Source organism: Malania oleifera, chromosome 13 (assembly GCF_029873635.1).
Source record: "Malania oleifera isolate guangnan ecotype guangnan chromosome 13, ASM2987363v1, whole genome shotgun sequence".
NCBI classification, from domain to species: Eukaryota; Viridiplantae; Streptophyta; class Magnoliopsida; order Santalales; family Ximeniaceae; genus Malania; species Malania oleifera.
In genome coordinates, this window is record NC_080429.1 from 7,622,783 (window position 1) to 7,694,475 (window position 71,693).

General features: G+C 36.8%; 3 protein-coding genes across 6 annotated transcripts; 1 reads left to right on the forward strand and 2 right to left on the reverse strand.

Moving 5' to 3' along the window:
* The first annotated feature begins 9,961 nt into the window (after window positions 1-9,961).
* Window positions 9,962-21,006, forward strand: LOC131146007 (uncharacterized protein At3g49140-like). Of its 2 annotated transcripts, none has more exons than XM_058095255.1 (10): window positions 9,962-10,136; window positions 10,467-10,689; window positions 13,058-13,160; window positions 13,268-13,335; window positions 14,103-14,285; window positions 14,384-14,509; window positions 14,882-15,223; window positions 15,836-15,988; window positions 19,577-19,672; window positions 19,771-21,006. In XM_058095255.1, the coding sequence occupies exons 1-10, from the start codon at window positions 10,036-10,038 to the stop codon at window positions 19,828-19,830; spliced, it is 1,455 nt and encodes a 484-aa protein (XP_057951238.1). In that variant the 5' UTR covers window positions 9,962-10,035; the 3' UTR covers window positions 19,831-21,006. The 2 variants fall into 2 exon arrangements, with proteins under 2 accessions (XP_057951238.1, XP_057951237.1); XM_058095254.1 differs by having other exon boundaries at window positions 20,697-21,006.
* Window positions 21,007-27,479: 6,473 nt separating this feature from the next.
* On the reverse strand, window positions 27,480-28,728 carry LOC131146008 (protein SAR DEFICIENT 4). The gene has a single exon (XM_058095256.1). The coding sequence runs from the start codon at window positions 28,607-28,609 to the stop codon at window positions 27,629-27,631; it is 981 nt and encodes a 326-aa protein (XP_057951239.1). The 5' UTR covers window positions 28,610-28,728; the 3' UTR covers window positions 27,480-27,628.
* A 1,736-nt stretch (window positions 28,729-30,464) lies between these two features.
* On the reverse strand, window positions 30,465-56,009 carry LOC131146009 (uncharacterized). 3 transcript variants are annotated; one of them, XM_058095258.1, is made up of 14 exons: window positions 55,793-56,009; window positions 49,582-49,733; window positions 48,997-49,166; window positions 48,715-48,861; window positions 48,576-48,627; window positions 47,148-47,322; window positions 39,150-39,232; window positions 37,652-37,864; window positions 36,925-37,041; window positions 36,251-36,407; window positions 33,673-33,780; window positions 32,627-32,692; window positions 32,265-32,530; window positions 30,465-30,811 (listed from the first exon to the last, which is right to left on the reverse strand). In XM_058095258.1, exons 1-14 carry the CDS (start codon window positions 55,860-55,862, stop codon window positions 30,722-30,724), a joined length of 1,866 nt encoding a protein of 621 aa, XP_057951241.1. In that variant the 5' UTR covers window positions 55,863-56,009; the 3' UTR covers window positions 30,465-30,721. The 3 variants fall into 3 exon arrangements, with proteins under 3 accessions (XP_057951241.1, XP_057951240.1, XP_057951242.1); XM_058095257.1 differs by having other exon boundaries at window positions 30,465-30,817; XM_058095259.1 differs by lacking the exons at window positions 30,465-30,811; window positions 32,265-32,530 and having other exon boundaries at window positions 32,624-32,720; window positions 55,793-55,998.
* Between the last annotated feature and the right edge of the window lie 15,684 nt (window positions 56,010-71,693).

The window sequence follows — 71,693 nt, forward strand, 5'->3', positions numbered from 1 at the left end:
TCTAGCTAATACTCTCTTTTGGTATAAATTTTGATTGATTTTATTTGAGAGTATAGCCTAAAGTTCTTCCACGGATTTCATTTGATAAATCTTGTGTGGGAAGACTTTGAGGGCTGTGGTTCTTGCATTGTGTTGCAAGATACCTAAACCTAAATTTTGTGTGCAAAAATCCTTTTACAAAAAGCTAATCTTTCAAACAACTCCATTGTGCTTTAGATATTGAAATATTATATTGAGTTTGTTTTATCTATCTTGCTTAGCATATTTGAAACCCTGATTTGATTTTGTGATATTCGAATATTGTGTTTCAAATCTTGCTTAGATACACACTCTAAATCTTGATTGATTATCATACTTGATTGAGTATTTAGCACACATTAGAGCACTGAGCATATCTACATATCATTTGTGCTTGCTTTATTGATTGAGCTATATTGGTGCACATATCTGATTTTCTAGAAGCATATTTTCGTGTACAAATTTAATACACATCTGTTGTATTTTCAGGCGTGGCCTGAAGAGGGAGACTAGCCTTGGAATAGTCCCGGATTGGCTTAGACCCGGTTAGGAAAGCTTGGTGCGTCGTCCTGTTAAGGCGTGTAGGTTGAGGTCAGCCCCACTAATTGACCTGGTTAAGGTTGAGGTCAGCCCTATGTTAATTTGACCTGGTTGTTTAGGTGCCGCTCCACCCGTTAAGTGAGCCTATAGTGGTAATCCTTGTGCTTGTTAGCCAAGGCGGGGATGTAGACAAGTTGGCCGAACCTCGATAACATTTCTGGGTGTCATCTCCTTTACTGCTTTATTGTGCATGCTTGGTTAAACATTTATTGCAGCTTAAATTCCATTGTATATTTACATTGATTTATTTTATATGCACTAGATTGACCTTAGGATTGTGTAATACTGTTGTTTGTGGATTGACCTAAGGCAATAAATTTTAAATACCAATTCACCCCCCCTCTTGGGATTGCACCAAAGCTAACAACTATTACTAGTGTGTGGCAACTAAGTTAAAAATACTGTTTAAATAACAACTGAACTATAATACAATGGTAAATCTGTAAAGCATATCTTTCTTTTCACAATTTAAAATATAATTGTATCATTTGTATTTTCTACTTTTCATACTGCTAATATCATACAATACTCATTAGATACTGTAAAACTGTATACATATACATAATTGTGCTTTATCCCTAGAACTCTGTAAGTCATGATTTGACCCCTCATGACAGAGTTGTGCAACTCGTAGGCGGGACTTAATTTGGTTGGCCCTCTAGATAAGTCAATATACTCTACACTACCTCAGCCCGGCCAAACTACATACTCTCCTAGGCGCGGGACTGGCTGCTACCCCGTCAAACCGACCCCCTCAACCCAGTGGACTGGGGAGTTGCATCCTCTCCGAGCACGGTTGACGGTACCCACACACTATCTAAGATATGTGGTTGCACTCTATCTGTATCTAACAACGGTACCGTGCTCTATATTCTTTATTTGTATCTGTCTATAATCATTCCTCAGGGATCTTATACTATATATATACATATATACTCCTTTACTTTTTCATCATGTTTCCAAAATTACCATAACGCTATCTTTCTATACTGTAAACTCTGTAATCTCTATATTCTGTATCAGTAGCATTTTGATGCTATCTCTATATATCTGTCTGTATACTCTGTTTATATACTCTATCTGTATACTCTGTATGTTATGGTAATAGGAAACATGGCAAACTATAAATATTATATATACTGTTATGAATAAAGCTGTAATATACTGATCTGAGTAAAACTGCAATATACTGTTATGGGTGAAAATGTGTAATATACTGATCTGTATAAAACTATAACATATTGATCTGAATAAAACTGTAATATACTATTCTGGGTGAAAATCTGTAATATACTAATCTGTATAAAACTACAACATACTGATCTGAATAAAACTGTAATATACTGTCTATATATGTGTATTCTGTATAGTATGATATACTGTAGAAACTATATAACTTCTTCATCAAATAATTATCTACTCAGGCCACATAAGCATTTAAAACTCATATTCTGTAAAACTGGGTGATAAGCTGGTATATACATATGTGTAAAATCTATGTTAGCATTATAAAAATTCCTAGCATAACATATTTCCTTTACCTTATCTCTGAAAAGTCTCTACTGTACTCTAGCCCTATACCCGCAGGGTTCTCCACTTAACACCCTGAAAATCAAATCCCCCATAACAAAACATCAGTATTTCTTCGTGTATTGTATTTCTTATAATTGAGGGAACGACAAATACTGAATAAAATGTTTTACTCTAAGATTGGGACGAAATCCAAACCAACTCCACCAACAATCAGCTCCAGCAGACTTGCAGAAAACTTTGCGAGTAGCGTTGTGGTGGCTTCAAATCGTTGATTCGGCGTGAAACGGGGCTAGAATCGAAGAGAGAAGGAGAGAGGGGCGTAGAGAGAGAAAAAGGGGTTTCTTGCACCAATTTTACATAAAAAATCCAGGTTTTCACTATTTATAGAGCCGGATTCGTCGACGAAACACGTCACCTCGTCGACGAGTCCTTTAATAATTTCGTCGACGAGGTCCCCTTATGTGCTCATCGATGAACTCCCTGTGATCGTCGACGAGACCCTGTGTGTTACTTCCGGGTTATTCCATCCAAAGTGCAATGCGTTCGTTGACGAAGCCTATTACCTCTTTCTATTTCCATTTCCCCCCTCCTCATTATTTAAAAACTATTATTTTTTGGGTCGTTACAGTTGTAGCCGCTATTTATCCCAGAGTAGAAGTGGGATCATATATCTATGAAATTTGTCTCAGGATTGCCGTCGACATCGCATGGCCAAAATGTGATTTGGGTGATTGTAGATTGGTTGACTAAGACTGCCCACTTTCTCCCTACCAAAATCAGTTATTCTGTAACACCCCGACCCCGAGGGGCCTGGGATATTAACTTTTTACTACTGATTTACAGCGGAAGCAAATAAACTCAATTTTTATTAAACCAGAGCGCTAATATTTCATATTACAATCACTTATTTCAAAAGAAGAAAATTACACAAACGTAAATATCTGAAATCATACTATATTTCTAATTAAATCTTTATTTTTTTAATCCCCACCCGCATGCTTGCTAAGCCTGATTTCCGACATTTCCTTCAGAGTTATCTGAAATAAAATATGATTGGGGTGAGACGACGCTCAGTAAGTAAATAAGATTATTATTAGTGTGTGGCCAAAATGAGCTTTTAAAGAATTTCGTAAAATAATATTTAATACTATAACTTCAAGACTGCTTTTAGAATAAACATAAATTTAAAAATTCCTGCATAAAACTTTTGTCATCAATTTTAACGGTAAATTTTTTACAATCATATACTATAACTGTTAAATTAAACTTTTAACTTTAAAACTGTAAAAATATTTAATGATAAATATACATATACTTTTCCTTATACTTTTTCCTTAGATCGTCATTTAAGCACCAAAATGATCCTTTTCACGTAAACTTACACTTTCCCTTCAAATCATCAGTAACTTTGTACACGTAATTAATATGTATAAACATATATTGTAAAAACCACCCTTAGGCCTGTTTGCCGTAAGTCATGTTTACCCCCATGACTGGGTTGTGCGGTCCGAAGACTGGACTTAGCTGGCTGGCCGACCAAACTAAATCAACGTACGTAAACTTTAAGTGAGATTTTCCTCATTAAGTCCTGGTCCGGAACCAGGTGTGCACTCAGGAGAAATCCACTAACATAAATAACCACTCTGTAAATAGTGTGGGTGCACTCTGATCCGTATAAACTTTAAGCTGCGGTACCGAGCATCTGTAACTTTGAACTTTCGTTGCCATAAGGGGTTTGAAAATCATCTTATTATAATTTATGCAATTTAAAATAATATTGTGAAAATCTCATCTTTACTCATATTTACATAAAAAATGTAACGTAGAAATAAACTCATGCCACACAATTTTTGTGTTATATATATATATAATTTTATTTTTGAATAGAAAGAAATGCTGAAAATTTACCCGAGGGGATTGGAACATTTCTTAACCCAAAAATAGATGCAAGTATATTAAAGATAGAACTGGTATAATTAAATATGCGTAAAAATAAACTCATGGAAATTTTGTGGAACTAAGTAACATAATTAAAATTTACCTACAAAATAAACTCGGGTATGAATTTAAAATAAAAAGAAACTAACATAATCAAAATTTACTTACCTTCTTCTTTTACCGTGTGCTACGACCACAATAACTATCTTTAAGATATGAGATCGGAAAGAGTGGGTGAGTGAGAACTTACTCAAAATTCTCACTCCACCACAAATTCTTTCACTCACTAATCCTTCTCTTCCTTAGAAAATTGTTGTGAAAAATGAAGGTTGAGAGCTCCCTATTTATAGGAAAATTTTGGGGAAGAAATAGAATTTATAAAAGTGTGGGGAGATGGGTGAAATTATAATTTTTTAAAATTAAAGAATGGGCAAGGGATGGGCAAGGTATGGGTTGAGTATGGGATGGGGATGGAGGCCATGTGGGAGTGCTTGCCACCATTCCCATTAAATAAATTTTTAATTAACTACTTACCTAATTAATTAATCAATTAGTTAATTAATTATTTTATTATTTTATTATTTTTCTTAATCATTATTGTCATTATTATTATCATTGTTATTACTTATAAACTATTTTAAGTATTTATTTATTTTATTATTTATTTTTGAACAAGAATTAAATTTAAATTTTGAAAACTCATGTGGGCCCCACACAACTTCGAGACCCAAATGAATCCTACGTAACTCGAATAACTCTTATACGATTTTATGCATCCTACATAACTTTGAGACTCGTGTAAACCTCCATACGGCTTCGGGACTCATGTGGGCCCCACACAGTCTTGTGGGCCCCGCATAGGATACCTATATTATTATTATTTTATCATATATTTCTTCAAATTATATCAGTTAAAACATTATTTTATGTACTTATTTACGTATATAAACAGTGTCTTGTGGCTCCGGGACTCATATGGACCCCACATAGTCTTGTGGGCCCCACATAGTCTTGTGGGCCCCACATATGATACCTATATTATTATCATCTTATTATGTATTTCTACAAATTATGTCTGTCAAAACACTATTTTATGTATATATACTTATTTACGTGTACAAACAGTGTCTATCCTGTTTATCCTATGAAATTCCATTTTGACCAGGCCGACCTCCAGGGAGCGACTGAGCCGCAATGGTCTCTGAGCACTCGCTAAGACAAGGTCTTTCTTAGGCATCAAACATGGAATCAAGGATCCTACAGAAAAACACTTCCGTATTGATATTAACTTAATGATTATTTTTATTATTTTATTATTATTGTACTTTAATCATATATATATATATATATATATATATATATATATATTTGGGTCATCACATATTCCCTCAACCGTTTGGCAGAAATTTATGTTTAAGAGATAGTTCGTTCTCATGGGGTGCCTGTATCTATAGTGTCAGATCGAAACCCACGTTTCACGTCACGTTTCTAGAGAAGCTTATAGGAAGCTTTAGAGTCTTAGTTATCGTTTAGCATAGCATTCCATCCTCAGTCAGATGGGCAACCTGAGAGGACGATACAGATACTAGAAGATATATTCCAAGCATGTGTATTGGATTTTGGGGATAGCTGGGCTCAGTTCGTGTTGTTGGTGGAATTCGTATATAATAACAATTACCAGTCCAGTATTGGCATGACACCATTTGAGGCTTTATATGGTAAGAAATGTCGTTCTCCATTATATTAGGATGAGATGGGTGAGCAACGAGTTGTGGGACTAGAGCTTGTACAGCAAGCGTACGATAAGGTTTGACTCATTAGGGATATAATTAGTGTAGCTCAGAGCCGACAGAAGAGTTATGCCGATAATCGCTGTAGGAATTTGGAGTTCGATGTTGGTGATCATGTATTTTTGAAGATAACTCCATTGAAAGGGGTTATGAGGTTGGGTAGGAAGGGTAAACTTAGCCCTAGGTTCATCGGTTCCTTTGATATTTTAGAGAAAATGGGACTGGTTGCCTACAGGCTAGCTTTGCCACCTACACTATTCAGATGCACGACATATTCCACGTATCTATGTTGAGAAAATACATCCCAGATCCTTCTTATATTATTAATTATGGTGAGTTAGAGCTCAGTGATTCGCTAGTCCATGAGAAGGTACCAATGCAGATTCTGAACAGAAATGAACAAGAACTACGTAATAAGAAGATTCCTCTGGTAAAAGTTCTATGGAGGAATCATGTAGTAGAAGAGGCTTCTTGGGAGCTCGAGGAATAGATCAGACATAAGTACCCGCAATTGTTCCAAGAAGTTCAGATGTAGTTAGAAAATGTAATTAAATATGTAGTATTTCTTTTGCACGTACAAGTAATACTCTAGTTAGTAAGTGGTATTTTAGTTTTGGGGGAATTTTTTTTTGTATATGTAATCTCTCAAGACTTGGAATGTAACCACGGTATTCCTCCGCCATAAGTGAGGGTAAGTAATAAAATAAGTAGACCATTTTGCCTTTAAGAGATGATGAATTATATGAATAGTAAATTTCGAGGACAAAATTTTCAAAATTTTATAAGGAAGGGAGAATGTAATGACCCGAATAATAATGGTATTTAAATAGATAGCGAGAGAAATGAAAACAGTAACAGAAGGAGGTAGCTGAAGAAGCGTATGTCGACGACATTGCACTTTGGGATGCAATGACCCAAGAAAATTTATCAGGTCCTCGTGGATGAACACAGGGGATTCGTCGATGAGGGTACAAGAGGGCCTCGTCGACAAAGACAAGTTTCGTCGATGAGAAGATACCGAGAGAGGATTTTTGGAAGTCTGAAATTCGTCGACGAGGGTGCAAGTTCATCGACGAACTTTCTACAGGACTCGTCGACGAATTCGGCCCTATAAATAGCTGAAACTCATATTTTTATGCAGAAAATTCACAAAAACTCTCTCTTTCTCCTCTCTCTACGGTCTCTCCCTCCTCTCTCTTCTATTTTGGCCCCATTAGCTGTCGGATCGATGATCTGAGGCCACCACAATGCTCCTAGGGAAGTTCTCCCTAAGTCTGCTAGAGCGGATTGTCGGTGGAACGAAGTTGGATTTCATCCCAAATTCAGGGTAATGCCTTTTTTGTTGAAATTTGTTTTCCAGCAGTTATAGGAAATGCTGTAGACGTAGAAATAGTAATATTTTGTTCTAAGATATATGGTTTTCAGGGTGTTGAATGAGGAACCTTGCGGGTGCAAGACGAGCTTTTTTAGGGGGTTTTTTCTCAGTGTCAGGTAAGGAAATAAACTAAAAGAGTTATCTTTCCATGCAAATTAGTATTATTTATTAGCAAATTAATTTTCAAGAAAGCATGTGTTATATTTGAATATTATTGAGAAAATGCACATTTGGAATAATACTATTGTTATACAGGAAATGTAATTTTAGAATGAAATGTATGATTTTACTCAACATTGTGTGGCATGAATATTATTTTACGTGATAAGTATTATATTATGGCAAATTTTACGAGTAAAGCATATTTTCAGGAATTATAAAATAATACAGTACATTATGATTTTTTAAAATACATGATAATTGATTTATTTATTCAAAATGATATGTATGAGATATTCGGCGCAAGGCCGTGATTGATAGCCGAAGCAAGGCTATATTTTACATATGATTTCAGCGCGATGCCGTATTTATGAAATGTTTGGCGTAAGGCCGTATTTATGAAATTATAGAAAATGCTATCAATCCATTTATGTTAAACGCTATATTATCATGTATTATATGTTATAAGAACCCGGATGTTAGTTTAGTTCGGTTTTAGGAGCACGGTACCGTAACTATATAGATCAGATATCTATGTTCAGATTGATGCTAATCACCCCACGAGGGGGTGGGAGATGGATAGTCGATGTGGCTTTCAGTGTAGAGTTGTAGACGTTCACCTAATAGTCTGGACCAGGGTGTGGCGGGGCCATCGTACTTACAGACATTTTTGACTCGGCAGTGGTCGACCAGCCATTGTCGGGTCCTGCCTTTGGGCTGCACAATCCGTCATGGGGGGTAATACATGACACCAACTAGTTATTCATCCTGGGTATGTTTTCGGTATTATTAGTTATACCAGACAGTTATGATTAGTATGATTTATTAGAAATATGAAGGTATACGTTTATGCAGTTATTAAATGATTAATGTTTTTTGGTATGAAGAATGTACCATACATATTTATTATCATTAAATATTCATGTTGTCACACAACTGTATTTAGTTTATTTTTCCTTACTGAGAAGTGTCTCACCCCCAAACATTAAATAATTTTCAGGAAACCCAGAAAGACCGGCGGAGCGTGGCCACCGTTGAGTTTATTGAATTACCCCGCTAGGAGGGTATGTTGAACAAGGATCAGAAGTTTTTGGATGTGGGATCCTAGAGATATTTTTGTATTTTTGGGAGATTGTATATAAACACAATATTTTGAGATATGATTAACTTTGGTATTATATATTTTGTGGTTATGAGTTGTGATTTACATTTACTACTGCCTAGGTTTCGCTGCGTTTGACAGGTATCCCTGTTACCCACGAGTTCGGGTTGACTATTTTATTTATTCTGCTTTTATTATATGAATATCTAAGCACTTTGTTACAAAATAGATGTTCTCAACCATGTATCTCTATTTCACAAAAGCTAACTGTGCAGAATTAACAATATTATCAAGTATTGGGTTGATTTTGCTAGCGATGATCTTAGCTATTACCTTATATACAACATTACAACATGCACTGAATCAGAATGCTGGGATTTAGGAATTACCACCAAGGCTATATGATTGATTTGTTTCAACATCTTACCTTTTTCGAAAAACTCCTTAACAACCTCACTGAAATCTCTTCCAATGGTACCCCAAGCTGATTTGAAAAAGCTGGCAATAAAATCATCAGGTCTACGGGACTTGCTATCACTAATGCTGAACAGGGCATGTTTAACTTCCTCACTGGTAACTTCCTAATCTATTGATAGTTGTCCACATCAGATTCTATTTGGGGTGTTGACGAAAAGGGAAGGATGGTCTCCAAACAAAAAAGAGTTTTGAAGAAAAGATAGGTAAAATAGTTAAAAACACATGACACATAGTCGTTACTTTATTTTTTTTTTTGAAAATATAGGGAAAATAAAGAAAAAAAATCCTAAAAAAGGTTTGCAAAAACCAAAATTTGAGTTCGAAAATACATTTGTGTATAGGGAAGATGATTAACTAACCAATTCAGTGATAATTAGTCAACCAACACTCTTAATGACAACCATTTGCAAAATGATTACCGTAATTACGTATATATTATTTTCAAAAAGGAAAGAAAAAAGAAGAAGAGTAAAGACCCCTTTTGGTCCTCAAGTGTTAATATCATTGTCTGAACACTTCAACGTAACTTCAAGAAGTTCGAAATATTACTCTAAAAAGGTTGACCTTAAAACCTAATTTTAATGAAAGTATGATGATGATAGTGATGGATGAATGGATAGATAGATAGTGAAAATGGTTGATTTAAAGAAGTTAGACTTGTATTTTCGACTTGAAAAATCAAAATTTTTAAAAAAGGGTATTGAGCTTATATTTCTAGAAGCATTGGACATTTAAACCTCGCAGCACCAAACTATAAGAGTACGTGAATATTAGATTAAGAAATTTTTTTCCAAATAGAATATTATTTAATATTTTATTTTATTTTAATAATAAAATGGGAAAAAACTCGTAATTATACGTTTCGGCTTTCTACAGCCACTCAACAAAAGCCACGTCAGCGGTTGTAGGCTTCAGAACTTATCCAATCGCAGAGAATCTTTTTTTTTTTTCGTCCTCCTACACGACCTCATCCGTAAAACGCCATCCTGTCCTTTACTCCTTCACGGAGAAAGCTCTCTGCGCAACAGATCTCGACGCAGAAAATGTTGATGATGATGATCCAACCAGCCGTCGCCAGCGCCGGCACGGGAACCGGCACCTGCACCCGTCGGTTTGCCTACTCCGGCGGCTTACGCCTACCTTGGTACTACTGCTTTGTGTTTCTCTAGAAAATAAGAGAAAGGAAAAGAAAATGTTGAAATTTTGATGTAAGGAATCAAATTTAGTTGGAGCTCAAATGTTAGAACGGATGGCACCCGAGGAATTTAAAATGTAAAAAAGCGTTATACCGAACTTTGTTTCTCATTGTAAAGCAACAGAAAAGTGTAAGAAGCTTCGTTATTTTTCCAATTTCTCAGCTACCAAATATTCATGGAACTCAGTTCGGTTGAGATTGTGGCTGTGGGTGATTCAGAATTTTGGACTTAAGGCGTTAGAATTAAAGCAGCTTCTAACGTTGAAGAATGTTTTACAGGAAAGCATTTCGGACATTAAATGAGGGTTCTTTCGAGAGGAGGGGCAATATCTTGAAGAATAGAGTTCAAGCATCTGCGGAGCATTCGGGGTTGGATTCGGACCCTATGGAGCACAATGGGAAGCCGCAGTATCACCCATTTGAGGAAATTGGGGAGTCTGCAGTTGTGGACAGTAGAAATGCTACACTTACACCAGCGGAAACTACTCGAACAATTATAGAGGTAGAATGTGCAATTGGTTGGAGATATTGCTGGTGATTTCATTCGGGAATAACATTTAATAAGACCTTTAACTACTTGTAGTACACATTAAGATTTTATTTGTATCATTTTATGAGGGTGTTTGGGATACGAATTGAAAGAATGTTCCTAGTTTCAGGAGTTAGCTATTTGATCCTCCTATTGAGAAGAATGTTATGCTCCAAATTTCCTGAAGCAGCATTATTCAGGAGCATAGATTTCAGTCCTCACAGTTGGATTGATGTGGATTTGGTAAAACTTGGTCCTCAGATTTTGCATCTGGGGTTTTTCAAATCAGCATAAATCTAAATGTACGATTCAGGCTTCAAGATTTTAAACCTAGAATTAAGTGCATTTCTAGCGCAGTAGTTATGCAGCATTATTGCTGTTAAGAATTAAGGGTGTAACGTGGGGAACCCAACTGTTCATGGTGGGAAACAATGATATAAGGAAGTAGAACCTATAGTCAAGGGTACTCCCTTTACTTCTGTAGTTTTTCTAAATTTTCCATTTGATGCTCCTGCAGTCCTACTAGGACAAATGTTCTAAATTTCCCGTTTGACACTCCTATTAAGAAAAATATTGTGGCCCTTTGTGACATAATAAAAGAATGATGGATATTTATTTTGAAGTGACAGCAGCAACTGTGTTGTCAGTTTTGTTTAAGGCTGAATTGGAAGACTCAGCCTAATGTTTAGCATCACTCCTTTTGAGAAAAAAAAAGGCATGATGATTGCATAAGAACTCTTAGAAGGCCTGATTTGGGCTTGATATTTGAGTGTGATATTGAGTAGTTTTAGTTCATTGTTAAACGGATATTTCTTCTAAACCAAAAATGGTCTTGTTAAAATTTTCCCTGGAAGAGAATGGTGCTGCCTTTCTTAAAGCTGTACACATCTTAGTGAACCTAAGAGCTGTAATATGATTACTGCTTAAAGTTGCTTGCAAGCACATCCATAATCTTGAATCATTAAAACTCAGCATTAACTTATGTAAGACCAAAAAATGATAAGACATCGAGGGATCAATGGAAAGAAGGTAACGCCAATTAATTAAAGTAAGGGGTTAGTAAACCAATATTTACTCCTTAGTAATATATCGATAGACGAAGTGTAACTCCTGCGATCCATTAGTAAGGAAATCAATAAGGAGGTATCCTGAATGCCTATAAAAAGTACCCCTTAAGGAAGGTAAAACATCTCATCTTATCTCATCCTCATTCACTCCTTCCTGTTGCAATCATATGGTCCTTTCAAATTCCTTGACTTGAGGCACACCCCACGTCCTCCAAACTATTTTTCTCTCATTCTTGGCAGGTGAGCGAAGTCATGATTGATCCAAATTCTCTTAGAAAATTTTTGGCAGCAACCATTATAATTGACAAGTTATTAACTTAATATCAATGTTTTAGAAGGCTTATTTGAGGCTCACCTCAAGGTAAGGCATGCCTAAAATGCCTCGAGGCTTAATCTAAAATATCAAATTCCAAAAAGGCTAATGCATTACTTGTTGAGGCTTACACATTTGTACTAAAGGAACACCTTTTGCACCTTTTTTAGTTGAGGCTTATGCATTTTGAGTGTGTGATTCTCAAGTTAAATTGACTAGAAAATTTTAACTACGTGTTTATATAAAAGGAATGTCATAATATGAGTTGGTTTCTAAAACTCTTGACTCTCAACCTTTCCAAAATGAATGAGGGTTGCATCTTAAATCATGAAAATTATTTGAACTTTGTTTTGATTTTTTTTTTGGATAATAAAGGATGGTATATTAGATATAGAAAGAGAAATTACAATGGAAGAGGACAAGAAGTCCATCTCATAAAAATAAAATAAAAATATAAAATATGAAAAATAAAAAAGAAAATTAACAATTAAACAAGGAAACCCTTGATACATCGTTGAACTCTTCAAGTTAGCTAATAATTTGAACTTTGAAATAGTATAGTCATCTCTTGTCATGATTTATGTCATGAATTCAAGTTAGCAAGCCAGCAAGTAGTTTGCAACGTATATTTGTTTTCTTTTTTTTTAACATTATATTTGTGATTTTCTCTATTTTTTTTTGTTCTTTTAAAACTATATAATTTATTTACACATTTATCAAAAAAAAAAAAAAAAAATCCCAAATGGCTTACACCCCAACGCCTTAAGGCTTACCCCTTGAGTCTTAAGGGTTAAAATGCCTCACCTTTTAAAACATTGCTTAATATTGCTTAAAATTGCTAGCAGACACTCCCATAATATTGAATATTGCGATTGACATATTATTAACTTTACATTGCTTATTATTCCTGCTTTTGTCACCTTTTGCCGGCTAATGTCGCTTCTTTATGATGTTTGCTTAGGTAAATAGCAAAGCGACACTAATGTTTTCCAGTTTGGTCAATGGGGAAGCTCATGAAAATATTTTCTGGCCCGGGTTGCCTTATGTAACTGATGAGCATGGAAGTAAGTCTGGCATTTGATGTTTCTTCTTTTGCATGTTTATTTATTTTTGGTTAAGGTTGGTACCTTCATTTGCTTATATCAAAGTTTATGCTCTGCTGTGATGCCAGATATTTACTTCAAGGTGAATAATGATGAAGATATAATGCAAAGCCTAACGTCAGAGAATAACTTTGTGGTATGGAATGTGATTTCAGTTATCAATCCCATACACATGTGTTTTCTGCGAGGTGATATATGAACAATATATTCAGCCTCTATTTTTGGGTATTTAACACAATATTAGTGGAGTTAATACCTGCATCCTTGGTTGCTACCTGGCAAAACATTTTCTTTGCTAGAAACATGTATCTAGATGTTATTAAAAATTTAACACCACCTGGTGCAAAAAGCTCCTACACCACGTTGGGAATTTGGGGAAGGCATGATGCACGCAACCTTAACTCCACAACTGGGGAGACTATTTTGGCAACTTGAACATGTGACCTTTTGATTTGAGTCTAGCTCCCTTATCACAGGTTCAAGGCTCACCCTCATCTAAATGCAATTACAAAAGCTTTTTCAAATATGATGAGAAATGAGTTCTTCTCCCCACCCCACCCCACTTCTTCCAAACCCTAAACTAAATACTTAAAAAAGTACTCATTTTCTCATCATATTTTAAAAAAGCTTTTGTAATTGCATTTAGATGAGACCCTAAACTTAATATTTTAGAACTAGTCAACACACCCATTAATGATAATACATGAATTTCCCTGCCTGGAAGGCAAACTCCTTGGAAAATGTCCAAAATGGTTGTCCCTCCAATGGATTGGCCCCACTCATGAACTTTGTTACTATCCTATAATTGTTTGTCCATTGAGGTGTACAGTGTTTTTATTATTAAACAATTTCAGTTGTTTATAAGTTTTATAAGGCTGGCTTGTTTTATGAAAAATAATGCAGCAAGTCATAATAGGCTTCGATACAATGGAAATGTTCAACAAGATGGAGTTATCGAGGCCTTCTGAAATCAATTTTGGTCTTGAGGAAATTGAAGATGAAGATAGTGACTTTGACAATAACAATGAGGAGGATGATGATGATGATGATGATGAGGATGAAGATGAAGATGAGAATTATGAAAAGGTTTCTTTTTCCCCAATTCTCCATGAATGAAATTTTCCAAGTGCCAGTCAAATTCTGTCCATTTAACAGTCTCCATCTTGTCTTATTTGTATTTGAAGGATTGGGTTTCCATCCTTGAAGATGAAGGTGATGAGGAAGATTCTGATGCAAACCTTGGAGACTGGGCCAAATTGGAGACCATGCGTTCTTCTCATCCAATGTATTTTGCCAAGAAGCTGGTTGAGGTAACTTCCCATGATTCCATGGTTAATTTTTCACTTAAAAACTAAAAAAAGGTATGATCTATTTATGAAGGTGTTATCACAATGGGGTGTTTCCCACAACATTTTACAATGGCACTTTCATGTTCATATTTGTCACTTAGAGGCCGTGCCTTGGTGCGATGGCAAGTGCCTCCGCCTTGGTACGGGTGGTCTCGGGTTCGAGACTCGGGAGCGGCCTCTCCAAAAATGGGGGTAAGGCTTGCCGACATCCATCTCTCCCAGACCCACTCAAAGTGGGAGCCTTGTGCACTGGGTAAGGCCTTTTTTTTTTTTTTCGAAAATATGTTATTCGCTATGGTTCAAGCTCTGGGTGAGAGTGTTTTATTTATCTAGGTTGTGGCAGGTGATCCTATTGATTGGATGGGCCAGGCTTCTGTGGGTCTCACTATCCAAGGCCTTTTAACACCTGCATATATTGATGAGCACTCAAGCATCCTTAAGCATATATCTGGTCATCATTCGAGTACAGAAGGGGAAAATCAGGCTGGGAATTTTATTGAAGAAAAAGTGGAAGATCTTGGCATGATTAATGGTCATACGCATGAGTCAGGGTTGTCTGAAAATGGTTCAACCTGGGCTGATGAACTGGAGCCTGATGAAAACCTCAGAAGTGGAACTTCATTTTACAAACTGGAAATGATTAAAATACAGCTGGTTTCAGCTGATGGACATCAGGTATGCCCTTAAATATTTTTTGGTGTGTATAGCATTGGGTGGATGATTTTCAACTTCCTGTGTTGTGTGCGTCTTTACCGTGCATGGCATTTCATAATGTAGCTATTCTTTGTTGTTATCTTACTCCAGTCGTGATTGTTTGCACGTTTTATTGCTTATTAACAAGACTGCATACACAAAATGCTATTCTTAAAGCAAAGCAACTAGACACAATTAGACAGCCTATATTTTGTTAGCTGCTTGCCCCATATTTTATTTCTTGAATAGCATCATTAATACAATGCCTTCAAAGAGTAAATATCTGTTACGTCCTCTGGGCAGACATTTTTTTTAATTTGTTCTAGTTTTTTCAATCGGCTTGATATGTATACATTTTAAATGAAAAACAAGCAACTGGACATACCTAATGAAGATGTGAGCATGAAAGTTTGGACCAAGCAAACAGTGCAATTTATGCTGGAATATATGAATTTGAAGACATTCTTTTTTCACAGAGTGGATATTTTATATTTGTCATGATGCTCCAGAATTTGAAAATTTAAATGCCTTTGCAAATAGAAAATGCTATCTTAAAGTTGTATTAATAAATTTCTTATTTCCTCTTGTTGGCAGACTGCTGTTGAAGTAGAAGATTTCTGGAAAGCTCGTCCTGATGTTATTGCTCATTCAGCACCCAAAATTATAACTCAACTGAATGCTGGTGAAGAAAAAACCCTGCAAGCCCTTAAATCTCTCTGTTGGAGATGCAAGGGTATTCAAGTGGAGGTAACTACTTGCCAGTTATATTTGTCTTTTGCAATGCAATTTCCAAATTTATATGTGTGATACAGGCATGCACGTACGAGTGCATATGCACACACATGCATGCATGGTTTTAAATAGTGACTGCAACAGTTACATAATGAATTTTAGGGTCTACGTACCATTGCATATCTCTAAATTGGTGGGGAATATAAACTCACAATTGTAACGGTTTTATAGATCACTACGGTTACATAATGGCTGTTACAGCTTACATGATTGTTGTGGCATTTTTTTTTTCACACGTCTTCTTTGTCCCTCATTTCTCCATTTTTAATCAACCTCAATTAGCTACGTGAAGAGACAGAAAAAATTCTAATGAGGGTGATAATGATATGTAACTTTTTATTTTGTATAATACATTCACAAGATATGCATTAATTTACTTCCTATATTGTTAGAAAACAAATTATTTATTTTTATAATATTAGTAATTTGATATTTACTTCCTATATTGTTCAACTTGAAACTGTGGTCTTGTCTAGTTTTTGTCTTGTTCCTGTTGTTATTATATGATTATGATATTGTAATTTTAAAGCTTTGGCTATAAAATATAACTTGATCTAAAATATTAAATTTTTATTACTTTACCTAATAAAATAATACAATTTATTTAATTTATTGTATGGCTTGTGTGCCTGACAGATTAATGGAGCATATCATAGTATAAGCTAAGCTAATGTATTTTGTTTCTTTAGTTTTAATATCACACATATGATTAATGATAAGTAAAAAATATGTAGGTAATTTTCACGTCAATAGCAGTTTAAAACCAATGTGAAAGTTATTATCACTAAACAATATTAGTTAGTTGAATGAAAAGATTCAAAACACATTGAAAATCATTTTAAGAAGGGTCAAGGGTGTAAAACATGCAAACATACCAATATAAATAAGGTTGTTTGTGATTGGAAAAAATTCACAGCCATTACACCTATGTTCTGCTTTCTGTTATACACTTCTGCTACTGTTATTTAAAACCAAGCACATATATGTATGTTCATAGAAGTAGAAGAACAACAACAACCATGAAGTCCCACTAGGTGGGGTTGATTACATGAATCCTCTTTAGCCATTCTACATGATCTAGGGCAATATTCTTCAACAAATGGAGGATTGTATAATCCTTACTCATTATCTCTGTCCAAGTTATTCTATCTACTCCGAAACCCGCTAACATTAACTAGCATACTCCTCCTGACTACTGCATGATTTAGCCTATGTTTCTAGTTCCCAAACCATCTCATTTGCCCCTCCTTTAACTTATCTTCTACAGTTGTTGTGCCCAACTTACCTCAAATGTGTTCACTTCTTAACTATTTTTTTAGAGTTTATATCGCTCATCCACCTTAGCATTCTCATTTCACTTTTACATTTTGGATGTGTTGTCTCTTTGTTGCTCAACATTCTAATCTATTACAGAGTAGTTGGTTTTTTATCCATCCTATAAAACTTTCTTTTTAATTTTAAGAATATCCTAGGATCACACAACACGCCTGGAATACTTCTCTATCATCGCTAGCTTGTTTTAACTCTTTCTATTACATCTTCCACAATTTCTTCTTCAGTTTGCATAATAGATCTAACGTATCAAAGTCTACTAGTGCTATTAACTTTTAAACCATCAAGTTTAATTTTTTCTCCATATTCCATCTAAAATGACTAGAATTACATTTCATATAAAGGGCGTCCTTGAGTTACAAGGCCTCCCACTTTGCGAGGGTAGGGTGAGGATCGTTGTTTACTTGAACTCGAACTCGTGACCAACCGGTCATAAAGGAGCAACCCTACCATTGATCCAAGAACCAGTCACAAAGGACTAAACTTACATTTCATATATTTTCTCTAATTTCTACTAATCTTAAAACCTTTAGATTCTAAAGCTTCTCGTCATAATTCTAATAATTTTGCTTCATCTTTAGTTTCATCCATCAACACAATAATATTTGCAAATGACATATCATGGAATGATGTTTTGGATATTCTAAGTTCATCCATCACCGATGCAAAAAAATAAGGACATAGTTGATGCTTGGTGTACACAACGGAAATTTCTTATATTCTTTATCATAGTCCTAATACTAGACATATCCATAATGAAATCTATATACCTTCGACATGTCTTTTTTTTTTGTCCTTTTTAGGACCCGCCATTAAGTTCCCTACGGTATCTTGTTAAAAATCATATGCAAGTCCCTCTTCTTTTCCCTAAGCTTTCCCATTATTCTTTTTAATAGATATATGGTTTCCTTGGTGGATCTCCTAGGCATAAAAACTAAACCAATTTTTTGGAACCTTCTTTGCTAAACTTAGTTCAATTCATTGTATTACTCATATGTTTAACTCCATGATATTTATTACAATTTTGAATATCTCATTTATTTTTGTATATAGGCATTAAAGTACTTTTCCTCCATGGACTTGCCATTTTCTTAATTCTTATAATTGTGTTAAATAATCATTTAACCATGTAATTTCATTCTCACTTGGGCATTTACAAACTTCGATTGGTATGTCATCCAACCTTATAGCCATTTTCCATCTTAAAGCAAACGTAAAGTGTAATTTTGTAAATCTCAAATTTTTAGCCTTTTTTTTTTTAATCATTTTTCAATTCTAAGCTTAAGCCCTTCCACTTTATTTTTATTAAATAGCATACTAAAATAAGTTGGTCATCTTTTTATTTATGTATATGTATATACATATATCTTCTTCTTTAATTAAAACACTATCTTTCTGGTTTTTTACACTTTTGATATTACTTGAGTCTCTACCTTTCTTTCTAGCAAGTTCAAATGTCTTTTTCCTTTCTTTTGTTTGTACTCTAGTATATATGCTAGCATATGCGCCAATGTGCTTCACAAACAGCTTTTTTCTTTCCTTGCGCCTATGCTTTTCAAAGTTTTCCTTCTTTCTACTTTTATGCCATGTCTTAAACAACGTTCTTTGTTTTTTTTTTTTTTTTTTTTTAAAAAGGGCTTTTTGAACGTTTTGATCCCACCACCAACTCTCTTTACTAGTCAAGCATCTTCTCTAGATTTACCTAAAATCTCTTTTGCTATCTCTTTAATAAAACTAGCTATTCTACTCCAAAGAGTGTTTACCTCTATGTTATCCTACTCTTTTCACTAGGCTATTTGTACATGTATTGTATAAACACAGAGAATTTAGTTGGCTTAGGGTTTATTGGGCATTTTGAAGTAGATGATATTCATTTGCATGGTGTCAAATCAAACCATGCCTGCTGCGTATATTTGGAGCTGTTTCAAATATTCTGCTGGATTTTTGTCATTATTTTGGAGCATTATGAAATGCTTCAGTTCATAAAAATATGGTTTCTTTTAGTGCAGCAGAAGCTTATTCGTATAAAACTATTGAAAGACTAACAAAATTCTTCATACATACTAACGCATGTGTGCTTCAATGTTTTAAGTTGAGAAAAAATCATAATGTGTTATCCATCACTCACACATGTATACCTTCCAATCTTTTTAGATCCTAAATTTCTCATTGAAAACATATACATTGAATCTCTGGTGCAATTTATTGCAGGAGGCGACGCTCATTGGTGTAGATGCCCTTGGTTTTGACTTGAGAGTCTGCTCAGAGACACAAGTCCAGACATTGCGGTTTGCATTTAATACACGGGTACATGAATGACTTTTTGACCATTGCCTATAGGCTCAGATTTGAAATTGGTGCCCTCCCTCACCCACAGCTCACTCTCTCTCCCTTTCTTTATCCAGATACATACTTATTGGTCATGCTTAAGTGGCTTTTTAGTTGTCTTACGTCAAGATGAATGAAATGCTGAGTGCATTTTGAAGACCTGGCCTTTTAAACTTCTGGCATGGGGTGCAAATTATCTGGTGACTATTGATTCCCAAATATATATGCAGTGTTGTTTTCAAGCATTAAATTTAGGAAAGAGATCCTCCAGAGTTGCTCTACTGGGAGTTTGTTGAATCTGAACCATCTAACTGTTTTCAAGAGAGGATCTGTAGATGAGAGAGAGAGAGAGGTATCTTCCACAAAACTTCATGCATGAGCAACTCTAGAGGATCTTTAGATTTATTGGTGGCATAACGTTTCCGTCAAGGGTGTCCCATTGAGGTATATCTTCCATGTAGTTTCATTGGAATGCAATGTGAAAGCATTGGTCATCTGCTTTTCCTAGAATCACTAGGAAGGATCATTACAATTCACGTCTAAATTGGAAAGTACTCTTTTCTTGACTTACTGTGCCTTCATCTTTTTAAGCCATATTAGTATGGTTCAACCAGTTTCACTTGCCACCTATATCCTGTATGGAAATTACACTTCTAGGTTGATTTGTTTTCATTGCTATTCATAGGATTAGATGTTATAATGTAGAACTTGTGATGTTAAATGATAAATGTATAATGAAACATTTTAAAGAAGAAAATGTTCCCCTGACAAATATTTCTTTTATTCTTATTCCTCCTTTTGCTTTTTTTTTCATTTTCATTTTCATATTTGTTTTTATTTTTGATTTTTTATGCTGACTTTATTATCATTGATTAAATTGGAGTCACTAGGACTGCATTCCTCATGTGAAGTGCCAAGAACCTAGTATATGAGGAGCAATTGAGGAAAAACTCTTTGGCTGATTATACTGTCCCTTTTCCCAACTCGTATTTGAACTTTGCAGGCAACATCAGAGTATAGTGCTGAGAGACAGCTTCATGACCTACTTTTCCCGAGGATTCAACACAAGCCGCAAAAACAGCAGCAAACTCACAAAAAGGAATGCTAACATGTTTTGAACCCCTCAGTCTAGTTAACACTGCACGGTGTTGCTGTACTTTGAGCTGTGAACTGAACATTGCACGTAAAAAATTTGCTGCAGTCCCCATGTTACTTGTAAGTTTAAACCGAAACCAAAATTATGTCACCTAGTTGCTTTGCCTTACATTCTTTTTTTGATATATGACTCAAAAGTGCTGGCTTTATTTTCTTAATTAGTAAATGGTAGTCTGCACGTCTGAGTAATGAAGGTTTTTTCTGGTTGAAGTTTAGGAGAGCGAGCAGTTTAATTGAAGTTTCACATCCTTCAAAAGATCTTATTTTCTTTAATTTCCCTAATTGGATTGGAAATCAATTTAGGTGCTTTGCAAAATGGTACAGAATGTCGTCTACATTTTAATATATAAATCAGTTGTAACAAAAGGAAAATCAATGGGAGCAATCATTGCCTGTGCCTGTGGTGTCTAAAGAAAGCTTGCAAATTAGCCGTTCATAGAATCTATGATCTGGGCTACCTGGTCATTTTCTTGGAGTATAATATGGGGTAATCACTTTTGGAAGTTTTAGACTCTCAAAGGATAAAGAATAAATATAAATAAAAAAAGAAAAACATCTGCAAGTGTGAATGTCTTAACATTTGCACTAGGTGGTTGTGTGGCACTGTTATCCTACATTGAGTAATTCCGTTATATGTAAAAAAATTTGTCTAATTTAATTAACATGATAAATTATATTAGATTCGGTTTATATACTTGGTGTGAAGAAACAGCTAGACGTAGAGAGAAATTCTGAATCTCATTCATAATTAAAATTATTACATCAATGAGTATATATAGCTGAAGTTGAAGAACTAACAAATTGAATGGATAACAAAATAACAAACTGAATATAATTAAGATACAATAATGTTATGTGAATGCTAACTAAATTTCTAACTACATTTATAGTTGGCAATTGACTGTTTAACACTCCCCTTCAAGATGGATGTGATTGAGTATGAATATTAATTACACTTATCTTGGAAAGCAATGAAGCAAAGGAAGGAAATCCGAGAGGTCTCGTGAAGATGTCTGCTAGCTGATTCTGTGAAGTAACTTGCAAAGTCTTGATAACATCAGCTTGTAATTTTTCCCGAACTATATGGCAGTCTATCTCTATATGTTTTGTTCTTTCATGGAATACCGGATTAGCAGCCATATGTAATGTTGCTTGATTGTCACAAAAAATCAAGGCTGACCTTGTATGTTCAATCTTTAAATCCTTAAGTAATGAAATCAGCCAAGTTACTTTGCAGACAGTAGTAGCCATGGATCTATATTCCGATTCTGTAGATGATCTAGAAATTGTATTCTGTTTCTTGGATTTCCATGAAACTAAAGAATTTCCTAGGAAAATATAGTAACTCGTGACCGATCTCCTAGTCTCTATGCAACCTGCCCAATCTGAATCACAAAAGGCCTTCAAATGCATGTCTGAAGAAGTTGAGAAGAAGAAACCTTGACCAGGAGTAGCCTTGATATACCTCAGCACCTGATATGCTGCAGTCAAGTGAGGTACCCTTGGCTTGTCCATGAACTGACTTAGAGCTTGAACTGCATAGGATAGATCTGGCCTTGTAATAGTTGAATACAACATCCTCCCAATTAATCTTCTGTAGGCAGTGAGATCTTCAAGTAAGTCCTCTTCTTCTGTAGTCAACTTTAGGTTTTGTAGGAAATTTGACTGCCTTAGAGCCTATATAACCTGAATTTTTAAGAATGTCCAAGGCATATTTCCTTTGACAGATGGAAATGCCTCTTTTAGACCTTGCTACCTATATTCCCAAGAAAAACTTCAATTCTCCTAGATCTTTAATTTTAAATTTCTCATGTAGAAAGTGTGTCAAATCCTTAAACTCCTGCAAATCATTTCCTGCCAAAATCACATAATCTACATATACTAAGAGAGCAGTGTATGACTCACCATTACCCTTAGTGAAAAGGGAATAGTCTGCAAGTGGCTGTTTGTAACCAAATTCTGTCAAAGAAGTAGATAATTTTGAGTACCATTGTCGTGATGCTTGCTTGAGCCCATAAAGAGACTTGTTTAGCTTGCATACAATATTCTCTCCCTTGCTAGCAAATTCGGGAGGCACACGCATATAAACTTCCTCATGAAGATCTCCATGAAGGAAAGCATTATTGACATCTAACTGATGGAGGTGCCAACCTTTGATAGCAGCAATGGATAGGATGCAGCGGACATTGACCAACTTAGCAACAGGACTAAAAGTCTTGGTGTAATCCAAGCTTGCTTGTTGTGTGAAACCTTTGGCCACAAGTGAACCTTTGGGCCTCTCAACAGTGCCATCAGAGTTGAACTTAATCTTGTAAACCCATTTATTATCAATGACAACTTTACCAGGAGGCAATTCAGTCAAGGTCCATGTGTGATTGTCTTCTAAGGCCTTGATTTCAGCAGCCATAGCTTTTCTCCATTCAGGATGAAGAGCTGACTCCTTATAAAATTGAGGTGCAACAAGGTTGGTAATCGAGGACACAAAAGCTTGATGAGCAAGAGAAAGATTGGAAGTGGATATGTAGGGATGAATGTCATAAGGACAACCTGGACTTGCAACAGTGGCAGACCTGGACTGATTTTCAAAGAAGGCAGAGAACAATGATAATCCTGGAGGTAGGAAGGAGATCGAATTCGTTTGGAAGACTTTCTCAAAGGAACAGAGGAAATGGAAGTATTGGAATCAATTGGAGAATCAACAGAAGCTTCAATTGGATCTGATGTAATATTTGGAATATGGGAAGATGGGTCAGAGGTGGATGGATTTGAACTGATAATGGGAGTTGAAGAGGATGGAAAAGTCATGCAGTTTGGTAGAATGGGATGAGGAATACCAGAGGAATGATAATGTGAAAATTTCTGAAAGGGAAAAACATGCTCATGAAACACAACATCTCGAGATATGAATATTTTTTGAGTGTGTGGATCATATAATTTATAGCCCTTTACAAAATGAGGATAACCTACAAATATGCAGGACTTTGCTTTAGGATCAAATTTGTTCTACCATGTGAAATAGTAGAAGCAAAACAAAGGCAACCGAAATCTCTAAGATGAGAGTAATGAGGAATTTTATGGAACAGCATCTCAAAAGGAGATTTATTATTGAGAATTGGAGTAGGTAACCTGTTAATGAGGTAAACCGTAGTTAAAACACACTCACCCCAGAAATGAAGAGGTAAATTGGACTGAAATCGAAGAGACCTAGCCACGGCAAGGATGTGTTGATGCTTTCGTTCAACAACACCATTCTGCTGTGGTGTATGGACACAAGATTTTTGATGAACAATGCCTTTGGAAATAAAAAAAATCAAGCATGTGAAATTCTGCACCATTATCAATATGTATGGCTTGTATAATAATATGAAACTCATTTTCAACAAAAGAGACAAAAGACTGCAAGTAATAACTGGCTTGTCCCTTATACTGCATTAAGTATAACCAAGTGCATCGGGTATGATCATCTACAATGGTTAGAAAATACCTTGCACCATCAATTGATTTAGAAGAGAAAGGTCCCCAGATATCACAATGCACAAGTTGAAAGCTATTGAACACTTATTATTGCTGTTTGAAAATGACAACCTCTACTATTTAGCAAGAGGACAGATATTATAATGACCAAAATTTGATTCTTTTATTTTAGGGACAGATTTATGCAGCAAATCTAGTCTAGGCTTGGATGAATGTCCTAATCTATAATGCCAAACATCAAAATCGGAAGCATTGGCAAAGAATGAAGTAGGTACGATGAGTAGGCTATTTTTATTGAAAACTATATTGGAAACTGACATAACTCAATGCTTATTGAGGAGATGATAGAGACCTGCCTTCTCTTCACCCAATCCAATTATCCTCCATGTTTGTAGGTCCTGTATAAAACAATATTTGCCATGAAAAATAATGCAACAAGAAATGGATTTTAGAAGTTTACTGGCTGAGATTAGATTATAGGCAAAAGAAGGAACAACAAGAACATCAGTGAGCAGCAAGTTTGGTGTTATACGAATTGTTCCAATGTGTGTGACCGGAACAAGAACACCAGTAGGCAATTTCACAGATGTATTGATGGAAGTTGTTATAGTAGTGAGAGAATGGACAAAATTTACCATATGATCAGTGGCTCCAGTGTCAATAATCCATGTGAGACTAATTTGTTTTGTGCCTTGAGTGCAAACAATAATCCATGTGAGACTAATTTGTTTTGTGCCTTGAGTGCAAACAGCAGATGAGCAAGAAGGAATACATGTCATTGTGGAGAAGAGATAATCTTCAAAGAAAGATCTTGCACTGTGGGTGAAAGGTCTAGTCAATTGAGCAACTGAAGGCTGTGGCTGTGTTTTAGGTGAGGGATGCATGATTGCCATGATCTGCCTAAGTTGTTCCTGAGTGAATGGAAGCTGCTGCACTTCACTAGATTGCTCAGTATTGGTTGTCAAGACTACTTGATTTGCCGAAGGAGCATTGTGCTTGTATCTCGACTTATAGCCTGGAGGATACCCATGTAGTTTGTAACATTTTTCAGTTGTGTGTCTTAGAAGTCCACAGTAGGAGCACATAGGTCTCTCTTTCTTGCCATGACTCTGTTTATTTCCTTGATTTCCTGTAGCTCTTCCCAACATAGCAGTTGGTTCAGTAATAATCACTGAACGAATCTCCCTTTGCCTCTTTTCTTGCACAAGCAATGCAAATGCCTTGTTTATAGGAGGTGAGGGATTGCTAAGAAGGATTTTACTTTTAAGATGGCTGTATGACTCATTCAGGCCCATCAAGAATTTCATTATATAATCTTGATTCTGATAATCAACCAAGATTTTCAAAGAAGCAGGAGATGTCTCGGGAATTGGCCTATAACTCATCAGTTCATCCCATAAGGACTTCAATTGTGTGAAGTAATCAACAATATTCATCTGACCTTGTGTCAAATTAGAAATGGATTACTGTAACTGGAAGATCCTAGGTTCATTAGTCAAGGAGAATTGATCTTCAAGTTCAATCCATATCCCATGCTGATTTGATGAACATTACACTGAAATAAACATCATCAGATAGCGAATTAAGAATCCATGACTTCGCAGTGTCATTGCCTCGTTTCCAGGTGGCATAATTCGCATCAGTAGGGAGAGGAGTTTCCAGAGTTCCATCAATGAAGCCCAACTTGTTCTTGGAGCTCAATGCCATTGTTACACACATGCTCCATGTCTGAAAGTTGCCTCGAGTAAGAACCTTATTTACCAGGTGCAGGTTTGGACCATCATTGCTTTGGAAGTAATAAGAATTTGAGTTCGGATCAACATTGGAGTTGATAGGAGAACAAGTATCTGAAGGAGTTGCAAAGGAAGCCATGAGAGAAGAATTTCTCTAATACCATGTGAAGAAATAGTTAGACGTAGAGAGAAATTATGAATCTCATTCATAATTAAAATTATTACATCAATGAGTATATATAGCTGAAACTGAAGCTGAAGAACTAACAAACTGAATGGATAACAAAATAACAAACTAAATATAATTAAGATACAATAATATTCTGTGAATGTTAACTAAATTTCTAATTACATTTACAGCTAGCAGCTGACTGTTTAACAGTGTATTTAATAATTTCTCTATTTGACATATATCAATTGATGCTGCTTTAAAGCTTCACAAACCATTCAAAATGGCAAGATCATGTATAATATAAGCTAATTTTGTTCAGGAATATGGTTGTGTTTTTTTTAAAGGCAAGGAATGTAGTTGTGTTGTTAACAAGTCAAAAATTCCCATTTTTTTTCTTTTTATTTTTCCCTTTAGAGAATGTAGAAAACATAGAAGGACCACTTTTCATGAAGCAAAAACTAAAGCACATTGTCAACACTCAAACAACCAAGGAAGATGAAATCAAAGGAGATGAAAAGGCACATTCTTGACGGAAGCCAAAATGTTCCACTTTGTTTGGAATGAATGCTTTTTTTGGAGAGGGAAAAAGAGGAGAACTCTTCAAATCACTCAAATCACACATTTATATTGTACTTGAGAGGAAGAAGGTAGGTTTTGATAAAGGGTTTTATTTGAGGAAAAAAAAACTAAGAAAAATCAGAATTTTTTTTTTAATTTTTTATATTCTCTCAATATGAAATATTATTAAAAATAAATTGTTATAATATAGTTCAATTATTTTTGTTTATATATATATATAAAATATTTTTTAAAATTCTAAATAGAAAATATACAATAAACAAAGAAAGAAAAGAGAAAAAGAAAAATAACCTTCTTTTTGAATCTTTTTGCTATATATTTGGAAAAAAATATAATATTTTTAAAATATAAAAAACATTAGATAGTATTTGGAACATGAATTTCAAACTTTAAATTTATATTAGTGTGAATTCGTATTAAATTTAATATAATTTTAAAATATATTTTATTTAAATCTGTACAAATTTAAACTTTAAGTGCTGTTCGGAAGTATAGATTTTTGAAAGTTTAATTTGAATTTGAATGAATTTTAATACAATTTTATAATTTCATCCAAATCTAATACAATTTCAAACTCGAAGCTTTCAAGACAGTAGAAAAAAATTTATCACCTTAATTAAAAAATAAATTTAGTGTGATAGCACTAAATTATTTATTTTACCGATCAAACATATAAGAAAATCACTCATTTTTTTTTATAGTTTATTATATAAAATAAACCTTGCTCATTGAAACAAAGTGTACATGAGTACAAGCTTATTCTATACATTAACATTCAAAACAAAACTCACAAATCAGTATAATAAAATTCCACTCCGAGCCCTAAGCCTTCCTCTTCATGAAGGTCTCATACACCAACTGCGCGCTAAGGAGATCCACCGCAGCCGAACCGACCGACTTGAACACAGTTATCTCCTCCGAATCCTTCCTTCCCACCTTCTCCCCTCCGATCAACTCCACCAATTTTCCGGCGATCTCCCCCCGCGATATCACTCCCCGATCGAAAGCACCCACCAATTCCCCCGCCTCCTCCAACGCTGCCTCGTTGTCCACGAACACTTTCCCTCGCCTAATCGCCTCATCGTCGCACTCCCTCATACAATCCCTGAACGATCCCACCAAATCCAGGTGCGCACCGGCCTTCAGAGCCGCCCCCATCACCAGCGGGCTCTCGGAGTTCGTCGCGCAGCTCACGATATCCCCTAATCCCACAATTTCCTCCAAACGCCCACAACTCTGGAACTCCACACCTTCGAATCCCCCTTCTTCCCCCAAATTTCGAGCCAGCCTCGTCGCCTTCTCCGGCGTTCGATTCCAAATCAGAACCTTCTTCAAGCTGGGTCTCGCCGCGAGATGCGCCTTCACGAGGTGGGGCGCGAGGGAGCCGCATCCGACCATGAGGAGGACTTGGGCATCGGGCTTGGAGAGGTAGAGGGAGGCTAAGGCGGAAATGGAGGAGGTTCTGAAGAGGGTGAGGTCGGAACCCTCGATGGTGGCGAGGGGGGCGCCGGTGAGGGAGTGAAAGAGGGCGTAAGAGGCGTGGACGCCGGGGAGGTGGAGGAGGGAGTTTTGGGGGAAGTAGGTGACGAGCTTGACGCCGATGTAGGGGAGGGAAGGGGAGGAGGACCAGGAGGGCATGAGGAGGAGGGAGGAAGAAGGGGAGAGAGAGTGGGATTGGCGGAGTGGGGCGTGGACAGTGGATGAGATCGCGGGGAGGGATGATTGGAGATGGTGAATGAGGGACTTGTGGGTGAGGATTGATCGGAGAGTGAAGGCGTCTATGAATACCGGGGCGGCGGCCATTGGAGAGAGAGAGAGAGAGAGAGAGAGAGGGGGCGGGGGGGAGAGCTACAGGGAGGGAGGGAGGTGCGAAGAGGGCACCGTGTTACTATGGGCTTTACCTTATCACCAAGTAGAAGCTTAAGGTCGTCGGTTGTGAAAAATAATTTTGTTTTTTATTTTAAAATTTTTTTAAAATTATAAAAGTATGAATTAATTTTTATTTTTATGATATATATACAACTTATAAAAAGACAACTAAAATACATATTTTTACCTTGGGATATTGTGTTTTCACTCAAAAGCCACCTACTTTCATACTAGGGTGTGTTTATTTTTATTATTATTTTTTTCCTCACATTTCCTAAAGATCACATATTCCAAACGTGTTTTCCAAAAGCCTCAAACTGATGCATGCTTTTGTAATAACTAAAATTAGAATAAAATTTTATATATATATATATATATATATTCAAAACCCTAATCAAGGATAAATAGAAAGAAAGAGGAAGAGAGACCAGCACAAGTGCTTTGATGCTCTCTCCATCAATTGAGAACTTAGCTTTATTGTCCTCGTGAATCCCAAGCAAAACGTCCACAAATCCTTTCTTTCTTTACCACCCCTCAACCTCACCTCCCCTTCCACTCCCATTATGCTCTTCAACAACTTCATCCAGAAAACAGTCAAGCTCCCTAAAATCCCTTTTTGCTTTCCTATCTGCACCATTCACTCTGTTTACCCATCCAAGCCATGTTATATGCACCTCCTCTATGTGAAAACCACCCAACTCCGAAAACTGATCCAACATCTTCTAAAACCTTCTCCTACCTTCCCCTTGACCATATTTCCTCCCTAGTGCCACCATGCACACGACATCGTTTAAGCACAGGAACACTACCAAAGTGGAGCAACATTAATGGCCCATGTCATTGGGCTAATGACCTAAGCGAGCACTAAGGGTACAAGCCCAACCGATAAAAGTTTCCTACGAAAGGGAGCTTTGGAGGTGAGGGGGAAGTTTTTTGTGTGGGGTGGTGGTTGAGGAAGTGGAGAACCATTTGAACAGGAAGGGCAGTGCTGGGAATGAGGGAACAAAAGAGAAGAAAATGGGATTCCAAACACAGTAAACACCAATTGCTCTAAAAGATGCAAAAAGCTCGTCATTTTCTTCTTCTCCACAACTTGTATCTCTACATATTAGTTGATTATATAAGTGCCCAAGGAATTGCCTCCATCTTCCAATTTTACTTTTGAGGTCATCTTCCCCATGTGCAGATAGAGTAGAATTTGGGACAAACAATAGTTCCATGCCATCCATGTTAATCCCCTAACTAGATATTTTGTTCTCCACAAAAATCTTCCCTGAAAATATTCCATTGGAGCCGAAATTTGGTTCCAAGCAAAAGGCATCAATTTCCAAAAATAAATTAATATTACACGAAGAGTTTTTAAAATTAAAGATCAAATAAATAATAAACACTTTCTCAAAATAGTTTAATTTTAATTTTTAAAATAATTACAATAATATCACCTTATTCTTTATTTTTCCAAACTCATATTAAAAAGTTGAAAGATATATTTTTAATTATTTTTCTCAATTTCTAATTTTTACTTTAAATACGCAAGCATAAGATTTGAATCTTAAGCTTTAATTTATAAATATTTTAAAATCTATAACAAACCCAAATTCAAGTTCTAAAATTCATGATATTGAATATTACCTTATATAATTTTTTAAAAATTATCTTTTTCACAATTGTTTTAAAACCTAGAAAAATAAAATAAAATTGAACAAGCATTTTATTTTCTACTGTTGTCAGTAAAAATTTAATGAAAAATTATAATTTTTAAAAAATTAAAAATAACAAACAGAAAATATTTTTCATAACTAAACGCCCTTACTTTTTCATTGCTGTTTTTGTTGTTTTCAGGAAAAAACCATTTTTATAAAATCACAATGACAGTTACATTGATTTCCACAAATGCATTACTAGGTTATTCCCTATAAACTAACACAGTATACTCTATTCGCTGTAAAAGGGGAAAATAAACGACTTGAAAGTTTGAGTGGTGAAACAATCTACTCTTTTGGAGTGCATTTTTTTCTGCAATAGGTCCATGGATGAGCAACAAGGTTAGGATTGCTGAAAGCAGGACACTTCTAATTGGGATATAGTCTGCTCCGCAGCCATCCACCAGCTCTCATCATCTTCCTCTGTTTTCCCCTGTTTCTAACAATTAAAAGGAAAGTTTTACAACACTGACTGCATATTTGTTGTATGGAAATTACTATTTTTTTGAAAGAAAAAAAAAAATTTGTTTCATTGACCTTTTTGAAGTTTCTTTGAAGCATATAAATTCCATTTGAAAGTAAGAGCAAAAAGAAAGGATAAAAGAAAATTGAAATTTAACAAAAAGACAAGAACCTTCCTCAAAATTTCAAAATCTCAAAGACCTTCCCAGTGATCTCAAAATTTTCACAATCCTCTCTTGAGGTTTGTTGAAAAAAACATAGACCCCTCTTGTATTTGATAAAAAAATAATTTAAAGAAAGAAAAAATAATTGTTCCAAAAGTCAAATGTTAGGAGAAGTTTGTTGTATTTTTGAAATGTCAATAAGGATTTATGGTATTTTTGAAACTTTAGGAGACCTTTTTTTATTATCAAAACTTAGGTGGGGTCAATGCCTTTTGCCCTAAAAGAAAAGAACTTTCAAAATCCTAACCAAGCAACAAATACAATGAAAGTAAGCTAATTCCTTGTTTAAGAAAAGCATTCGATTTGCTATCTAGAGTCCTTTTTGTCAAGCATTGGAAGGCTTCCAGAAATTGTTTTGTTCACCTTTTTGAAGTTTCTTTGAAGCACATAGATTCCAATTTGAAAGTAAGAGCAGAATAGATTATAGCAGTTAAAAAGAAAATTGAAATTTAGCAAATATACCTAAAGACTCGCAGTGATTTTCAAGAAAAAAAAAACAGACCTCCTCTTGTATTTGATGAAAAAGATAACTTTTTATTTTTTTTAAAAAGTTGTTCCAAAAGTCAAATATTGGGGGCAGTTTATTGTATTTTTAAAATATCAGTGAAGGCTTATGAGATTTTTGAAACTTTAGAAGAAATCTTTATTTTTTTTCTATCAAAGCTTAGGAGGGATCAATGAGGGGTCAATGCCTTTTGCCCTAAAAGAAAAGCACTTTCAAAATCCTAACCAAACGGCAAATAGAATGAAAGTAAGCTAATTCCTTGTTTAAGAGAAGCAATTGATTTGCTACTAGGGTCCTCTTTGTCAAGTATCAGAAGGCTTCCAGAAATTTTTATACCCAGTTGAAAAAGATAAAAGCGGGAATTCTTTTGCCAGAAATTACAACTTAATCTAGTGTTCTGAATAAAATTAACTTTGGAAGTTAAAATGAAATTAAAAAATGGAGAAACCACCACCATAAGATGGTAATATAATAGATTATGCATAACGCCGGCATAATATATGAAATGCTGTAAAATTTCTACGATTCCTTTTCGATTTCATTTAGATTTATATGCATTTCAAGAAGTTGATGTTTGATGCAATATGCACCATGACAGGTCCCAACTCCCTAGTTCAAAACTAGAAGATGACGACAAGAGGTAATTATATGCAGAAACAATAGAATAAAGACAAGAGTAAAGTGTATAGATTTACCATATTTCCGAGCTCTAGATTGCTTCTTGTATTTTCAACATTATCTGCAACTCTTATGGCTTCCAGCCACCATGGGTCTTTCTTACAGCTGTCCGTTATGCTTACATCATTGTAAAATGGATCATGCTTCTGATCATTTTCAGCAAATGACCAATCAAAGTTATAATTGAGCGAGTCTCCATACTGCTCCATCTGTGCTGAGTTAACCATAACTGCAGTATCAGTGAGGGCATCCACTGGAACGGGACGCAGTGGAGATCGATAACCTGGTTACACCCATCATGAGTAAAAGTCATTGCTAATGCATCAGAAGGGGTTCTGAAATTAGTAATTTTATTGAAAAAAGGACAACTTTTCCAAACCTCTGCAATCAGGATCATAACATTTCTGATAATATGCAGCCCTTTTTAGATCAACAATGTACATCACTGAGCCAAGATGAAATCTTATATCAGCCTGTTTTCACATAAAATAAAGCACCAAGATGGAAAAGAAGTTGGGGGAGTGCCGAGCAAAATTACAAAAATCTCTGTTGATTGCCAAGAAAGAAAACAATCATGCAATATAAAATGCCTTTTCAAATCCTCAGATCCAGAACATAATTCTGAAGCACTAAAACAGGAGATAAAGAGATTAATAAGTACTTTCAAAACTTTCATGGGCAATAGTATAATTAATTAATTCATGTCTAAACAAGCATATAAAACAGTGCTCTGATTTGGTCATTCATCACCCAGATAGAAGTAGATCATTCTATGGTACATCATGGTATCTGATCAAACCACTGTACCAAAATTAGTTATTCCCAGCTGTGTGCGCGCGCGCGCTTTTGTGTGCGTTAAGTAAATCCTATTGAAGAGTGCACTATTTTAAAATATTCCACAACTAATGTTGATGGAATTATCTGTAGATTCATTTTTAACTGATCATTAAAATTTGAATGATATCAACTAGTCCATTTTAAATCCCTTCACAAGCTGGACAAATTATGTGCATCTAAAATATATAAATATATATATATATATATATATATATATATATAAAGATAAGAAAAAGAAATAAAAGAATGCAGTTTTTACAACCCAAACAAATTTCTTACACAATGATCAAATATAATATTACGAGGTACTATCTGATCACAACCAAATAACACAAGCATGTCAAATGTGTTAAACTGACCAGTCAAACACAATGCCAAGCACTAATAACCCATGCAAATTCAATTGTCAAATGAAAAAAATACATCAGATTATTTAATTTATCTAAATAGCTATCAACTCATACATAAAAATTGCAGGGAGAGAAGCAACATTCCTCTCAGGCAGAAAGAAGAGTGAAAGGGAAAAGCAAATTTGTTATAGCTGAATAAAGAAGATAAGTCATCAAGAAAAAAAATAAAAGAGATTACCATGATTGCTTTTATGCTGTCTGCCAATCCGCTCACAAAATCGATTTCTTAACATGCTGTAGACCATCAATCCATATTCTGAGAACCAATACCAGCTGCGAATTTTCCCTAAAATTGCAGCAGATCATAAACAAGGTGATAAAACAAAACATAAGGCAAAGAATTTTTATTTTACACCTGGACAATGTTGTACAGAACTACTGGCACGAACAGAAAAGACATCTTTTGTACATATGCATAAGAAATGAAATCATTTCTTCATAATATTGAGAAAAGATTGAATAGTGAAGACAAATTCTCTCACAACCCTATTTCTCTTGCGAAGCTGAAACATAACAATAGACAACTTCATAACACATGTTTTTATAGCTGCTTGAATCACAGAATCAGGTTCCCCACAATTTATATAACTATGCTCCATAACATATTAGAACTACAATTCAGTTAGATGAGACTAAGATTTCTAAAGAAATTAGTTGATCATAAGCAAACCTCTGATATCTTGATTTTGTTTACTAGCAGTCTCTGAAGTGTCATACTATAGCTCAAATTATAAGATTAGTAATGTTAAAGGTACCACTTAAGAAAAGCTTAAGCTAATAGGTTTTGGGCTGACAAATGTATATCAACCCTTAACATTTCCCTGTGCATGCAGCTGGATTGCATGTGGAGAGACAAACAATGATGAACACCACTGCCGCAAATACAGTTGTTGGCACCAATAATCATGCCCTCAGAGATGGTGGGCCGCGGGCCACCACCTGCAACCAAGGAAAAAAGAAGCCTGTGAAACCCCAGTGACCTCCGAGGCCATCTCTAATTCTTAAGTTAGTGATAGTAAATGAGGAAATATGATCAATTTAGCTTACAAAACAGCCTCAGCAGAAGTTATATACCAATATTCTCTGTGATTTATTTGAGGACCTAATTTTATGGCCTTGTGGTGTGGCCTCCCAATGTATATTGCATGATTATGGCTTGTCTTTCAGCATATGTTGTATGGCGCGTGTCTTGGTATATGTTCTACGGCCCTATGGCATGTCTTATATCTTGTCTCTTTTCCCACATAGCCTACACTGGCTTCCATTTATGGGCTTTCCCAATGGAATGCTTTGGTACTATGGAGGTCATACCTCCATAATGTCACCTATTTATGAGGAGGTTACTCCCATAATCTACCCTAGTAATTGGTGAGTTAAGGGATGGCCCATTTGGGGTCCCTCAATTGTCAGTCTTGTCTTATCATATGCATCCCCACCCTCACCCCCCCTCCCAAAAAAAATAAAAATAATTGTGGAAGAATATCTTTCAATTTTAGGAGTTAATGAGTTTATTTCCTCCTACTTCCCTTGGAGCTGAGGTGCTCCCACCTTTCCTTTCTTCTTTTTTTCTTCTTCTGTTGTTGTTGAGCCTCCTCAGGCCAAGGAGCTGAGGTGCTCCTCTCTCTCTCTCTCTCTCTCATTGTGCTTGAGGTGCTTCTTAACTCCCTTCCGTTTAATTTGAAGGGGATAAAAAGTAAAAACTAACAATTGGTCAGGGGCACCAAAGGGAATCCCTAAGCTCACAAATTATTAGGGGAGTAACCTCTCCATAAATAGGTGACATTATGGAGGTGTAACTTCCTACCAAAGGTCACTATTAAATTTCATGAGAAAGTCTGTAAAATGGAAGCTACTATAGGGTATGTGGAGGACAAGAGGCAAGTTATAAAAGACGCCATGGCGCCATACAACATATACCAAGACACACCATAGAGCCATAAAACATAAATCAGAAAAGACATGCCATAAGGCCATACTATATACATTGGGAGGCCATGCCACAATGCCATACAATATAGACCCTCCAATAGGTAATATAAAAGACACCATAGGGCCATAGAACAGATACAAAATACATGCCATAGGGCAATAAAACATAAATCAGGAGACGTGCCATAAGGGCCATAGGACATTCATTGGGAGGCCATGCCACAATGCCATAGAATATAGGCGCTCTAATATCAATATTTAACCTCTACCAAGGCAATTAATATAAGCTAAACTGATCATATTCCCTCATTGACCGTCACTGACTTAAGCATCAGAGATGGCCCTGAAGGCTACTGGGATCTCCCAATCTCCTTTTTCCCTTGGTTTCCGGTGATCACAACATGATTTTTTGTGTCAGCAACTGTAATTTTTAACAATCACACAATAAAAGTGGCCTTGAGAATAGAATCAAAGACTAACTGTCAACCATGGCTATGATACCATGCTGTAAACTTAGGCAATTTTATCAGTTAACTAATTATCAATACAACCAGGATTAGGAGAGAAATAGTAAAAGAGAGAGATGAAGAGATAGAGCCAGCAAGAGGAGATTAGAATTCCCAGACCAGCCATACTCCTAAATACATACTCCTAGCCCCTGAACAAACAAAAGAATATAACCCTAGACTGAAAAAAAGCATATACTACTCCAAATAAAAAATGGAAGAACATAATCACAATAATAATTGATAACAGAAGAATAAAAAGAACAAGTCGTGCTTGCTTCAAATGTTAAAATACAAAACTGGACATGGAAGTGGACAAACCTGATACATTTCCAATGGAGGCAATAGATTCTACAAATATATCCAAAGATGGGAATGGTGATTTTCCCATGAAATATGTCCTAGAAATATCACTTGTACGGGGATTCAATGCGAATTCTGGAGGAGCAACTGAATGTTTTCCAAAATTATGGTTTATCTGCATTGAGAAAACACTCCACTGTTGAATTTATAAATATTGATATATTTATAAACACCAAAGGGGCATAAACCATGAATACAAGATGGATATAGTAACAGAGAAGAGGGGGTAACAAAGGAATCAGAAATCAAGATCTGACATTCAGAAAAATTATGGTTCATCTGCATTGAGAAAAAAACTGTGACTGTAGATTTTATAAGTAATAATATATTAAAAAACACCAAAAGGGCACAACCTCTGTATACCAGATGGATATTAAATCACACAACCAAAAGTAAAAGAGAAGGAAAAAAAAGAAAAAGAAACAGACATCAAGATCTAAGATTCAAAATATCTGAAAATCCAAAAAGGATCCTAAATCCTTAAAATATATCTTCACACTTAAACAAGAGGCATAAAGGCATTTGGATCCAACTGCCAACAAAACCATCTGAACAGTGTAGTGAAAAATATATCAAGACTTTATGTGGAAGCTAAGAACTGAAACAAAAGCTTATTCGTTTTCCAGAAGTACCTCTGTATCAAATTGCAAGGTCTTCACACAATCCAGATCCACCTTGCATACTAGAAGTTTCTCACAATCATCATCCATGTTGCAGATCAAAGATTCCATAAACATGTCTTCCTCACACTGTAATGTATCAAAACATAACAGCTATCTTGGTAAATGTGATACCATGACATTTCCCTAACAAAGGCACGAAGCGTCAAAACAGTGAAACATGCTATCACCCTTCCTAGTTGAAAATGATAATTGAGTTGACAAACCTCTCCCCCCCCCCCCCCCCCCCCTAAAAAAAAAAATACACCAAAGAAAAAAGCTCCAAACAATAAATTTTGTAGCTAATTAGAAAGTTATAACACTAGCAGGAGATAACTGAGAAAACATATTCCTTCATTGATATTCTGCAGTCTCTTGGATGCATCAATAACATGTGCATTTGGGCCTAAACTAAATAGGCTACAAAATATAGATAAGCAAGTTATACCTTTGGACAAAGTGCAACAAGACTTTGTTGGGTCCATTTTACAGCCCCAAAGATAACATATGACAAGCTGGACGACTACGGGTGCATGCATAGTAATGCAGAATAAATATAAACCACTACAGTTTAGAGTATCTAAGCAGCTCCGTGGTAATCTAAAAAAAGGCAAAAAAGTGGAAGATGAAAATTATTATTTTTAAATTGAAATATGAGTCTTAAGTTGTGAAATCATTCTTCAGCAAAACTGGAACATACCGTGTTCTTACATTTAAATCGCCCAGTAGGAAGAAGTACAGAATTCTTCCCCGCCTTTGATGATAGAGCTAAGCGAAAGCAACGGTTTCGAGAATAGACAGCAGAGTCCACAAACAGATGGCATGGAAATTCAGCAGTGGTTGACTCTTTAGAAACAAACAATTTTTCAAATCTTCCATCCCTCTCCTTTGCACTTAAAATCCGCGAGCATATCTGGTAACGAGTCATCAAATAATGATAACTATTGGTACTTGCACAGATAAGAATGGAAAAAAGGAGGCAAAAAAAGATTATTGAAACTGAGGTGGAGTCATTGTCTTGCCAGCAACGAAAAAGGGACCATAGATTGTGCAGAGTGTGCATTTTAAATAGTATAAATGTATAAGTTTAATCCCTAGCAAGGTCTAAATTTAGGATCCAACATCAAATTGCAGGAAGGGTTAGCAGAATCAGATCATAGGATTGGATTGTAAGATTCTACTGAGTACTAACTATATAAATATAAATATACATTTTAAAGTTATTTTTCATATATTCCTAGAAAAAATGTCTGCTAAGTGTTCAAGGGTAGGAAAAATAACAGGTAGCTCAGAAGGTATGACCCTTAGGTAAAGTACATAACAAAGAGACTGAGTGTTCAAATTGTTGCACTCTTAGGTCAATCAATCCAGCTTACAGCCAAAAAAAGGGATGTTTGATTATTATTATAAATAAATAAATAAATAAATTCAACACAAATCAGTTGACAAACAACCATGCAACATGAACATTTAAAATATAAAACAAATTAGCCAAAAAAAAAAACACAACTCGAACTATCCTGCCAGCTCATTAACATTAGTGCCAATATCCAAGACCCTATTTACTTCTTTAGCAGCACTGAGATCACCCCATCATTAAAATCATTATTACTCTCATGAGTCTCATCAAATGCATTAGTGGATTAAAAATATGCTTACCTCCTCAACCTATATATTGATGTTGACGTTTGAATCACCTAATGAACAATAATTTAAAAAAAGATCTCTGAGTTCATAGTTTTGTTAGTATTAGATAAACCAAATTTTAGGTCCTGAGTTGTCTGATCCTTGTAGAAGCTATGCAGGAAAAAGACCTAGCCGGCAATACAAGTAATTTAGTAAAATTTTAAAAAATATATTGTATCAGAGGGTCTTCAATCCTACCATAATCCTACTAGGATCCTACTGATTTTTTCAACTGATCCTACTATGATTTTACTCCAATCCTATCAATTTTAAATTCTATAGGATCTAGATTGTATTGGTAAAGTATGACCCTATGATTGCTTTGGTAAAGCATGAACCTACAATGATTTTATCAACTATCATATGTAGCAGAATATTTTTCAAAAAAAACCAAGTCTAATTATGAAACTAAGATGATAGTCTTAATTTCCATCTTCATTTTGAAATTAAAAGATGAATCTACAGTAATATAATTGAGAATCGAACAATTTCCTTGCCTCACAAAGACATACCTCACCAACAAATGCACCAGCATGTGAATTGTCCTTAAAGGCAGTCTTTGGTATTCGAATGATTAGATGACGAGAAAATTTTTCTGCAAAAAAAAGACTAACTAATTTCAGAACTATGCTGTATGCTAATCATTAAATATAAATTTAATATTGTAAAGCCTTTGGATTCGAAGAAAACTAGCTATAGGCACACAAGATGTGCATGCGGGAAGAGACAAGTTCACTATTTTTTGGAAGAGAAAACCAAGTGGAAAATCCCTTTCATTCTAGAATAGAAGAGGGACATGCATAAATGCGGGAAGAGACGCTATTTAAGCATGGAAAGAGAGATAGAGAGAGAGAGAGCTCAGTCAGTTTTAACTTGCATTGCTTTTACTTTGAATTATTTCCATGCCCTTCTCTTTTTCATTAAAAGTAGAGATGATGCTCTAAGCCTGCAAGTGTTCCCCAATAAATTAACTCTCCCGAACCCTACCCTGCACCCCCACCGGGGTCCCCCCAAAAAAAAAAAAGCCCCCCGAAAAAACAAAACAAAACAAGTAGAACAGGATGATAGAAGGCGCACGCGAGGCAATTTTAGGCCTGATCATCCAGCCAATTGGTTCATGAATGGATTTTGGGTAATACAGCATAGCACAAACTTCAAGGCTATTATTGTCCAAGATGAAGATTGGACTAGACATTTTCCAGCACCTCTTAGCCTGGAATTTGCTTAAAGTTCTGAGCACAGAATATGTAAAATAATTGTCTAAAGTTTCAGAAGCCTATGTTTTAAAAAAACAACGCCAGTGAGCATAAAGTTGATGACCATAGAATAACAAGACCATGACAGACATTACATAACAGGTCATGAAACCCTGTGAATAATAGTTATCAAAATACCGATCTGGATCATACAATCCTATGATCCTGACTTGCCAAATCAATCCGGATCGTCAGAATCAAGTAGGATCCAGGTAGGATCATAGGATCTTAATAGGATTGTAGGATTGCAATCCTGCTTGTGCAACAGAATATGGAATTTTTCTTTTTAAGTTTTTAAAGAAAAAGGCGCAATTTACATTTTTATTGGCCCAAAGTCCAAACACTTTACTTTTGCAACAGACACAAAATTTGGCCCAATTGGCCCAAATGCATCAAAATTAGGGCAAAATAATGAGCATCTCCGGGGATTTGTTCATTCCAAGTCAAGAAAGCAGCTGAGCATCTCATGAAAGCTCTCTTCCTTTGAAACAGAAAGCACTCCAAGAGCTTAGGGTTCTTGATAGGCAGACCCCAAGTTATCCTGCAAGTTGATCCTGCAGATTCCCCAATGATCCTATGTAGGATTCCAATTCTAACAAACTTGGCACAAATTCATTTTTTGCATTAGCAAACTTGTCAACAGCATATAGATTCATATGTTTTGATCCCATAACCCTACATACTAATGCTTTAAATGATTTGCAGTAAATTTTAATGAATCTAAATATAACATACATTACAAGTATTGGATGTTATCTTGGTTTCTTTAGTTTCTATTGATGAGAAGAAGCATGCATTTGCTACATTTCACTATTTTATTGAATATAAGTGAAATTTAAACTTGAAATCATAAATATAATGAAACATTAAATACAAAACGTCTATATTTCAAGCAAGTACAAAATGCATAGCAATAGAACATGTTTTATCTCTAGATAAGGTGTAAGAAGAATATAACAACAACCAAGCCTCAGGTCCCACTAAGTGGGGTTGGCTAGACAATCTAGGTAGATTGGAGAGTTGTCAAATCCTTATTATATTTTTTTTTCTTTTTATAAGTAAAGTAAACTTTTTTGAAGAGCATCAAGGGGATGCCAGCCCATGATACAATAAATCACGCACCCTGAAGGGTGTCACACAAATCAAAGATTACATCATACTCACTAATAACAGTCCTACTGTGCCAGCTATTGACTGCAGTAAACCAGTGTTCTTTGCTGTTTTGGATTGTTGAGGTTGAATTTTTGAACACTCACTATTCCCCTATTTCCAAACACACTAGAATTGGAAGGGGAATGAGGGACAGCCTTTCTCTTCTCTTTTGTTGCCCGAATCCTTTTCCAGGCCCAGAGCTCCCCTCCCACAGAGTTAGCGATAACCCACCTTTGTCCAATCAGAATCAGAGCCATATTCCAGAGATTCCTTGTCCAAGCACAATGAAGGAGGATGTGCTCAACGGATACTGCATCATCCATGCAAAGGGGACATCTGTTGGCTATTGACAGACCACTTCTTTGCAAATTATCCATCGTCAAAATATTACCATGGGTAGCCTCCCATGCAAGGAAGGCAACTTTTGTGGGGGCTGCTGTCTTCCAAATCTGAGTCCAAGGGAAATTAATGTTGTTTGACTCCAAAGGGAAGAGCTTCCTGCAGAAGGATCTAACAGTGAAGGCCCCCTTCTCATCTAAGGCCCAAATAGAAAGATCAGTGCTATTATGGTGATGGAGCTGTAAAGAAAGTTCTAGAAGTCTGTGAGCTGGTTGAGTTCCCAATCTTCCATGCCCCTGATCTGAGTTTTGAAGGTGTTAAATTACACAGGCATCTCTATCACATGCCAAGTTATAGATGGCTAGAAATAAGGCACTGGGAGCTTCTTGATCACACCACGAGTCATGCCAAAAATAAATGTTGTCTCCCCTCCCCACTTGAAACCTGATACAAGAAGCAAAATCATTTCAGCCTTTCTTGATGAAATTTCAGAACCCCACTGATGTAGGACGAGAAGCAGCTATTTGGATGGATCATTTCGACCCAATTATGAGGCCTATGTCAAAGATTAGGGTGAATGGTTTGTTGGGTCCAAAACCCAAATGTGCGTAGTTATTTAGTTGTTTAAGAATATGTGTGTAGTTGCTTGTATTAGGATTATTTATGTTGGGGGCTTTTTTGGAGTAATTGTGTATTCTAGGGTTATGTTTGTAATGTAATATAGTTTTAGGGGCATGTGTGTAATTTCATATGTTTAGAGGCTTTCATATAAATAGTGAATGAAAACCATGTTGTAGGCAGTTAATGATGAATGTGAATTGAATTAAACGTGAATTTTCCCCTTGTATCTCCTCTCTCCTCCCTTCCCCTCCCTTCCTCTTTTCTAATTTCTCCATGGCTGCAGAACCTTGATGCTGCACCTGCATCACCTACACTTTTGTTTGCCTGGGAGATCCAATCTTTATAATATCAAGCACATATTTTACAGCAATGATTCCCCATCAAAGGTGGTCTTTCTCAATCATGAATCTCCATAACCATTTCCCTAACAGGGCTTTATGGAAAATGTGGAGGGACTTCAACCCCAAGCCTCCTAAATGAAAGGGTTGTTTCACCACGCCCCATTTGACGAGGTGGAATTTGAAGCCTCAAAGCTCCCCAAAAGAATCCTCCTTTGAATTCCTTTGTCTCTTGGCAATTGAAGTTGCTAAGGGAAGGATAGACATCAAGTAAACACACAGATTTGTCAAGGTGCTTTTGATGCGAGTGAGCCTGCCACCTTTTGATAAGAAATTCCTTTTCCATCCAGCCAACCTTTTTTCAAAATTTTCAATGATGGTATCCCACACTCCTTTATCTTTGAATTTGTCGCCAAGATGTAGCCCAAGGTAGTTAATAAGGAAAGTACCCATTTTGCAGCCAAAAGACCAGCAAGGAGAGGGCCATCTACATTTTCTCCAACCAGAATGATTTCATTTTTTCCAAGGTTAACTTCGCCTCAGACCCTGCCAAAATACATCTCAAATTCAGAATGTGAAGAAGGTCATTCTCAAAAAAAAAAATGATAGTGCCATCAGCAAACAGGAGATGCACGAGGCCCAACACCTCCATCACCATGATGAACAAAAAGAGGCATAGAGGGTCCCCTTGTCTCAGACCTCTGGAGGAGCAGAAGAAATCAGTGGGGCGCTCGTTGATTAACACCAAGAAACTTGGTTTGTTGCTGCAATGAGCGATCTAACTACACCACCGCTCCCCGAGACCCATTTTCTTGAATGTCGAGAAGGAATTTCCAGTTGGCGTGATCGAAAGCTTTCTCCATGTCAAGTTTGCACACCACCCCATTTTTATTTTCCCTCCGGTAAGTATCCACTACCTCATTAGCTATTAGGGCTGCATCCATGATTTGTCTTCCTGCCACAAAGGCATGTTGATATTGCCCAATGACTTCTAGAATGGCATTTTTAAGCCTTGTAACAAGTACTATAGCAAGGATCTTATAGATACTTCCCACCAAGCTAATTGGATGAAAGTCCTTAATGTTAGTTGCCCAGGTTTCTTACAGACACTTCACACCAATGAGCAGCAGCTACGCATTTTTTGCTCTTGTTTAACATATTGACATTCAATATTTTATTTTTTGGGTAACAAAAATTCCATTACAGACTAAAAGATACAAAAGATGGGATTCTATATTTATATTTCTTTATATCTAGTATTTCTTAGTTTCAAACTTCACTTATAATCAATAAAGTAGTGAAAAGTAGCAAATGCATGCTTCTTTTTGCCAATAGCTACTAAAGCAACCAAGATGACATCCAATACTTGTAGCATATGTAAAATTTAAACTGTTTAAAATTTACTAAAAAAATCATTTAATGCATTAGTATATAGGATTCTAGGATGAAAACATGTGAATTTATATATTTTTAACAAGCCTAGTAATGCAAAAAATGAATTTAGGAAAGCAGTGTCCATTACTTGTTACGTAATGTCCGTGATGGCCACAATCACAGACAGGCTAAAACCATGCATAGACAGGCTGCTGGAGACTACGGAGATGAGAGGAGAAAAGAAGAGAGGGTGAGAATTGGGATGAAAAGGAAAGGCTGGAGCAGACCTTTTATAGGCTGCCTGCAGGGGTAACCCCCAGCCCCTAGTTAGTGACGGAAAACAAAGAAGACCATTCAAACACATCCATAACTGAAAAATGGCTGTTGCAAAACAAACTCTTTTTAAAAAAACTGCAAATTAATTCTGAAGTAATAACACTAAAAACTGCTGCCACAAACTTGAACTTTAACTCTTTAAGCTTGAATAATTGCCCAGAATTTTAAAAAATAAATAATAATAATAATAATAATAACAATAATAATAATAGCAACCAATATAAAAGGGTTGTCTTCCATGTGTATGAGGCAAGGTGGAGCAGGGCACACGTGTGTGATATGGGTTATGGAGAAACCTGTTCTCTAGATCAGACCTAGAAGATACCCCTTCTAGCTTACATATGTACAAAAACTAAAAAGTGGATTCGACAAGTGTAAGGGAGTCAATTTGAAAGACCAAAATATACTAGCAATCCCCCACATGGTTCAAATTGAGAATCACAAAAGAAAGGAAAGCAAAGAAAATAATTATTAGGTAACCAGGAAAATTCACGCAATGGGTGAGAATGCCTTTTAATTTGAATTGTATGAGAAAATGTGCTATTTTAAATTCATGAACCAACTTAGTGTAACTAAATAAACACACTACTCACATGACATTTCTAAACACAAAACTCACGCAGGTTGGTACGAATATGTCAATGAAAATCTAGGTGTGGTGCATACGCCCTATTTGTACCAACCCACAGGAGCTTTGTGGTTGGAAATGTCTTGTGAGTAGTGTGTTTATTAAAGTTACACTAAAAGAAGTTGGTTCAAGAATTTAATAGTCACCAAGTTCTTGTAACTCATAGCACAATTCTCTAAGTGCAATTCAAACCGGAAATAATTGTCACCCGTTGCATGACTCAAATATTTATTTTCTTTGCTTTCCTTCTCTAGTGATTCTCATTTTGAACCATGTGGGGGATTGTTGGCATATTGTGGTGTTTCAAATTGACTCCCTTACACTCAAATAAAACTTATGAGTTAGATGATGAAACTATACGAAAGGGTAACTAAAGAGAGAATAAAATTAGAAATGAGATTCTCAGAGAATCGATTTAGCTTGATGCCTCAGAGATCATTAACAGAAGCTATTTATCTTTTAAGAATATTAATAGAAAAATCTAGGAAAAAGAAGAGGGACTTGCATATAGTTTTCATTGACCTAGAGAAAGCCTATGATAAACTAGGGAAGTTCAATGTGGGTTTTAGAAAAGGAGGGACTAGGGAATATGCAGCAGGTATACTGGTGTCATTAAGGACATGTATGAATAACAACTTGCATTAGCCTGCAGTAGGAGAGTCTAGAGAATTTCTAATCACAATAGGTGTACATCAAGGTTCTACTTTGAACCCTTATCATTTTTGTTTAGTGATTAATGAAGTTACTAGGAATATCCAAAACGAAATTCCATGATGTATGCTATTTGCAGATGATATTGTTTTGATTGATGAAAGTAGGAGTGGAGTAGAATCTAAGTTAAAACTATGAGTAGTTTTAGAGTCTAGAAGCTTTAGGAATAGCAGAAATAAGAGAAAATATATGAAAATTTTCAACCATGTAATGAGGAATGTTAGAGATAAGAATAAAGTTGTTGGTAAAGAAATTAATAACACTAGTAGATTTAAATACCTTAGATCTATTATGCAAGTAGAAGGATAAATTGAAGAGGATGTAATACATAGAGTTAAAGCAAGTTAGGTAAAATAGAGGAGTGTTGTGGGAATGTTGTATGATCATAGAATATCCTTAAAATTAAAAGTTATATAGGAGAGCAATAAGGACATCCATGCTTTGTGGATCAGAATGTTATGCAACTAAGAAACAACATATCCAAAATGTAAAATTTATTGGAATGCGAATGCTAAGGTGCATGAGTGGTATAACATTAAAGGATAAATTAAAGAACAATCATATCCACAATAAGCTAGGCATAGCACCAATAGAAGATAAGGTAAGAGATGGGCAACTTAGATAGCTTGGACATTTGAAACACAATCCAAATAATGCACTAGTGAGAACTGAGAAGTGAGCTAGTTATTGTTACTAGTGTTTGAACGGATAGGGGTGAATCTAAAATAAAATAACATGGAATGAGAGAGTGAGGAAGGATTTAATAGCTCTTAAGCTAGCTGAGGAAAACGCCCTCAATCATGTGAATTGGCAGGAAAAGGATTTTTGTAGCCAACCTCCCCCCCCCCCCCCCCCCCCCCCCCCTCTCCCAGCAGGACTTAAGGCTTGTTGTTGTTGTTGTTGTTGTTGTACACTTGTCCCACATTGGAAACGAGATAAACCATTCATCCACTTTTGATACATGCACAAACTAGATGGGGTATCTTCTAGATTTGATCTAAAGCATGGATTTTTACCTAACACATATCGTGTGCACCACACCCTACCTCGCACACACAGGTCAAGACCACGATTCTATACTAATCATCATTATTTTTTGAGAGAAAAAAAAAAAATGGGACAGTTTTTCAATCTTAAATTTCATGTTTATGGCAGCAGTTCTTAGTGTAATTATTTCAGAATTAATTTTCAGTTTTTTATTCAATTTTATTTTGCAACAGCCATTTTTCCTTTATGGCTGCAATTGAATGGTCTTGAACCTTTACTAGGGGCTGGGGACTATCCCTCCAAGCAACCTAGAAAAGGCTTGCTCCAGCACTCTCCATTTCATCCCAACTCTCATCCTCTCTTCTTCTCTTCTTCTCTTTATCTTCCTATGCTCCAGAAGTCTGTCTGCACATTGTTTTAACAGGTTGCCTCTGATTTCTTGATACCTTGTCCACGAGTTGCCACTGCTCTGGACATCAGATTGTCTATTATTTTATTTCTCTCCATCTCCATCTGGTAACCAAATATTATAGCTCTTATAGCTCATGTTGGACAAGTGCAAGGGAGTCAATTTCTTGAAACACGGCAATATACCAACAAATACACAATGGGGCCAGTTTATAAGCGATTTAAGAACAAATTGTAAAATCAATCAAGCAGTGCAAGTTCCCAAGATATTAATTTTAAAATTGTAAATCCGTTCAAGAGTACAAAACATTGCACAAATGAAACAGGGGCATCTGACATTAACCTACAAAAAAACCATACCTTCAGTAGAAGAATCAAGCTCCAGTATCCATTCTCGATTTCCATAAATAGTGTATTTGTCAAGTAAGGCTTCTAAAATGACCGATATTAAGATATCAACCATTTCATCTCCATTTCTGTCTGCATTGGCCCTCTTATTGAACTCCAAATCAAAATAAAGATGGCATGGTAAGCCCTGAAAGAAAAACATGGTCAAACTGCAAATTTACAATAAAGAAATGTATTTGAGCACATCACACATATGAGCAGCATCTATTTTCTAATTGCCAAATGCAAAAGAGTTTACAAAATTTTTGTGACTTATTCAAAAATATGAATGTGAGAAGTGTGTTGGCTGGCACCACACTTCAACCTTCTTCTCTTTTCTAATTTTTGTGTTGCTCAAGTTGTAAATAATTTAATTTTAATGATAAATTGTTGGCCTAAGTCTACAAATAACTTGTTGGTCTAAGTCTTTTCATTTTTATGAGTTCAACTTATAAAATAATAGAACGTATTTAATTTATTGTATGCTTTATGAGCCTATCAATTAATAGCATATATCATATGACAAGCTCACGTATTTTGTTTCATTAATTTATCTATCACAGATATGACTAATGAAAAGTAAAGAAAATTTGTTTTTTGTCAATAGCAGCTTAAAACTGTGTAAAATTTATTATTGTTGCTAAACAATGTTGGCAGGCTGAACAAAAAAAAACCCAAAATAAGTTAAAAATATTTTTAAGAAGGGGCAAGGACCTAAAACATGAAAATATACAAAAATAGACAAGGTTGCCAATTCTTGAAAAAAATTCACCACTGTTACACCCTCTTTGTGCTACAACTGTTACTCTTAAGCTACAGTAGTAAACTACCCTCTACAGCAATTTAAAACCATGACTTTGGACCATGCTCATATTATTTTTAGTGATCATGTGAATGTTGAATATTCAGACACCACGCCTTGTTCTGGGCAGAGGTAATTGGTATACCATTGATGCAGGTTACAGACTTACAGTATAAATTTATCCCACTAAAATATATTTTGGATCCTGTTCTGTAGTATTAACGCCCAGCAACATCATATTGCCATCCCTCAGCCAAATGTTCAACATTTCAGTGATGGTGAAAACCAATGTTACAAGACACTCATGAGGCACGTCAGGGCGAGGTGACACAAAAATGCATGAAGGTGTTCTTTAAAAGGCAAAACTCCTGACTGAAAAATAACAAATTGGTCTCATATACAAAAATATTAGTTTCTTGCATGAAGTTATACTAAAGCGAACAATCATGAAATGGAGAACATATGGCTGAGGAAATGTACAAGTCGTAATTCAAATGCATAACACCAACTCCTTAGATATATTCCCACAAGCAGTGTACAAGCCTAGGCAGACATGTATGTTCATCCAAAGTGAAATGGCAGAGATAGTTAGTAGTTACCTCTTGAATCACTTCATAATGATGGCGAAATTTAGAATTCATTTTTTTGTACCTGAAATTAAATCATGGGATAAGGACCTCAACCGTTGGTTCTGGTAGGTACAAATTTTATCATGAAACAAAGCATAATAGACATAACCTTAGCCAGAAATCCCTATATGTTGAAACAAGGAATCTTCTTTGTCCATTCAAATGATCTTGATAGCTGAAAATACGAACATGAGAATGCTCTTTCGCAAATTTCATTGCTTCATCCTGCCTTGGAAATGTAGCCCACACTTCTTTCCTGAGAGAGAGAGAGAGCAGAAAATCCAGTTGTGTGGTAAGAAGAAATAGGAATAAAGAGATAAATTGAAGCTACTGCCTCAAAAGACGGCAAAAAATAATGAAGTTTAGAAGGACAAAGTAAATGTACTGGTACCTAAAATTTGATTTGTTTTGATTAGTGAGATCAACATGAATTTCACGTAACAACCGCAATAGACTGGAGGGTCTTTTTGGAGGCACGCCATGTGGTGACCCATAAAATATGACTGGAGAGATCTGCTTGTCACAGTTGAAGCTGTTTGCTTTAACCATTGTTGAACTGCACTGAAAAGGCAATTATACATGGTTCCATTAAGTTCTGCAGTAAACTAAAAGCATGGAATTGACAACCAACAAGTGACACAAACTAGACAATTATCATCCAAATTTCATGATTAACTCAAAGAAGCCAGACTTCATCTACATCAAGTACTAGCGCGTTATTTAAGAAAAGTGTTGTATGGAACAATCTGTGTGTGTGATCAAATAACAGGCATAAGCCTACTGCAGATAAGTACACATCAGAAGGCTAGGCTAATTGGCTGTTGATTTTTATTTTTATTTTTTTTGCTAGGTGAGGACTAATTGGTAGTAGTTGGCAACATAAAAAATGTGAACCTAAACCTGTAGCACCTATCAATCATATGCAACAAGAAATAAACTTGAAAACACAAAACAAGAGAAAAAGCCGAGTATATACTTTTTCCATGCCAAGCTGAACGAGTTTTGCACTTTGCCGTCTTTCTTCAGCTGATCCAGGGGATATAATGCCAGAATGAGCAGAGATCTCTGGTGTTGAACTTGCTTGCTTCAATCTGCGTTTGTTTGCTTTTCTCTCTCTTACAGCAGATTCTAAAACACAATCAAAAAATCAAAACAGAAGAACCAGAGAAGAGCATAACTATCAGGAAGCAATGGCCAATTCATATGCAATTTGTTGGCATTACAGTCCCAGCACTGCCTCCCTACCATAAAATAGTAGATAAATCAACAGCAAATAAATACTTGTTAAGAATACTTATTAATAAAGCAGCATCACGAGTGAACCAATTTAATAGATTGATGAGATACGGCAACTTGTGATCATTTTCCAACATTGATGAATTGAAACTTCATTAATTCAAAATTCTTGCTATTCAATTAAACCCATGTTGCAATGAGCAAGTTTTGGCAGCATATAACAATCTGTTTAAGACTAAGATTGGCAAGCAGATGTAGACAAAGAATCTTAAAAATTGAATATATTAAATTTGTGACTTATATTAATGCACAAGGAAAGCATGGTGAGGAAACAAACAAGGAAGCTGGTTGTCAGGGAGAACCATCAACCAAATCATCAACGGTTACATCGTCGGTTTAGCTTCTGTCTAAAACAGTCGCCAAAACCGTCGACGGTTACATCAGTTACATCGTTGGTTTAGCTTCTGTCTGAAACCGTCACCAAAACCATCAACAGTTACATCGTCGGTTTAGCTTCCGTCTGAAACTATCGACGACTTTCAATTTGTTAGTTAGTTATCTGTTATCAGTGTTAGTTCTGTTAGTTAGTTATTAGTTTTGTTCGTCAGTTATCAATTTATATGTATAAATAGAAGTCTGATTCATGTAAAAATGTATGCAAGAAATACAATACAAGTTTGTTGTTCATTTTTTCTCCAAGACTCTGTTTTCTCTACATTGTTTCTTGCAATACAACTCCTTTTATTCTGTCATGGTATCAATGCAAGGTACTCGATTTTTTATTGAAGATTTTTCCAATCCATATTTTCTTCATCATGAAGAAAGCCTTGGTTCGATCTTGGTTTCTCAGCCTTTGAATGGTGAGAACTACTATGCGTGGAGCAGATCAATGTTGATAGCTCTCAATGAAAAGAACAAGACGGGTTTTGTGGATGGAACATTTTCTCAACCTAAAAATCAATCTGACCCATTGTACATTCTATGGTTTCATTGCAACAACATGGTCCTTTCATGGATCTTGAATTCTATTACACGGGAAATTGCTGCTAGTGTTATCAGCACTTCGATTGTTGAAGAAGTTTGGAGGGATCTAAAGATTAGATTCACACAAGATAATGGTCCCAATTTATTTCAACTCAAGAAAGATCTTGCTTCATTAGTTCAAGATCAATCTTCTGTTAGCTCTTATTACACGAAGTTGAAAGCTGTATGGGATGAATTTTTTACTGTGAAACCAATTCCTAGTTGCTCTTGAAATCTGAGTTGTTCTTGTGGAGTTTTAAAAACAGTAATTGATCAACATCAGAAAGAATATGTTGTTCAATTTTTTATGGGTCTCAATGATTTGTTTACACATATTCGAGGATAAATTTTACTCATGGATCCAATGCCATCTATTTATAGAGTTTTATCTCTTACTTTACAAGAAGAAAAGCAAAGAAAGGTGGTGGGATCATCTTTGATGATTGAAACTGCTGCTTTATTCAGCAAGAATGTTCCTGGAACGATGGCAAAGAATTATCAAAAGCAACGTCCTAAGCCATACTGTACTCATTGGGGTCTCACTAGTCATACAGTTGATAGATGCTACAAGTTACATGGATATCCACCTGGATATCGTCAGAATCCAAGAACCAAAACATCTTCAGTGAATCAAGTTTCATTATCTTCCAATGACCCAGATTGTTCTTCCACAAAGTCCACTCCTCAATTTCCTTTCACCAAAGAACAGTGTCAACAACTTCTTTCTTTTCTACAACCCTCTTCACAAACACCTCAAGCTACAGTCATGAATGCTATGAGCAACTCATCTTCTGTTCCAAACTCTTTGAGTTTATCAAGTATGATTAATTTACCTGATTTTGTTTCTAAGCAATCAATTTTCTGGATAATTGATAGCGGTGCTACTAATCACATGGTCAGTTCTATTTTGCATCTCACTACAATTACCTCTGTTACAAACACATCAGTAAAATTGCCAAATGGAACATGTGTTCCTATCACACATGTTGGAACTGTAAAACTATTAGACTCATTAGTTCTTCATAATGTTCTATATGTTCCATCTTTCTCTTTTAACCTCATTTCAGTCAAAAGACTCACAAAAAATTCTTGTTGTTTTCTGTTTCTTTCTCATTTTTGTTTTATACAGGACCTACACTCATGGAAGACAATTGGAGTGGCTAAGCAAGTAGCTGGACTATATTTGTTGCAAGCACCTGTTATGAATTCTAGTGTTTTTTCTGCTGTAAATCTCACTTCTACTGTCAATCTTCCTTCTTTTGATCTTTGGCATTTTAGGCTAGGCCATCCTTCTTTCAATTAGATTCAAACACTACAGAAGTTGTTTCCTAATATACATACTCCTTTAGATTTCAATTGTAATATTTGTCCATTGGCAAAACATAAAAGATGGCTATTCAATAATAGTCATTCCATCAAAAATAAAATTTTTGATTTCGTACATTGTGACATCTGGGGTCGTTTCTCTGTTGAGTCAATCATTGGTTTTAGATATTTTCTTACAATTGTGGATGATCATTCACGTTGTACTTGGTTTTATCTAATGAAAAATAAATCTGACACTCGCTCTCTAGTTCAGTCATTTTTTAAGCTCATACAGACACAATTTGATATTCATATCAAAACTATAAGGACCGATAAAGAGGCTGAGTTTGATATGCCAGAATTCTACTCTTCTAAAGGAGTCTTACATCAACAAACATGTGTTGCTACACCTCAAAAAAATGGTGTAGTTGAGTGTAAACACCAACATCTATTAATGTGGCAAGATCTCTTAGATTCCATGCCAATTTAACTCTTGTTTTCTGGAGTAAATGTGTTCTCACAGCAGCTTACTTAATCAATATAACACCTTCTCCTCTTCTATCTGATAAAACACCATATGAGATGTTATTCTCAAAGCCACCAAATTATTCTCATCTTAGAGTATTTGGTTGTCTCTGTTTTGCATCTACTTTATCCCATAATCGTTCTAAATTTGCACAAAGAGCTCATCTATGTGTTTTTCTTGGATATCCATATGGTACCAAGGGATACAAACTCTATGATTTAGAAACCAATGTCATTTTCTTATCCAGAGATGTCATTTTTCAAGAATCTATATTTCCATTCAAAACCGGTCATGATCTTTCCACTCCGTCACTAGTCATACCAGTTCCTCAAACCGATGATCTCATTCCTATTAATATAATATATTCACATCTCCTATAACTCAGACTACTTAAAATATTCTTTCAGATCTTGTTGATACTATTTTCAACTCCATAAATGAACAAGTAAATATTTCAGTCCCAACTACTTCTCAGCAAAAACCTGATTTTGCTACTTCACAGCCTAAGATTAGAAAATCCACTAGAATTCACAAAAATCCATCATATCGTGCAAATTACCATTGCAACTTAGCTAATATTGCAGATGCCACTTCATCATCTGATTCTTTAGGTAAAGGTCTCCTTTCAGGTACTCAATATCCAATTTCTAATTTTCTATCATATTCTAATCTTTCTTGTCCTCATAAAGCATTCACACTTTCTATTTCTTCTAAAAAAGAACCAACATCTTTCAGACAAACCATTCAACACACTCAATGGTGTAATGCCATGGCTGATGAAATTAAAGCCTTGGAAGATAATAAAACTTGAACTATAACTCACTTACCTTCCAACAAGCAAGTTGTTGGATGTAAATGGGTTTATAAGATTAAATATAACTCAAATGGTTATGTGGAAAGATACAAGGCCCAATTAGTTGCTAAAGGCTATATACAGCAGGAAGGATTGGAATACTTGGAAACATTTTCACCAGTTGCCAAGTTAGTCACTGTACGAGTTCTGTTAGCCATAGCTGCATCCAAGAATTGGTATTTGTATCAACTGGATGTCAATAATGCATTTTTGCATGGAGACTTGGAAGAGGAGGTGTATATGTCTCTACCTCCTGGCTTTCATTGCAATTCGAAGAGATCATCTATTTAGGGGGAGTTTCTGCCTTCTGCTCAAGCTAATTCCACTAGCTCTTAGCTTGTGTGCAGACTGAATAAGTCTTTGTATGGCCTTAAGCAGGCATCAAGACAGTGGTTCTCAAAGTTTTCCTCTGCCTTGCTAGCCCATGGTTTTATCCAATCTTCAGCTGATCACACTTTGTTCACTCGACCAAAAAATAACCCGTTCATTGCATCGCTGGTTTATGTAGATGATATCATCATTATCAGTAATGAGGATGGTGTTGTAGCTGATTTAAAGAAGTATCTTCATTCTAAATTTAAGCTCAAAGGTATAGGATCTTTGAAATACTTTCTTGGTCTTGAGATTGCTCGTTCCACAAAAGGCATTGTAGTTTCACAAAGGAAGTATGCTCTCAAGATATTGTCTATTTCAGGGAATTTGGCATGCAAACCAGCCTCATTTCCTATGGACCAGAAGTTGAGATTATACAAAACAAAAGGAAAGCCTCTCTCAAATAAATTTTGTTACAAGAGATTAGTGGGCAGACTTCTCTCCTTAACAATTACAAGACCTGACTTACCATTTTCTATTCAAATATTAAGTCAGTTTGTTGCAAATCCCACTGAAGTTCATTTGGCAGCTACTCATCGTGTCCTGAGATACATTAAAAGCAACCGTAGTAAAGGGTTATTCTTCCCATCAGCAAATGACCTATAATTGAAGGCATTTTGTGATGCAGATTGGGCTGCATGCAGAGACACTAGAAAATTCATTACTGGTTTTTGTGTGTTTATTGGACAGTCCCCCATTTCATGGGAATCCAAGAAGCAAACTACAATGTCTAGGTCTACAGCAAAGGCCGAATACTGTGTCATGGCAACAACAACATGTGAAATTACTTGACTGCAACACTTGCTGAAAGATTTATTTGCACCACTGTGCAGACCAGTTGTGCTTTTCTGTGACAATGAGGGCAACCCAATTTTTCAAAAAACGTACAAAACATATTGACATTGATTGTCACATTTTCAGGGAAAAATTGTTGGTAGGCACTATGAAAACATTACACGTTTCTTTAGCTGGCTAGCTGCCAGATATTTTGACTAAGCCTCTTGACTACAATCTCTTCTCTAATATTCTTTCCAAGATGGGTATTATTAACATTTACACTCCATCTTGAGGGGGAGTTAAATTTGTGACTTATATTAATGCACAGTGAAAGCATGGAGAGGAAACAAACAAGGAAGCTGGACTTTAGGAAGAACCGTCGACGGTTACATCGTTGGTTTAGCTTCTATCTAAAACCGTCACCAAAATCGTCAACAATTACATCGGTTACTACATCGATTTAGCTTCTGTTTGAAACCGTCACCAAAAACATTAACGGTTACATCATCAGTTTAGCTTCTGTCTGAAGCCGTAGACAGTTTTGTCTGTAACTGTCAACGATTTTCAATCTGTTAGTTAGTTTCAGTGTTAGCTTTGTTAGTTAGTTATTAGTTTTGTTCATCAGTTATCAATTTATATGTATAAATAGAGGTCTGACTCATCTAAAAATGTATGCAAGAAATTCAATAAAAGTTTGTTGTTCATTTTTTCTCCAAGACTCTGTTTTCTCTACATTGTTTCTTGCAATACAATTTTTTTCCTTTCATTCTGTCATACATAAACTCATTTTTGTTTATTTAAAATCGACCGGAAGATTCCCCCTTGATTCTCACAAATTTTCATTCTTTTATAGCTGGTTAGCTACTTTCCTGGCGCTTATGAGCTAAATCCCGTGCAATTTTTTGCTCTGAAATCAAATAACGCAGACTCTTTGAGAAAGACAACCTCAGAACTACCACTTTTCCATTCTGCAACTACCAAATCTGCTCGGTTTGTAATGAAAATATTGCCAGGCGATGTATCCATATGCAATTTCACTTAATACTCTATAAGGTCAGAGAGAGAGAGAGAGAGAGAAAGAGAGTTACGACTTACGAGGAGGAGAGACGCCGCACTTGAAGCACTGGAACAATCGATCGACGTCGTCCATGGCGTCCGACAACATCTCCTAAGATTTACAGTGCACTAAACAGGGGAATACTGGCTCTTCTTCTTCGTCGCAAGCGGGAAATTTTCACTAGCCCTCATTTCACTGGAATCTTTGAATTTGGTAATGGAAACCGCTCAACAAAATTTTTTTGGAATTCAAGTAAGGCGGTGTTTGGTAGTGATTGATTTCCATTTCTAATATTTGTTAAATACTAATTTTATTCTAAATACCATTTCAACGCAGGAATGCTTCTTTCACCTATATTTTAATCCGGAGTGTATGATAATTTATATTAATATAATATAATATATATTACATAAATTTAAAATTAATATTAATATAATGATATCATTATTAATATTTAAAATATTATTATATATATTTTAATATAAATATTAAACCATTGTTATTAATATTTTTTATTATATATAATAATATTATAACATATACAAATCCATAGAATAGTAAAAAATGTTAAATATTATGATATATTTGTGATATGATTATTGACATATTATACTATTATTTTTAATTTTAAAAATAAAATAAAATAAAATATTTATTATTATCATCAAGTATAAATATATAATAATAAAATTTAATAATGATGTTGTATAGAAAAAATATAAAATATTTTATATTAAATATATGCAGGCACATATATATTATAATGTAATATTATATATAATATAATATAATATATATGACAAAAATATAAAAAATAATATTACTACAATGCTATATATATTACTACATAAATTTTTAAAATAATACTAATATTATGATATCATTAAATATAAATCCATAATAATATTTTGAATATAAAATATTTTAATCATTATTATAAATATTTATATTATATTTAATAATATATAACACAAAAAGTAATAGAGTTGTATTAAATTATAAAATATTATGATATAGTTGTGATATGATTATTTATTGTACTATTATCAATTATATATAAGCTTGAAATAAAACAAAATATTAATCATTAATATTATTAATAAAAATGTAAAATAGTAAACTTTAATAATGATATAACACACAAAAAAAGAATAAAATACTATTGTGTAATGAATATAATGCTATGATGGATGTTTTATTGTATCATTATTTTATATTAAATAATAAACTATATTATAGTTGTAGTGAGTCGAAGAATAATAGTATTTTAATAATAAAGAGGGAGGAAAATGAAAACAGAAACAGAAGGAGGCAGTAGACTTCGTCGACAAATGCGGAGGTTCGTCGACGACATCGCACTTTGGAGGTAAAAATAATTTCAAGAAATTTCCAAGTCTCGTCGACGAATATAGGGGTTTGTTGACAAGGGTTCTTCAGGACCTCGTCGACATGAAAATACTGAGAGAAGAATTTCGGTTACTCTGAATTTCGTCGACAAAGGGTAAGGTTCGTCAATGAAATTCCTTAAGGACTCGTCGACGAGATGACGTGACTCGTCGACGAATCCCGCAATATAAATAGCCCTAAACTGATTTTAATTGCAGAAATTTGTCGTAAACCCTCTCTCTCTATACCCCTACGGCTTCTCCCTCTTCTCTCTTCGATTTCAGCCTCGTCAGCCGCCGAATCGACGATCTGAAGCCACCACGACACTTCTGGCGGAGTTCTCTTCAAGTCTGCTGGAGCAGATCGTCGGTGGGACGAAGTTGAAATTCATCACAAATCCAAGGTAAGGTCTTTTATTCAGTTTTTGGCCTTTTGACAGTTGTAAGAAATGATATAGGCCAAGAAATATTGATATTCTGTTCTGGCAAATGTGGTTTTTAGGGTGTTGAGTGGCGAACCCTACGGGTGTAAGACCCGTTACAGTAGGGGGATTTTAGCGGAAATCAAGTAAGGGAAATATGCTATGTTAGGTAATTTTACTATGTTTCAGTATAAACTATACGTTTTTATTATATGATTATTCACGATAGAAATTTATACAGTTTATCGTTAATGTATAATATGTTTAAAATTACTGTGGGGCTTGAAAATATGGGTATAGTAAAGAAACATGTTTTACAATATTTTCAAAATATGTTTTACAGAATAAACAGTCAATGGTTATGTTTTATAGTAATCACATAATACCATAATTATACAGTTTTCAGTACCATGATTATGTAGTTTTTTGTACCATGATTATACAGTTTTCAGTACCATGACTTACAGATTACAGTTCAATTCAGAAATATAGTTGACACAGTTACAATTTATTTCATTGTCATGGTTAATACAGTTATTTCAAAATCATGGTAAATCAGATAGTTGTATATAGAGATGTATTATATAGTATCAAACCCTGTTGGACCATACAATTATAGAGCACGGTACCGTAGCTACATACAGTTTATAGAGTACAACCACCTATTCAGATAATACGTGGTAGTAGGTTGATCGTATAGTGCCCTGACGTGGACAGGCTCCCCATCAGATATGAGTTGAGGAGGGTGGATCAGACCAAGGGAGTACAGTGGTTTACCCTGGTCGGCTAGTTAGGGTAGATCCCGCCTACAGGCCGCACAACCCTGTCATAAGGGGTTAAATCATAACACACAGTTATCCATAGGGAAAGTTTTCAGTTATTATTATATATATACAGACTTGCACAGACAGAGAATATACTTATGTACATTAGAAGTATTTTGACTTGTAACAAAAAATTACAGGTATATTAAGCAATATGAAATTGGTGGTGGTTTCTATTATTTGTATATTATTCATAGATCTAGTTATACATGATTATATAGAAACAGATTTTCATAGTATTGTAACTCATTTGCCACACACTAGCAATAACATATTTTGTCTTACTGAGCGTTGACTCATTCCAATTACTTTAACATTTTTCAGGTGATCCAAGTAGGCGAGCAGGTCAGGCTCGCAGATAGAGGGGCCTCAGTATTGCCCTGATATTAGAGTGAGTATTTTTTGGAGTATTTTTGTATAGCCTTAGCCAGTTGAGGATATTTATGGGAACAGTTATGTATATATATTTTGGGAAACAATTTAGCACTCTAGTATTGTATATAATTACATATGGTTATTGTTTTATTGGATTTCTTGTAAGAACTTGAACCATGATATAGGGGCTAATTATGTAAAAGAGGGGTAAAAATGGAATTTGTACAAAATTCATCGACGAGACCATAATTCGTCGACGAAGGTTGAAGGCTTCTCGTCGACAAAATTCAGAAGCTCGTCAACGAGTGAATGCCGAGAGGTTCAAGAAAATGGGAAATATTTGGCTTGTCGACGAGGTCATCGATTCGTCGACAAGGCTAGTGAAGAATTCGTCGACAAGGACCTCAATTCGTCGACGAATCGCCTTGAGTCAAAGGTCTATAAAAAGATATTTTGGGTTGCTTTGGGGCTAAGTTTCCCCAAACACTCTCTCTCTCTCTCTCTAGAACTCTCCCTACACTCTCTCTCTCTAGTTTTTTTTGCCGATCATTGCCCGGTTTGTAAATCCAAGGTTATTACGAGGATCAGTGAAGGATTCTCTATGTTACTAGAGGATCTGAATCTCGTTTCGGAGGATTTCAGGTTTTGGGCTAAAATCGAGGTAAGGCTCGGTTTTCATTTTTGATTCAGTATGTGTAGTAGTACGGATTGTAAGCCTGTATTGTACTGTGGTTTGTAGGTTTTGGAGTCTCGGTTTATAGTGTTGGGGACCGTAGAGTTTGTAGTTGGAATTCGGGTTAAGATAAGGGGATCCTGTTTATATCAGTTTATTTTCGAAATCAGGATCGGTAAGCTTATAGGCTACGATCGTATGTATGTTTTGGCTACTTATTTAGGAAAATTTATTGGGTAAAAATACGAGATTTTCGGGTTACAATTTTTGGGAAAAATTGGGGATTTCGAGTATCATCTCTACTTTGTTTTGGAAACTGTTGGTTATGTTAAAAATTGTACTATTGAGGTGACCGTAATCCATATTTGCATAAATCGTATACTTGAAATTGTAATTTATATGATTTTGCCGTAAACCAAATAAGTGTGGTACGTATGGATGTATGTATTTGTTCCAGGTATTTGTAAAACGGCTATGTGGCGGCTAATTACTATATGCTGAAATGTATAGGAACATGAGTTCCAAAATGATTCTAGGGATTTATAAAACAGCCATGTATCGGTTAACTACCGTGGGTGAGAGTGGGCGGCTCTATATCCAGGGTGTGAAATATCACCAGTATGTTTTGGCTGGTCAACGAAGGGTGTGTTCTACACTGTATGTAGCAATGTAATCACTGTGGGCCTAGGTCATCGCAACGTAGTTGTACATGTGGCAATGTAATCGTGGTGAGACTAGGTGACCTTGTCTAGTTGCGTATGTGGCAATGTAATCACTGTGGTCCTGAGTCGTCGCTTCGTAGTTGCGTGTGTAGCAATGTAATCGCTATGAGACTAGGTGACCTTGTGTAGTTGCGTATGTAGCAATGTAATCACTATTGGGCCTGAGTCGTCACCTTGTAGTTGCGTATGTAGCAATGTAATCGATGTGAGACTAGGTGACCTTGTGTAGTTGCGTATGGAGCAATGTAATCACTATTGGGCTTCGGTTGTCATAGCGTAATTGCGTATGTAGCAATGTAATCGTTGTGAGACGAGGTGACCTTGTGTAGTTGCGAACTAGTGTGACGACACTAACCGTATGTTTTGGGTATCGTATGTATTGGAATGGTTTTTGTGAAAATATTGGAACTGTATGTATACGTATGAAACTGTATGTAAATGTTTCGAACTGTATCGTATTTTATAGTGTTATGAAGTATGTAAAATGACACTAGTATGCCACACACTGATATAACCTGCTTTCTTCCTTACTGAGAGGTGTCTCACCCCGAATGTACGTACAATATTTTTCAGAACCTTCAGGTAGCCGTAAGTAGCATCCTAGCGTCTGGAAGTAAGGGTGTCGTAGCGACTATTCGTACCTACTAGGTACGAGTTTTGGTATCCAAGTTGTCGGGATGGTTTTTGTAGACACCTGGGGTATATGTTGTAATTATGGGAATGTATCTCCTAGCTTGTATAGACTCTGGTATGATACTGGTTCTATATAAAAGACTGTATTCCATTGCGTATTTTGGATGAGTATGGATGATTGTGCGTATGTATGTGGGTATCCGTTCACCCCACGGGGTCGGACCCTCTTTTGTATTGTATCATGTATGTTTTAAATTGATACAGAGACATGTTAAGTTACTTTATTCCATACCTGGGACCCACCTGCGGGTTCGAGGCATGACAACTTGGTATCAGAGCTAACCAAGTTGTTAGGTCTTGTAGACTTGGTTAGGAGTATTGATGTGTCATACCAGAGTATAAGAGGTAGGAAATGGGTAGTGTTGGTTAGGGGTTGTTCGGTTGCTAGACCGGGGTTTATCGGCGGTATTCCGTGTTTTTCCTGGGATGACGATTCCAATAAAGGTAGGGCCGATCATTGATGGATTCATGTCAGTGTGACAGGACAGGCTTAAACCTATGAGAGTAGTAGTTGACATGATTAGGTCTATGATTGTGTTAATCGTGTAGGAATTCTAACCAATTCCTATTCTGTTCTCAGAATGCAGCCTAAGGATAATAACTTGGAGAGTGGCTCCGAGGAGATGGTAAGCGATGAGTCTCCTTCTGCGTCTCGTGGTTTAGCGAGACAGGTGATCCAAGAGATTGGGTGGAGTGTTAGGAGACGTGAGAGCTCTCCTACTGATGCGGAGTGTACTATCAAGAGGTTCACATGCATGCACCCTCCGATATTTACGGGAGGACCTGATTCGATAGTGGCAGAAGACTGGGTCGAAAGACCGAGAGGATTTTGGAAGTCTTCCACTGCACTGAGAAGCAGAAGGTTTTGTACGCTACCTTCTAGTTGACTGGGGAGGCAGGGCGATGGTGGACAGCATTGAGCCTACTGGAGAGGTAGGGAGCCAGTCCATCTGGTATGACGTGGGGCCACTTCAAGGAGGTATTTTTCGAGAGATACTTTCTTGTCTCCACTCGGGATGCGAAGGCTGATGAGTTTTCGGGCCTGACGTAGGGAACTTTGACGGTGCAGAGGTATGCTGCCAAGTATATCGAGTTATCTCGATTTGCGCCATACTTGGTTCTGAATGAGCACGAGAAGGCTCGGAGGTTCGAGAGGGGTCTGAGGAAAGACACCTGCCGTCTTATGGGGATGTTGCAGATCCGTGAGTTCTCTGTCCCAGTGGATAAAGCCACCATAGTTGAGACCGACCTTCGGGGAGATGAGGTAGTGCAGGTTCTGGGGAAGAGGGCAGTATCTTCTGGTCCTCAGAGTGGTCCTCGGCAGAGTTAGTGGAAGAAGAAGAAGAACTACAGCTCTAGTTATCGGCGGAATACCGAGGGGCCGATTGCACAGGGGGATTTATCCTCCGCACCGTGCGCCAAGTGCCATAAATGGCACGATGGCGAGTGTCGGCCATTCTGGGGTGTTTGCTACAACTGTGGCAAGTCGGACCACATGGAGAAGAGCTGTTAGGAACAGAGGAGGATTATGCCTGCACAGAGAGTATGAACCGTGGGAGTAATCAGGTGCCTCGGGAAAATTACCAGGCAACCATGGCTTCGGCGAGAGTATATTCACTTACTCTAGTAGGTGCAGAACAAGCTGGGAACATGGTGACAGGTACTATGTTATTGCTTTCAAATAGAGCTGTTGTTTTATTTAATTCGGGGGCAACCCATTCGTTTATATCTACTAGTTTTGTGGAGTTGTGTGAGGTGGAAAACTGTGTGATGAATGAGATCTTGTCTGTGACTACGCTGACTGGAAGTGTAATGATTTGTAGTAATATGTTGGAAAACTATCCAGTTGTGATTCAGGAGAGACTACTACCGGCAAATCTTGTAGTATACGACATGTCGGGTTTCAATGTCATATTGGGAATGGATTGGTTGTTCTCCAGTTACGCAGTGATTGACTATCGAAAGAAGGTAGTAGTGTTCAGACCTCCTTGGAAGCAGGAGTATGAGTTCGTGGGATCGTGTGTGCATTTGGCTCCACTGATCGTATTGACATTACAGGCGAGGAGTTTACTCTTGGATGGTTATCAGGGGTACCTAACTTGTATGAAGGAACCGCCGCGGGATGAGTTGAGACTCGAGGATATTCGGGTAGTCAACGAGTTCCCAAATGTGTTTCCAGAGGATTTACTTGGTTTACCTCCAGATCGTGCGATAGAGTTGCGATAGAATTGCTGCCTGGTAAGGCACCGATCTCTAAAGCTCCGTACCGGATGGCTCCAGCAGAACTTCAAGAGTTGAAGGAGCAGTTACAGGAATTACTGGACAGGGGATTCATTCGACCTACTGTTTCGCCCTAGGGAGCTCCAGTACTGTTCGTAAAGAAGAAGGATGGGTCGATAGGTATGTGCATTAACTACCATGAGATCAATAAAGTGACAATGAAGAACCGTTACCCTTTGCCTCGTATATATGATCTTTTTGACCAGCTACAGGGAACTCAGGTCTTTTCGAAGATTGACCTATGGTCAGGGTATTATCAGGTGAGGGTCAGGTCTGAGGATATAGCGAAGATTGCTTTCCGAACTAGATACGGCCACTATGAATTCTTGGTTATGCCTTTTGGGTTAACCAATGCGCCGGTAGTGTTCATGGATTTGACGAACATGGTATTTCATGGGTACCTGGATTAGTTTGTAATGGTATTCATTGATGACATTCTGGTATACTCGAGGAATTCAGAAGAACATGAGGATCATTTGGGGTTAGTATTACAGATTCTGCGGGAAAAGAAGTTGTATGCTAAGCTGAAAAAGTGTGAGTTCTAGTTGAATTAGGTCGCGTTCTTAGACCATGTGGTGTCTGAGGGTAGTATCTCTATTGATCCTAGCGAGATCGAAGTTGTGGTCGACTGGGCTAGACCGAAGAGTGTGCTGGAGGTTCGAAGTTTTCTGGGACTGGCGGGTTACTATCGTTGATTTGTGGAGGGATTCTCTAAATTTTCTGGACCTCTGACACGATTGACTAAGAAGGGAGTGAAGTTTGACTGGACTAGTGATTGCGAGCAGTGTTTTCTCGAGTTGAAGCACCGGCTGGTTACTGCTCCAGTATTGACCATTCCTTCAGGGAATGAGAGTTTTGTGATTTATAGCGACGCTTCATTGAAAGGTTTGGGATGTGTACTTATGCAACAAGGTAAGGTGGTAGCTTATGCTTCTCGACAACTTAAGGAGTATGAGAAGAATTACCCTACGCATGACTTAGAGTTAGCTGCTATTGTTTATGCCTTGAAGATCTGGCGACACTATCTGTATGGTGTTCAGTGTGAGATTTTCACTGACCACAAAAGTCTCAGGTACTTTTTCACACAAAAGGAGTTGAATATAAGACAGAGGCGGTCACTAGAGTTGATTAAGGACTACGATTGCACGATTAGTTATCACCTGAAAAAGGCTAATGTGGTAGCAGATGCATTGAGTCAGAAATCAGAGCATGCAACATTAACTACAGTTGTAGCTCAACATCATGTCATGCGAGATCTAGAAAGCCTTGGCGTAGGGTTGGTGTCTGGTTATCATCAGGCTTTCATTGCTAGCTTGGTGATCCAATCGACCTTGTTTGAGTATATTAAAGTCGCATAGGCTAGTGATGCGGAGTTATTTGAAATTGTGGGGAAAGTGCAGCAGGGTTTGGCTGCGGCTTTTAACATATTTGACAGAGAGGTGTTGAGGTTTAGGACCAGGCTGTGTGTTCCAAAATACGGTGAGATTAGAAGGACGATGTATACGGTACATCCGGGTAGTACAAAGATGTATCGGGATTTGAGCGAGTCCTTCTGGTGGAGTGGTATGAAGAGGAATATTGTCCAGTTTGTGGAGCAGTGTGTGACATGACAGCATGTGAAAGCTGAACATCAGAGGCCGGTAGGGCCGTTGAAGCCTTTGCCTATTCTGGTGTGGCAGTGGGAGCACATTTCCATAGACTTTGTTCTCGGATTACCGACAACGCTTCACGGGTAGAATGCTATTTGGGTAATTGTGGACAGGTTGACGAAATTTGCTCACTTTGTACCGACGAAGGTTAGCTACCCTTTGAGTAGACTAGCGAACCTATACGTGCAGAAGATAGTTATACTGCACGGAGTGCCAGTGTCCATTGTTTTAGATCGGGATCCAAGATTTACTTCTCGTTTTTGGAAGAGTTTGCAGGAAGCATTGGGGACGAAACTTACTTTCAGTACAACGTTTCACCCCCAAACTGATAGAAAGTCGAAGAGGACAATACAGATCTTGGAGGATATGTTACGAGCCTTTGTATTGGACTTCGGTGGTAGTTGGATTTAGTTTCTGCCACTGGTAGAGTTTGCCTATAACAATAGCTTCCAGGCTAATATAGGGATGGCACCGTTCGAGGGTTTGTATGGTCGGAGGTGTCGATTTCCTTTGTATTGGGATGAGGTCGGTGAACGTCAGGTTTTAGGACCTAAAATCGTGCAGCAAGGGTATAAAAAGGTAGGTTCCAGGAGAGGATTAGATCGGCTCAGAGCCTGAAGAACAGTTATGCAGATGTTCGCTACCATCAGTTGGAATTCGAGGTAGGGGGTAAAGTATTCCTTAGAATCGCTCCGATGAAGAAAGTGATGAGATTCGGAAGGAAGGGCAAGTTGAGCCTGAGGTATATCGAACCATTCAAGGTTATTGCGTGAGTGGGTCCGGTAGCCTACAGAGTTGCACTACCCCCAGTACTCTTGAGGGTACACGATCTATTTCACGTATCCATGCTGAGAAGGTACGTGTTGGATCCATCTCACGTTATCAGTTATGGTGAGTTGGAAATTGAGGATACTTTAGCGTATGAGGAGATACCTGTTCAGGTTCTGGACCGTAAATTCCAGAAGCTTCGTACCAAAGAAATACCATTGGTAAAGGTATTGTGGCGAAACCACGAGGTTAAGGAAGCTTCTTGGGTACTGGAAACGGAAATACGCCGGAAGTATCCGCAGTTGTTCTAAGTAGTACTTGGATAGCAGGGGGGGTATGAGTATGTATATATGTAAACCTCTGTTACCGTATTTAGTGGTTAGTCTCTGGGAGAGTCCTGTTGTATTGTAAGCTCCCGAGACCATGTATGTATGTATTGTAATGGGGCTGCATATAAATGGTCGCCGTATTCTCTAGAGAATGTATGTATGTATCGTAACAGGGCTGCGTATAAATGGCCGCCGTATTCTTTAAAGTATGTATGTATGTATCGTGATGGAGTTGCGTATAAATGGCCGCCGTTTTCTATAAAGCATGTATGTATTGTAAAGGGGCTGCGTATGAACGGCCGCCGTTTCACCTCATAGTATGTATGTATGTATATAGTAGTATGAATGTTTTTGTAATGAGAGATTGCAAATTTCGAGGACAAAATTTTTGTAAGGAGGGGAGGTTGTAAGAACCCAAACCATGATATAGGGGCTAATTATGTAAAAGAGGGGTAAAAATGGAATTTGTACAAAATTCGTCGACGAGGCCATAATTCGTCGACGAAGGTTGAAGGCTTCTCGTCGACAAAATTCAGAAGCTCATCGACGAGTGAATGCCGAGAGGTCCAAGAAAATGTGAAATATCTGGCTCGTCGACGAGGCTGCCGATTTGTCGACGAGGCTAGTGAAGAATTCGTCGACAAGGACCTCAATTCGTCGACGAATCCCCTCGGGTCAAAGGTCTATAAAAGGATATTTTGGGTTGCTTTGGGGCTAAGTTTCCCCAAACACTCTCTCTCTCTCTCTCTAGAACTCTCCCTACACTCTCTCTCTCAAGTTTTGTTTGCCAATCATTGTCTGGTTTGTAAATCCAAGGTTACTACGAGGATCAGTGAAGGATTCTCTACGTTTCTAGTGGATCCGAATCTCATTTCGGAGGATTTCGAGTTTCGGGCTAAAATCGAGGTAAGGCTCGGTTTTCGTTTCTAATTCAGTATATGTGTAGTAGTACGGATTATAAGCCTGTATTGTACTGTGGTTTTTAGGTTTTGGAGTCTCGGTTCGTAGTTTTGGGGACCGTAGAGTTTTGTAATTGGAATTCGGGTTAAGGTAAGGGGATTTTGTTTATATCAACTTATTTTTGAAATCAGGATCAGTAAGCTTGTAGGCTACGATCGTGTGTATGTTTTGGCTACTTATTTGGGGAAATCTATCGGGTAAAAATACGGAATTTTTGGGTTACAGTTTTTGGAAAAAATTGAGGATTTCGGGTATCATCTCTACTTTGTTTTGGAAACTGTTGGTTATGTTAAAAATTGTACTATTGAGGTGACCGTAATCCATATTTGCATAAACCATATACTTGAAATTGTAATTGATATGATTTGCCGTAAACCAAATAAGTGTGGTACGTATGGATGTATGTATTTGTTCCAGGTATTTGTAAAACAGCTATGTGGCGGCTAATTACCGTATGCTGAAATGTATAGGAACGTGAGTTCCAAAATGATTCCAGGTATTTGTAAAATAGCCATGTATCGGTTAACTACCGTGGGTGAGAGTGACCGGCTCTATATCCGGGGTTTGAAATATCACCAGTATGTTTCAGCTGGTCACCGAAGGGTGTGTTCTACACCATATGTAGCAATGTAATCACTGTGGGCCTAGGTTATCGCAGCGTAGTTGTGCACGTGGCAATGTAATCATGGTGAGACTAGGTGACCTTATCTAGTTGCGTATGTGGCAATGTAATCACTGTGGGCTTGAGTCGTCGCTTCGTAGTTGCGTAGTAATGTAATCGCTGTAAGACTAGCAGACCTTGTGTAGTTGCGTATGTAGCAATGTAATCACTATTGGGCCTGAGTCGTCGCATTGTAGTTGTGTATGAAGTAATGTAATCACTATTGGGTTTCGGTCGTCCCAGCGTAGTTGCGTATGTAGCAATGTAATTGCTGTGAGACGAGGTGACCATGTGTAGTTGCGAACTAGTGTGACGACACTGACCGTATGTTTTGGGTATCGTATATACTGGAATGGTTTTTGTGAAAATATTGGAACTGTATGGAACTGTATGTATACGTATGAAACTGTATGTAAATGTTTCGAACTGTATCGTATTTTATAGTGTTATGAAGTATGTAAAATGACACTGGTATGCCACACACTGATATAACCTGCTTTCTTCCTTACTGAGAGGTGTCTCACCTCGAATATACGTATAATGTTTTTTAGGACCTTCAGGTAGCCGTAAGTAGCATCCTAGTGTCTGGAAGCAAGGGTGTCGTAGTTACTGTTCGTAGCTAGTAGGTACGAGTTTTGGTATCCAGGTTATCGGGACGGTTTTTGTAGACACCTAGGGTATATGTTGTAATTATGGGAATGTTTCTCGTAGCTTGTATGGACTCTGATATGATACTGGTTGTGTATAGAAGATCATATTTCGCTGCGTATTTTGGATGAGTATGGATGATTGTGTGTATGTATGTGGGTATCCTTTCACCCCACGGGGTCGGGCCCTCTTTTGTATCGTATCATGTATGTTTAAAATTGATACAGAGACAAGTTAGTTTACTTTATTCACACCTAGGACCCACCTGCGGGTTCGGGGTGTGACATTTCTACTTCTTGCTGTTTAGGTTGATGATTGGGTTTAATCCAGTATGGTATCAGAGCATTGTAAATGTATAGTATAGAAAAAAAAAAAAAAAACTAGTTTGATAGCAGGTCGTTATAGTTTGGTATCAGCGCTTACGTTGTTAGGTTCTGTAAACTTTAGAGTGCAGCAAAAGCAATACTAGAGTATAGGAAAAGGATTTAAGGTTGTTCGGTTGTATGTATACAGGATTTCTGTGTTTTTCCTGGGGTGACAAGTTCAGGAAAATCATAGTAAACTATTGTCGGGTCGTGTGTCTAGGCGATAGAACTGGATATTGAGTTAAGGTCAAGGAAGGTAATTAATTTTGAGTTGGTACAGGATAGGTCCGTATAGGAGATAAAATGCTTAAGTATGTTTCTTGTTTTCAGGAAGGACCCAGGAAGTAGTGGCACAAATGCTGGAGAGGATAGGCTAGGACCTTCCAGTATAAGTGGAGGAATTACAGATGTTGTACTGCGTAGCATCAATCAGCAGGTAATGGCTGAGATGGTCAGGAGCTTTAGGGAGCATAGATGTTCGATCGAGCAATTTACGCGGATGAAGCCCCCATCCTTTGCTGGAGGAGATGGTCTGATTGTAGCTGAGAATTGGGTCCAGGATATCGAAGAGATGTTGGCAGTGCTTCCATGTACGCATGAGCAGAAGGTCGTTTTTGCAGCATTTAAGTTGATAGGGGAGGTGAAGCGCTGGTGGAGAGCAGCGCGACTGATAGAGGATCAGAGGCTGGTTCCAGTTTTAGTGACGTGGGACCTATTCAAGGAGCTGTTCTTCGAGCGGTATTTCCCTGCTATCATTCGGAACGCAAAAGCAGCAGAGTTTATGCATTTGGTATAGGGGGTAGATGACTGTATCCCAGTACGCGGCTCGGTTTATCGAGTTGTCTCGTTTTGCTCCACATCTGGCACCTGATGAAGAGAAAATGGCTAGGAAGTTTGAAGGGGGACTGAGGCACAACTTGTTTGAGCAGGTGATTGGTTTTAGGGATCAGACATTCACAGAGGTTGTAGATAGAGTTACGATCATTGAAAGTGGTATTTAGAGGGGTTTAGCTGCTCAGAGTCAGAGGAAGAGGCCTGCGCCTCAGAGTTTTCAGGCCGGTTCCAGTAGGGCTCCATGAAGAGGAGGTCAAGATAGGAGAGATCAGCGGTTGACGATAGGACCCCATGGGAATCAGGGTACGCCAACTTGCCCGGTATGTCAGACGTGTGGGAGACGTCATTTAGGGGAGTGCCAGGTAGGCAGAGGGGTATGTTATCACTGTGGAAGACCCGACCACATAGTACGTGAATGCCTAGGTCAGCTAGACTGGGTCCCAGCTCCTAGGCTCTATCAGGGAGGATATCAGGCAGCTCGAGGAGGATACCAGGCTCCTCGTGGTGGCCAGCAGAGGAATGTGGCCCCAAGACGAGTGTACGCTCTGACACCGGGTGATGTAGAGGCTGCTACGGATGTGGTGACAGGTACATTTACTATTTTATCATATCCAGTTATTGTTATTTTTGACTCGGGTGCTACTCATTCTTTCATTTCTACATCTTATGTTAAATTATCTGAGAGTGAGACTCAGTCATTAGATATAGTGCTGTCAATAGCTACACCATCAGGGTCAGTGATCAGATATCAGAGGGTACTTAGAGGCTATCCGATAGAAATTTAGGGGAAAGTGTTACTAGCTGATTTGATTGTATTTGATATGTGTAGGTTTGATATAATATTGGGTATGGACTGGTTAGCCGCCAATCATACCAGTATTGACTGTCATCAGAAAGAGGTAATTTTCATACCCCCTAGAAAGCAAGAATTCAGATTCGTTGGTTTGTAGGTGTGTGCTCCATCGCAGCTGGTGTCAGCCGTGCAAGCGAGTGGATTACTATTGGACAGAGGTGAGGGGTTTATAACATTTGTGAAAGAAGCATTTGAAAATGAATTGAAGATTGACAGCACTCCAGTAGTACAAGAATTTCCAGATGTTTTTCCAAAGGAGTTACCCGGATTGCCTCCTGTGCGCGAGGTGGATTTTTCTATAGATTTATCTCCAAGGACTGCACTGATTTCTAAGATTCCCTATCGTACAACTCCAGCTGAATTGGGAGAATTAAAGGAGCAGTTGCAGGATTTGTTGAATAAGGGATTTATACGACCCAGTGTATCGCCATGGGGAGCTCTAGTGTTATTTGTAAAGAAGAAATACGGGGCTATGAGGATGTGTATTGATTATAGGGAAATCAACAAGGTTACTATTAAGAATAAATATCCTCTACCTCGTATCGATGATCTGTTTGATCAGCTCCAGGGTACACAGGTGTATTTCAAGATCGACCTTAGATCAAGGTATCATCAAGTAAGAGTGAAAGTAGAGGACGTCACGAAGACAACCTTCAGGACCAGGTACGGGCACTATGAATTCCTCGTTATGTCATTTGGTCTAACGAATGCCCCAGTTGTGTTTATGGACTCAATGAAAAAAAATTTTCACCAGTATTTAGATCAGTTTGTAATAGTTTTCATTGATGATATACTGGTGTACTCAAGGAGTTTTGAGGATCATGAGGTGCATTTGAGGCTGGTGTTGCAGATACTTAAAAAGAAGAAGCTTTACGCCAAGTTTAGTAAGTGTGAGTTATGGCTTGAGAAAGTTGCATTTTTGGGCCATGTGATTTTAGGAGATGGCATTTCAGTGGATCCCAGTAAGATTGACGCAGTGGTGAATTGGGTCAGGCAGAGGAATGTGTTGGAAGTCAGGAGTTTCTTGGGACTGGTAGGTTATTATCGACGATTCGTTGAGAGGTTTTCAGCTTTAGCAGGACCTCTCACACATTTGACCAGGAAGAATTCCAGATTTGTGTGGGATGAAGAGTGCAAGCAGAGCTTCCAAGAATTAAAGCAGCGACTCGTCACTGCACCAGTACTGACGATTCCATCGGGAGGTGATGGTTATGTTATCTACAGTGACGCATCTTTGAAAGGGTTCGGTTGTGTACTGATACAACATGGTAGAGTGATAGCATATGGGTCCAAGCAGTTGAAAGAATATGAAAAGAACTACCCTACTCACGATTTGGAATTGGATGTGGTTGTGCATACACTAAAGATCTGGAGACATTACTTATATGCTGAGAAATGTGAAATATTTTCGGATCACAAGAGCCTAAAGTACTTCTTTACACAGAAAGAGTTGAATATGCGCCAGAGGAGATGGTTAGAACTCATTAAGGATTACGAC

Coding starts and splice junctions, on each gene's coding strand:
- LOC131146008 (XM_058095256.1), bottom strand. CDS start 28,609: ATGGCCGCCGCCCCGGTATTCATAGACGCCTTCACTCTCCGATCAATC.
- LOC131146009 (XM_058095257.1), bottom strand. CDS start 55,862: ATGTTGTCGGACGCCATGGACGACGTCGATCGATTGTTCCAGTGCTTC. Junction 49,167..49,581: donor TTCAGCTTGGCATGGAAAAA/GTATATACTCGG, acceptor TTGCCTTTTCAG/TGCAGTTCAACAATGGTTAA. Junction 37,042..37,651: donor GATTTAAATGTAAGAACACG/GTATGTTCCAGT, acceptor GATACATTACAG/TGTGAGGAAGACATGTTTAT.
- LOC131146007 (XM_058095254.1), top strand. CDS start 10,036: ATGTTGATGATGATGATCCAACCAGCCGTCGCCAGCGCCGGCACGGGA. Junction 10,137..10,466: donor GGCGGCTTACGCCTACCTTG/GTACTACTGCTT, acceptor AATGTTTTACAG/GAAAGCATTTCGGACATTAA. Junction 15,989..19,576: donor GCAAGGGTATTCAAGTGGAG/GTAACTACTTGC, acceptor AATTTATTGCAG/GAGGCGACGCTCATTGGTGT.